The sequence below is a fragment of the Galendromus occidentalis genome, unplaced genomic scaffold (assembly GCF_000255335.2).
Source record: "Galendromus occidentalis unplaced genomic scaffold, Mocc_1.1 scf7180000077440, whole genome shotgun sequence".
NCBI classification, from domain to species: Eukaryota; Metazoa; Arthropoda; class Arachnida; order Mesostigmata; family Phytoseiidae; genus Galendromus; species Galendromus occidentalis.
In genome coordinates, this window is record NW_003805428.1 from 676647 (window position 1) to 747237 (window position 70591).

At 51.7% G+C, this 70591-nt stretch overlaps 4 protein-coding genes across 4 annotated transcripts in view; 2 read left to right on the forward strand and 2 right to left on the reverse strand.

The window, feature by feature from the left end:
* Positions 1–250: 250 nt before the first annotated feature.
* LOC100897832 (sodium-coupled monocarboxylate transporter 1) lies at positions 251–13486 on the reverse strand. The gene is given in 10 exon segments (XM_029111410.1): positions 251–733; positions 1382–1629; positions 1832–1981; positions 4929–5084; positions 5814–6145; positions 7270–7410; positions 8228–8382; positions 10837–10904; positions 12381–12518; positions 13168–13486. Coding segments are annotated over 10 exon segments (2061 nt in total). The 5' UTR covers positions 13439–13486; the 3' UTR covers positions 251–331.
* A 1235-nt stretch (positions 13487–14721) lies between these two features.
* On the reverse strand, positions 14722–24682 carry LOC100897977 (proteoglycan 4). The gene is made up of 6 exons (XM_003743170.2): positions 23406–24682; positions 18652–18796; positions 17821–18531; positions 17540–17696; positions 17244–17386; positions 14722–15871 (listed from the first exon to the last, which is right to left on the reverse strand). Exons 1-6 carry the CDS (start codon positions 24680–24682, stop codon positions 15614–15616), a joined length of 2691 nt encoding a protein of 896 aa, XP_003743218.1. The 3' UTR covers positions 14722–15613.
* A 34499-nt stretch (positions 24683–59181) lies between these two features.
* Prosbeta2 (Proteasome beta2 subunit) lies at positions 59182–61374 on the forward strand. Its single transcript, XM_003743127.1, has 7 exons — positions 59182–59345; positions 59492–59559; positions 59743–59854; positions 59978–60126; positions 60220–60384; positions 60959–61164; positions 61268–61374. The coding sequence occupies exons 1-7, from the start codon at positions 59290–59292 to the stop codon at positions 61337–61339; spliced, it is 828 nt and encodes a 275-aa protein (XP_003743175.1). The 5' UTR covers positions 59182–59289; the 3' UTR covers positions 61340–61374.
* Positions 61375–62289: 915 nt separating this feature from the next.
* The window catches only part of for (cGMP-dependent protein kinase for), an 11906-nt gene continuing 3604 nt past the window's right edge, over positions 62290–70591 (forward strand). The window contains exons 1-10 of the mRNA XM_003743126.2: positions 62290–62406; positions 64519–64592; positions 66178–66315; positions 66612–66709; positions 66900–67010; positions 67127–67239; positions 68071–68124; positions 69933–69991; positions 70083–70137; positions 70333–70438. Of these exons, the coding sequence (XP_003743174.1) occupies positions 66214–66315; positions 66612–66709; positions 66900–67010; positions 67127–67239; positions 68071–68124; positions 69933–69991; positions 70083–70137; positions 70333–70438 (698 nt within the window). The 5' untranslated portion in view covers positions 62290–62406; positions 64519–64592; positions 66178–66213. The remainder of the gene's footprint in view (positions 62407–64518; positions 64593–66177; positions 66316–66611; positions 66710–66899; positions 67011–67126; positions 67240–68070; positions 68125–69932; positions 69992–70082; positions 70138–70332; positions 70439–70591) is intronic.

Genomic DNA, 70591 nt, shown 5'->3' on the forward strand with positions numbered 1-70591 from the left:
GACCAAGGTCTCGGAGTACTGCGCCGAATAAAAAGAATGATTTGAAAATTGGCGTGTTGAGGTGCTAAAGGACATGTGTGATGTCGAAGCCTCGATCCGGTAGGTTCTGCCCCCTGAGACTCAAAGTCAAGCCAGGATTCTACGTGCTTAGGCCACGGAACTGCCTAAGCTCCGCGATGGCTGTATTGTTATTTTGACATTTTCTCTACTCCTTTAGCATTCTCCCAGAGGATGAGCAACGCAGATTTGGTATGTATCTCGATTCGGCGAGTTCTTTATTTCATCTCCGAGAGGGAAACCTGGAGCGGGACTCGCGGATCCTCGCTCTCTGTTAAAACCGCTCAGTGAGGCTGTCCGGGTTCGTTTTGTCGGTTTCTTCTTGGTGTTCCTGAACGGCGAGATCGAATATGAAAACTGTGTTCTTCCGCCGCGCCATCTCGGCGTCGCTGAAGCTCATCGCTCGCGAGCGATTGACACGTCCGTTCGATGATATCGAGGCCTGTCGAGCTGATTTAATCCGAAGTCGACTGGCGAAAGAGCCCCGGGAATCTGTTCGGCTACGTTTCGGCTGTTCTTCATCCGAGCGACTCGGAGTCGGGGGGTACTGCGACATGAAAACGGAACTCCTTCGTCGCATCATTTCCATATCGGCGAAACTAAGTTTCCGTGAGTTGGCGCTGTGCATTTGCATAGACGAACACGACTTTCGGGGCTCGAACACTTCGCCGTCCTCCTGGGAACAACAAAGAATGAAGCGGTCAGGAGTTTCCCCGGAAACGAGAGAGAAAACAAAAAAATATAATGAGCAAGCGGAGCTGCTTGCACAAATCTGTGTGTTTTCGATGAAATCGGCTCCACAACTCTGGCCGCAATTTCCGGCGAATCGCAATTCCATTGCCGCAACGGTGAATTGCAGTCGACAGATGGAAAATGAGAAGAGAGCTCCGCAGACATCATGGTCGCGTACGACGCCCATCCTCCCCCATGTCCGTCTGAATCGATTCCGAGAGAAAGCCGCGCATAAGTCTGACAGAAGAAAATTAGAGGAGCGCCGAGAGAGAAGCTGGAGAAATGATTACGATGTATGTATCACTCGGCAGGACTGTTCCGACGAAGCCTTCCAGAAGCGCTCCGAAGGCCACCAGCCTCCGAGCGACGTCGGTCAGATCGGTAGCGAATATTCCCGTTCTTAGAGATCGGTTCGCGAGGTTTGTTTCCGCTTACATCTCGCCCCGGAGAGACGGGATGGGCGTTATCTGTATCGCGGAAGCAACCCACGATTCATCATGAGGGGGCCTACTCATCGTGTGTATCCGTCCGACGATGGGACTTCGGACCGAATGACAGGGGAACGAATTGATTTCTCCCGAGTTCTACTTACGTAATTTTCGCCCACATCGAATCTCCACCTGCCACGCTTATCCTCCGGCATCCACCAGAGGATGATGTCGGCAGGATGCCGAATGAGTTTCGGATCGAGCTGCGAATAATCGAGGCTGCCCGTCACCAGCGAAACAGGCATCGAAACCAAGAAGAACACGATGACCGAGACCATGGTGTACCACAATGGGGACATTCGATAAATCCACAAGACTGAGCTGTCGTCCGTCCTGGAATGCCGGGAAATGTCTCAGATAGGAAGAATGAATCGCGCCAGAGATGACCTCAATGATCTCAATTCTCGCCGCGCCAACGGAGCGACAGCAACGGACATAGAAAACCAGCGGGATCGAGACGTCAATCACTACAGCGTTGCTGTTCCTTCCCATTTATATTTACTACGAAGTTCTCTCACAGCTTTCGGAAAAGAGATGCAGATTGGTCGTGGAACATGTAACTCACGGTGCATCGAATGCGACGTTGTCAAAGGAACAAGCGTCTACGCTGATGGACAGTCCCAGAGGTGTCGGGCCGTAGAGAATAGCTCCTACATTAATCCAGAGTGCGATGCATAAGGAGACGAGGAAACCGGCAAGAGCTCCTGCCAAGACAAATAAATAGTTATCCTTAGAATGCTGCACCTCTACTCAAGACTCGGGGATGTACGCTAATGAGAGCACCGTATTCCGCAGATATCGCACGCGAAGAGTTCGAAAGCCCGGGTCATCCACGCCGATAGATGCTCAGCCCAGGAAAAAGGGTTCCTTTGACGTGAATCGGAGCAGCGACACTCAGGACGAGTTGCCACCCAATCCAGCGCGAGATCAGTGAGCGGAAGAAGGCTCGGGTTAGAATAGCAGCGGACGATACGCACACACGCTCATCGGATGGCATTCGCGCGGACCTAATTAGAGCGCGACAGTCAATGGAAACGACTTTGATCATTGCTTCATCAGCCAATTCACTTAGTGCTGTGGGGAAGAATCAGATTCCGCGGCTCAAAGGCAGCGAGAGGAAAACACGAGCTGAAAACACGGAGAGCTCTAGAATCGAGCGCGATGAGAGCCGCTCGTCCGGATCCCGGCCATGTGAGAAACGATCGAATGGCTGTGCCAATTATGAATCCCGAGTTGCAAGGCTCTCCAGCTCCTCTGCTGCTGCGAATTGCGGGAGCGATGTGAGTCTTGTCTGCTGCTTGAGAACAGCCGATCCCAGCCGATCTTGCACCTCGTCGATTCGGACGGAGCCCCAGAATGCCAGCGATAGTTCTCAACGATGCCTCTAGTACGGGCTCCGAGACTTCGAATTTTCATTCATGTGGGCGACCGAGTCTCGATCATCATCGATCACTGCACAGAATCGGCTCTCTCTCTAGCGAAGTCTGACTCATTTCTCCTGATCCTTCCTGAATCATTCAGCCTCTATCCGGAGTTGTTTCTCGATATCACATTCATAAAAGGCCCTCAGAATCCCGTTATCAATCATTCCGGAATTCCGACTCGCTTCCGCGATTTCTCGCAGAAGGAAGTAGTCGCATCCCTGGGGAGTGCACGGCTTTGCATCGGTCGCGCGAGGAAACCCAAAAAGATTCGACGGAAAAATTCCCAGATCACGGAATTCCTCGGATTTCTTTCTTTTGGAAAATCAGAAGGAAAGGCTCGGACAGTGAGAAACGGGGGCCGGTTTCCGGCGACAGCGCGAAGCGAGGTTGCTGCCCATTCTCTCTCTGCGAAACGAATTGCGGTGAGCTCTCCTGGTGCGTCTTATTCGAGGCGTACTTCTGAATCTCGGCCGCTCGTCTCCTTTTCATGGCCGGATCTCTCCCCTTGGATAAGGAACGCCATTATTCTCTTCTTGAGGGCGAAAAGAAGCCAGCGACGCAGCCTAATTACCATGATTGCAGAGAAAAAACTCGCGACTTTCCTTTAATACCGTGCAAGCTCAATACTTATTCCACCCTTGCCCAAGCCGCGCGGCAGTGCCACCGGCGAGAGTATGCTTCAGGGAAATCGAGGGATAAGGTGAGCGCCTCCGCGATCAGCCGAGTCCCTCTCTTCTATGTATCGTACTTTTTGACATGAAGCGTCTCAAATCCAAGTTGGGGGCGCGTTCAATGTTCTTCGTTCTTCATGTAACGATTCAACGCCGCTTCTGAGAGGCTAGAACCATCTTAGATGCGCATGGGAATTCTACTCGTCTATTGTGTCGATCGCCGGACAATTTACGGGCGATTCTCTCATTCGAGTTGGAATTGAATCTGTGATTGATCAGGGCCCTTACGACTCGAGTTTCCAATCCTTCTAAAAATCATCGCGCCCACTCGATAAATATGCCTCTGGCGCTCTTCAACATTGAGTTTTGACGCTGATTCGACTCACAACGTGAAGTTTGCTTTTAGCCCCCTCACTTGATTAGGGTCTTAGGCTCCGGAAAAGGTTTCATTCCGAGAGGAAAAGGTATGCGACTCATCCTGATCATATATGCACAGTTTTCTATGTACCGATTTTCCGTCTGTTGCGAGAGGCTAGATCTTTCTAAGTCGCGCGGTGAATATTCGTAGGCGGAACGTAACTCATAGCCCCGCATCAAACACGTAACTTGCTAGAATCGTTCCCATCGGCAACAATGGGTGTCGACGCTTGCATCCTCAATCCCTCGAAATCGGTGTCTGGACCTTCGTCGATCCACCATTGACGTAAGCTGTTCAGAGCTTACGACTTTATCATCACTACTTCTTTCACGACGGTTTTACTCCTGCTCGTCAGGGTCGTGTGGTTATTGTATTCCTTCACCAATACGTTTTAAATTCCTTCGCAGTCCTTGAGGCTCTCGAGTCTCATTGGAAGGACTAAAAGAGTCCGTCGATGCACTTAACATTTGAGCTTAGATAAAATACTTCCGTTTTTTTTCCGAAAACCTGATCGGTGAGAGAAATTGATGAGAGATTGCGATGAAGATTTCACTAGGGGACTCATACCGAAGAGTTGTTGAATGAGGAAATCGTGAGAAAATCAACATTACTCTGCTCATTGATGAGCATTGCAAAAGATCATTGGACAGACGTTTCGCGGTAGTGTCAAGACGACACTACCTGTGAGAGATTCTTTCTCCTACTCTGACTTCTTAACGTCCTTCGTACCCTGTTTCTATTCCTCTCCACCCCTCCGTCGAGTCTACTTCACCCGCAGCCGACCGTTAAGGAGTATTCGATCTCTATTTACCCTTTTGCCAGCGTCCGACTTGTCGCTGCCTCGCCGCCGACCCCGTCGTTAGTTCCGACGGCAAAGCTCACGTGCGCCGAATCCTCCGCGAGGCGGCACTCTTGATACGATTGAGAGCCCGGCATCGGAGCTCGGATAGGAAACTCCTCCGCTGGGACCACACGTATCGCAATGGAGCTATTCCCCAATACTCGAGCACCGCGTCTACGGTTGGGTCAATTCGCCTTCGATGGGAATCGAATTAGACTCGTTTTCCGGGCTTCAATCTAGAACGCTGAGGCTAGCGGACCAGATTCAGGTCCTGAGATGAAGTATTCGATCACTCACCGGTCGTGTTTATCTGGGGGAAGAGCATCCCGGCGGTGAATAGGGCGAGGAGCGGGCCCCCAATCGCGCTGTTAATTGATAGGGACGCGGCCAGGACGTTCCCCAATTGTTTGGTCAGGGCCACCAGCGCGATCGATGATAATCCAAAAACGACACCTGCAACCGGGATAGCGAACAGGCGCGTGCTTTGAGGGCGGTCGTTAGGAGCGTTTTATGTATAATATTATTATGAGCCCGAGATCCAGTACCGCTTTCTCCGACTGGCCCGGATAATATATTAACATGACGTTGTTTCTCTGCCGAAACACCCGCACGAGCACCGTTGCAGCCTTACGACCCCGGGGACTTCAGGCTTCTGTAAACACGTTCTTTTCGCTTGCCCGAGCGCTTGGGAACCTCTTACTCTATTTGCATTGTTGGCGAGCGGGTCGTGGACGGGATTGCTAGAAGTGCAGCGACGCTGTTCTTCCCGGCCTGTTCCACCTGTTTTGATTACCAGCGATTCCGCCCGGACGAACCAGATTGCTCTTGTCTAATGACGGAAAACGAGTCTGTTGACATCGATGGGGAGGGAGGGGGACTCCTTTTGCGGATTCACTAGTTTGAAAAAAGAGGCTTCCCCGATGATCCCCAAGGTAATGATACGCGAGCCTCGGAAGATGTCGACGATGTGTCAATATGATTGAAGTTTTCGCCATGCTCATGTAATACGTAGATGAGAAGGAAAGGGATATTCTAAGACAAATTCCTAGATTCGGCGTTATGGACTCGCTTTGAACCGGATCCCGATTAAATCCGGGGAGTTCAAAAAAGCCGTCTCGGGGATTCTTGAGGGAGGGGCACAATCAAGGAGCAGCCTGTAGAGTGTGCTGGGCTCGTACTCACCGAGTAGGTTTATGATTTTGGCACCAGTCCTATCGGGAATCCCATCCTTGGCGAGCGCAATGCAGTCCACGTAGAAGACAGTCGACAGAGCATTGACCCCGGAACTGACAGAGCTTAAAGAAGCGGCGAACACCCCAGCGACGAACACTCCAGGAATGGGCGTCAGATCTCCGAGAAAGTCCATAACGAAAAACGGAAGCAGTTGATCAGTGGTAGAGATCAAATTCGCTGTAACCGGATCGCAGCTGGCATAGCGGGCATACACGAACAGACCGCACAGACACGACAACAGCAGAGTTAGCACGAGATACGGCAGATTGAGGAATATCACCCTGGGAACGACGGGGTTTTCCAGTTTACTCGAATATGTCTCAATTCTTTCTCCGTGATTATGAGAACGCACATGAATATTCAGATTGACGCATGAATTCTAATGATAATATAAGATTTACCTAATGAGTCACACAACTTGAATGCAAATTAAACAATGAACGACCCTCAGCTGAAGGGGAGTTATTTCCCCTCTGGAGGAATAACGACGGCATAGAGCTCGACTTCCTGTACGGGATGTCGATGAAGTTTTGAACCTGACCTTCCTATCAGACCGTGATCGTGTCGCTCACTGAGAGGATTTATTCCTCGCTCAAGCGGGCGACGGAATCCCGACTCGGTAGACTGATGGAAACGCCCTGAGCTCGCTCAGTGAGCATCGTACCGTTCGCCAGAATAGAACGCCACCGACGACGCACGGACTAATCTTGTCGTTGACCGTATGCAATTGCGTATAAACCGGCAGCGCAGTGCCGCGGCTCATCTGTTCGTCGCTCTTGAACCACATATATTATATAAGCGAGGAAAGTTTACGAGCGCCCAACTCACTTTATGAGTCACTGTGAGAGTGTCAGGGTGAATGTGTGCGTCTGACGCCTGCTAGGCAAACGGAAACTAGCTGGAGGGATGTTGAGCCGCGCAACGGCCGAAGTTGCAGCCGTGTAGAGCTAGTCTCCGCCACAGCCGTTCGTAGCAGAAGCTCGGGAGCCGCTCCCAACTTCCAGCATAATCGGCTTTCGCCGCCACTACCACCGTTCTTTTTTCGGTCCTCCAATGAGGAGCCAACTGGCTGATAAAGAAGACCGAACTCTGTCCTTTCGAGAGCACCGTGGCGTAACCCGCCGACAAGCCAGCGGGCTCGTCCGCTCTTTTCAAGTCGACCGAGCGACCCGCTGACCGACCGACCGGGCGGTCGGCACTCCGTTCGTCCGTCCGCTCGGCCGATCGGCCGACCGACCTAAGCTCTGGGAATAAGGGGATAGAGTGGCGGAGAGAATAGAGGACCTTTACCAAGTAGTCCGAGCGCTATCCGCCTCTGTCGGGAGAGACGAGCGAGGGAAGACGGCCTTTTCGTTTCATTTACTCCATGTCTTAAGCTTGAGGGCACCTACTTAGCGCTACTTACCATCTGGCTTTGCTAAGCGTGTCCACGGTCATGTAGCGGACAATCATCATCTGGTTTGTGGCGTAAGAGGCAAGATTTGTGAAGAAGCTGCCTATGAACAGCGCCCATAAATTCTGACTACTCGTCAAAGTCAGAGACGCCCTGGAATGAGGTCGGAATTTGAGAGGGGACATTCGGCGAAAAGGATGACCCATCCGACGGGGAGTGAACCGTCATTCCCCCGGGGGTCCTGATTTGAAATCAATCCTGATCCAACACGTGCGGGGCTCCAGAGCTCGGAGCCCTTTCCTTGCCCCCGATTCGTTTCATTTCTCTCCGGAGTCCACGCTCGATCCTGTTTCTCTGACAAAGCCTTCAGTGGATAATGGGAGCGTCATTCCTCTTTCTTGAGAGTCTACGACCCTTGAAAATTGTCGCTAAGAATTTTCCACTCGACTTCAATGGGGCCTCGCTCGCTCCCTCCCTCCCCTCGCACGCTACCGCTGCTGTTTTATCTCCAGATGGAGGAGATTCGCCGCTGGTCTGCGCCATTCAGTCTTGCGCGGTTCGGCTATCCGCTTAGACGTAGATGCAGACGTCGCCGGAGCTCTTCTTTATTCAGCAAGACCTTTTCCCTCCGAACGCCCCGTCGCTCCATCGTAGACCGGGCCGCAGCTGAGGATAGCGGTGAGCTTCCCTGATTACTGCGAGTCCCCGCAATCTGGAAGAACTCGCTCCGCCGGAGGAGACTCTCACAAGTGAAGGGAGCCAGAACTGCTGTGAGACAGGCTCGGTCTACACAGGCACTGATCTCATCGATCGAGGAGGGATATCCGCCGAGAAGGAGGAGGACGTAGTTAATGGAGGTGTTGGCCGATCCCATATATTTGTCGGCAGAGGAGGATCGCAGGGACTTCGTCAATCATGTCGTTTCGTATCCAAGATGCGGAAATCAATCGTGCTCCCGAAATAAACTTACTCTCCGAATTGGATACGTCCGCCCTGCTGGGCAGTTTCCCAGACGCTTGCTATTCCTTCGAAACGCACGGAGGCGGCGACAATGACCACAACAAGAGCTCCTAGCATGAACCATGTTTGGAACGTATCCGTATAGACGACGGCTTTGATTCCTCCCTGGAATTGCATCATTAATTAGAGACCTCACGTCGACGGCGATTTGGGAGGGGATGCAACCGATAACGACGAGGAGCGGCGAATCAACAAAGGAGGGGGGGCGGGAAGAGAGACTCGTCAAAACGTGAGGGGAAACAAGCAAACGGTAAGCGGAGGAACAACGGGGCGGATCAGGTATACAGGAGAAAGAACTACACAAAGACGAACAACAGAAACGACAGCGAGCAAGCGGAAGCGAGCGAGGGAACTCGCGCATCGTTGTCCCGCTGTGGTCTCGTCGCAATAAAACACCTCGTCCACCGACAGGAGTAAGATCCTCCTTCTTGGCAGCTAGCTCGCCCGCCGGGTCGCAAGCCTGCACGCAAACTCTCCCTGGATTTCGCCAGGTTGCGTCAAACGACACTGCGTCACTGAGAGAAGTAAGAAAACGGAGTTAATTGATGGGATCCGATTCGGCTGTCAGTTATCCTTTTTTTCAAAGGTCGGTTGATTTCTTGCTCCATGGATCTTTTCATTGTTCTACTCCTTGGAACCAGTATTATCTTCATTTGGGGGAGGAACGACCGAGACTCTCACTGGAATTATTCAAAAAATGCAGCAGGTGTTCCGAATTGTGGTCGTCATTCCCGGTTCGTTTGGAATCCGCGGTCGGAAGCTATCTATGTAGGCTTCGCGCTCCTTCTTCTGCTGCTTTCGCAGCCCGAAATCTGCGTCCGGTGGTCTGCGTTAAGCAGCCTGCATTCAGCAAACGGTGTGAGAGTCGAGACTGGAGCCGGTTTTATCGGCCGTGGGAGTGGTTTTTAGATCTTATTCAATGCCAAATTCTCAACGCTGGCTTCGAGTCTATCGGAGCAGTACGAAACGCTTTACCAGTCCCGTACATATATACTACTCCCCTCCCATTTTTCTTCAACGGCGACGGCGATCTGGCGGCGTCATGGAGCTTGGCCGAGATAGACGGCAGTTCGGTGGCCGATGGACCACCTTGAGAGCGGCGACGAGTTTTCGCCGTAGAGGTACAGTTTAAGATTTAGATGAGTTCCTGAGATCCTGGGACCATTCCGGGCTAGTATCGGGACTTCTCTCGTCGGTGGCCAGGATCGAAGTTCCTCGGAGGGAGCCCGCGGCGAAATCCACGACGGAGCCTCTGACGGAAAACCTGTCGGGAGTCCTGGCGGAAAGCCCGACGGGAAGCCTGACGGAACGCCCGGTGGGGACGGCACCCCCCTCGAGCGACGGAGTCCCGGGGAGGGAGTCGTTTACTATACATAGAGCGAAGTCTCGGTAAGTAAGGCGCCGTTTGCACTCCGAATGTCCGAGCAGTTTATATTCTTGAAGGACGAGGTCCGACAGGACCAGCCAAGATCAGTGGAGGTGTGCCTGTCCAGTTCGGCTCCTTCTGATCGCACACTATTCCTGAACGTTGCTTTTGCGAATCATCCCACATAGTTTCGTCGACTTCCGAAAGAAGACTGAGAAGCTCTAGGAGCATGCGCGGTCCATTTCTGTTCCGATGGATTACTAAACTGAATCGGCCAACCTCGGGTATCGCCGCGGCTACTTTTGCCAGAAAGGAAAACTTTCCCCGGAGAACGTTCAGAGGAATTCAATCGGGGACAGTCAAGAAGATCAATCCAGATACCGGACCTGGCCGAGGGGACGCCTCAGTCGCCCGCGTCGAGCTCTTCCGATCCAGGCGGGAGACCCAAACCCCTCGCGGAGCACAGGAAGGCTAGGCGGCTAGCGAGTTGGCTCACTCAATTCTCCTCAACAGACCACAGTCCTCTAGAGACAGCATCTTTTCACCTCCTGCTCCTTTCACTTCCTCGCGGAAGTTATCGCATCGGTGAGCGTTATTTTCGTTGCTCAACTTGCTGCAGCTGCGGCTCGTCTCATTCAAAGAAACCGGAGTGGACTTGCTTTCTACTTCTTTTCTCACCGCGGACACCGGCTGCTACGGTCGGAAGGGGGTTCAGAAAGAAGAGCGGCTCGAACAAAAGCGTGATGAACGGAATGAAGAAGGAATGCATGCATGATACCAGAGACGTAACGGGTCGATTCAGAAGGAATAATTCTGACGAGGGCCCAAGGTGGATTCAACCGCCACGGTGGGGAGTCGCGGCTCATCGCTCGGTGAGAGAAACGCGCGGCGGAACCGAGTCGGAAACGCTCGCCGCATTTCGAGTCATCGACCGGGGAATTCCTCTGTTGCTTGATGTTATTGAATGACTTGCGGAGCGAACGTGCGAAGCGTCCTGTTTCCCAAGGGGGAGAGAAATTCCGATAAGCAAGGACCGTTACTATCAGGTCTTCGACGCACGGACACAATCACCGCGACGAGCTGCCGACGAAGCAATGCCGACACCCGCCGTCGATGTCGCTGGGAATCAAGCCTGAAGCACAAATATAGTTTTCCTCAGCTCGTGGCACGAGAACTTGAGACAGACTACTCACGACACTCGTGTAGACGGTACAGACGATGCCCATCGCGCTGACTGCGATCCATAGATTTATACCGGTAACTGAAAATCGAGGGCAGCAGCAACGTAAATTGAATGTATCCACGAGGCTCTTCTCCAGCTTGTGGCATTGATGATATTCGGCCCGCATGGCGCCGAGGGAGTCGCTAAACCAATATCTGGCCTGCGATCAAAGAAGGTGGCGGGCACTCAAAGAAGGTCCTCCAAGCTTATTGTGTTTGACTCTTGTCTTAGAGCTTGGTCACAGGCTTTCCCAGTAAGTGCGCGTTGATGACCAAGTGCAGCCATGTATGTAAGTGCTTCAATCCGTCATTATTACGACAGAGAGTGCAAGAATCGAATATCGTCTACTCGAGAGGATGCTCGCCGTCCGGGAGCATTTGTTACAATGCCTCGGCGGAGGAGGAACATCCCCCCTTGACGTCGACCGAATCAATTCTCAGAAACACGCCCGAGAGAGAGACTGTGGACTCGACTGAGCATTCGCATCGTGGAGCGCTGCACCCTCGTGATTGCATCAGAAAGACTCTGTCCTCTTTTTGGATAAATGTTCCCATGGTAGGGGAATGGAGTGGACGGGAGAACTCTCCGGTACTCAAGCATTCTGAACGGTCCCTCGTGGAGAACGCTCAGTTCAAATAGAGCGATCCTGGTTGGGCTTGCTCACCATTGAGAAGGGGTCGGCAAGAGCCTCCCGTAAGATTACATTCCTGCCGCTCGAAGCACGGACTCGGGCCAGCGACTCCCGTGACCCTAACTGCCCAAGACCCATTCCGATCACGCGGTGCTTTAGAGTTTGCCTTCTCGTGCGAACTTCCAGAAAAGTACCATCGTTGCTTTGATTGCCTCATCACGTGACTTATCTAAGTAAGAAGCTCTGGGAAGGAAGAGGCCAGCATCTGATCCCAGCAGCGCAGGAACGAGTAGCTCCACAGATAACTCGAGGGAAAATGGAGGCGAACAATGATCTTGATCTGCCGGATTCGTGCGCACTTGAGGGCTCAGCACCTCTGATCTTTCTGAAGCCTCAGCTCTATCCGGATAATGGATCAGGATGTTTTCAATAGAATCGAGTCAGACTGACAAGTACCGCATGAACCCATCGGTATGTCACGTCTGTTTAATGGAGTTTGGCTGCGAGAAACGTGAATCGAGTCAACCGGTAGGAACATATGTCACGGTCATAAGAAAAATATTTGATCTCCTGTCGTATAAACTCATGCTGAGTCAGCCTGTGCTCGCAGCGAAACTGCAGACGCAGTTTTTGTACCTTGTGATTCGAATCGCGACACGGAACGCTCCTCAGCTATTCCCATGCTCGTGGAAGCTCCGCCGTCTAGACGTGGGGATTCGGGCGTTCATGGAATCTCATATGGATACGGATGCACTCACTGGATGAATTATTTGATGTGGATACGTTCGAATGGTCGCAATTGCGTCGATACTCAGAAGAAAACCGTTGGGCTCGGGAGGAGCGATCAGTCGATGCATACGAAAGGGTTCTCAAGAATCACTCACGTTGAGACATGGCGAGCGCGGGCGCGTAGAGCGATATCGACACGTAGATGAGCATCTGGATCACGTACAGAATCACCGCGCACACCCGCGTGGTCCGACCGAAGCGGAGTTCGAGGTATTCGAAAGAGGTTGTCACGCCTGCAAAGATAGACGGAGACGTCGAAAACGACGACAACAACCGGTGGGCTGTTGTCATCCACGACCACCACAACAACAACGCTGATGATGATGCTGCTGTTGCTCGCATAGTGTTATGTTGACATGGCTCCGGTAATTGGAGAAGCGTGTATCGATCATAAGTGTGGTAGGGCGTATTCCGTCGGGAACGCCGAGGGCCAGCCGGCGGAGTTCGCCAGGCTGTCTACTTGGCTCCGTGACATCGTTGGCACCGGTCTTGGTAGATTCCGAACCACTACGAGAAGATCATCAGACAGCAGCGACCAACAACTGATGGCGACATGGTGCAACCGTCGAGCGGGCGGCCAACAACCAGCAAACCAACCAAGTAAAGAGATTGGGGCAACGAGGCAAAAAGGACTCGGAACGGGGCTCGGCTGAGTGAAAATGGGGTGGGCCGGGGTTGGAATCCAGGCTCGGATGCGGTACGGCATTGTTCCTCTCTGATGGCTGCACTTCCGTTCGGCGATGATCGAGCATTGCGACCCATGAGTCTCTGCGGGCGCCGATAACACAGAGCTCGGGTTCGGATTGTGAGGAGTCCGAACGGGGGAAAAGGAACGGTAGAGGAGCGCAACGCTAAATAATTAGGGATATCCCAAGATCTCACCGACTTTGTAGAAGACTGGCAAGTAGAAAACTATCGAAACAGCTATCATCGCACAGTAACTGAGGAATGTCATGAAGCACATTGTCCCGAACTGATAAACTTCGGCGGAGTTCCCCAGAATGTACGCAGCCGAAATGAAAGAGGCCATCAGCGACGTCGACACCGGAACCACCGGGAGACTCCCTGAGCCAATCAAAAGCTGACGAATGGTATTCTGAGGGCCACCGCTGAAAGCACAGTAGATCCCGAGAACACCAGAGCACAGGAGCATAACACCGCATGCGACATAATCCCACGCAGTGAAGCGCTCCAGTAGCAACTCGGGACTCGCGATAGTCGAATTCATCGTCGTCTCCGACAGTGATACCGCACGGAGCTCCGACCTCGCGTTCAGCTGGCCGTTCGTCGTTCTTGAAGCCCAAAGTGGATCCGAATGGGAAATTGACGGACTTGATCGCTCTCGCTCCCTTGCACAGTAGTCGCAGTAGTGACGGTAGTCACTTGGAAAGGGGATTTATCCTTTGAGTGACGCCGGAAATGAACAACTTTTACGGCCATTCACAAGCTAGTCGGCGGGAATGTAAGTCCCGGCCCAGGGACGCTCAGCGCGCTTCGGCCTAGCATCGGAATGCAGACTCAGCTTTGCCGTAAATCTCTGCGGGCCGAAACGGTTTCAAACCACGTTTCCGCGTTCTGGCCGAACGGTCCTTCTCGATCGATACGGGGATCGTCGAAAACTCCACTACGGACTTGAACTCCCCCCGATTCGGTCTGCGCTCTCCAAACGAGTCCTTCTCTCCGTTATGTTCTCCTTACGGCTGGCAGGAAGCACTACCGTCTCATACAGCCGATATCCGAATGGCTCTACTTTACAGCATAACACACCCAATTTGTCTCGGTTGTAAACAACTTCCACTCAAGAAGCTTCACCCTAAATAATGTCATAGCTATTGGATCAGGCCTGAGAGTTTCTTTTAGTAGAGATTCAATCCACAGTCTCCAGGCTACCTCCTCACCACCGAAACGTAAATTACGCGCTTCATCTTGGTCGTGGAAGACTGCGGAGGGCTCGAAATCCTGTTCTCTCCACGGCTCAGATTCGCTCGGATTACCCCAGCCGCGAGCTGACTCCCTGTTTCCCGCGAGTCCCGGTATGACGGTAGCGTTCCATGCCGGAACTCAGAACAGAAGTTCGTAGGTTGAGACGCTCGGTTGGAAACCATACGTTCGATTCAAATAAATAATTCAAGTGGTGCGCGTTCTTCGGAAAACTTCGTGGAGCTCTCTGGCGGGCGGAGAAAACTTGCGGGTTCATATCACCCACTGAATCCAACTAGACGATTCATTGCCAGAATCGAATACCAGGCATCTGCTTCCCAGAGACATGGGAGACACCTGCCTATGCTGATCCACGATGCAATGCTCATCACTCGCTAAGGCTGTAGAGGAGGAATACGAATAAAGAATGTCTTTAACTAGGCGGGTTTTATTACTGTTTCTCCTTGTTCATCTCAGCTGGCTCCCTATCCACCTGCCTCTAGATCGAAGTCAAATCCTATGTACAATGGAGGTGTGCTCCTGGTCTCCTGGTGTGTCGAGTGACATGAGCTCACTGACCCACTTAAGCAGGTTCTTCCCGTTCTGCTTCTCTTCCTCGCTACTCCCCTTCTCTTCTCACTTTCTCCCCCTTCCTTTGTATTCCTCTCTACGTCACGGACACGAACGGTTCGAGCGAATCGAGTAGACTCGCCAAATTCGATCGACTGGATGCTGCAATCGGGAGGTGTGCTCCCGTAGACTTCTTTGCTTGCTTCGCTGGCTCGTTGTTTGGTTGGTGTTCTTCCTGCTTGGATCGTTTTATGTACAGAAGCTAACTCGGCCGAAGCGGTCTCGGACGAAATAATTTAATAAATCGAAGATTGCATTGGACACTGGCAACACATTAAGGATGACGGCGACCGTTCTCACGAAGACGTCGTGACACATCGATATACAGTCATTATGTAGTATGGCGAAATTCTGAGATAGATTTTTGACATTACATCTGCGCACTGCCTCGTCCGCCGCGCCGTCGCCGGTGGATACGAACATCCGTGGCAGATGAATGCGGTTTACGCTATTCTCTCACTATGTACTTAATGTAGGTTTATAGGGTTCCGCACCGCATTATGATCAACCAGCGAGTCCAAGTGCGGACATCGCCGCTCGACGCGTCAGAGACGCTTGAAGCCGCGACCCCGAGCTGCACCTTCTCATGCGAACTTTCGAATGCCTGACCGTCATCAGCGTCGTCGACATCCTCAACATCCGCTCATTTCTTACGCTCGTTATCGGCACGATCGAGGTTAAGCTATCGGAGGTAAGCCAATAGTTGGAACAAGTCGCAGAAACACCGTGACGCGGGCTGACCACTAGCTTGCGCACAGACTGACGGACAATTAGGAATCTAGCTAAGTGTGCACTTGATCGAGCACTGCAGATATTCTCGTTTGAATTGGACCGGTGTGTTGAGGACTTCCATCCAGTCGACTTGGATCCGGTGGAGGATATTGTTCGGGAACGGAGGCAAATCGCTGTTGTCGATGATAAGGTAGGTCAAGTGGTGTCCTCGGAACCCTCGCAGAGCTTCGATGAGCGTCGCCGAATGTTTGATACCGCGACAGGTGGCCACCGTCTCGATCTGATCGTCGTAGTCGTCCTCGTGCTGGAAGAGAAATACGATTATTGTCTGAGATCTCTGGTCATCCCACGGATGCGCTTCTGCTCGACCATCCACCCGAAAGGGGCTTCCATGAGGAAATATACGGCGGGAGCTTGGAGGCGAAACAACGTGAAGCTCAGGAACGCTGATCGCGCTGAGACCATTCCATGCCGGAAAGAGCCCATTAAGAGCAGATGGAAAGTCGTTTGAGAGGCAGCCAAGTCATCTGGAGTCCTCCGGCGAACTTCTGACGGCGACCCGCCGGCGAAGCTTGACCAACAACAAACGGACGGAGTTTCATTCGATCAAAACCTGGCGGAGTCGACTCTGGCCATCGGCAATACAGAATCGTACGCTTTCTATTCCGCTCAAGCCACTCGACGTGCCTCTCCGATTCCAGCTGACGTCGAGGACGTGCGGTTCCGGTTTCCGCGACCCGCTAGATCCGCGTAGTTTGCTTCCTGAACGAGCGAGTTGGATGTCAGTTTTGTTCGTGCTTTTCCCGCTGCTTTTTCCCTTTCTTTTTCCTGCGACCGGGGAAAATCATCACGCAGCAGAGCACGCCGAGCTTCGTGCTCAAAATCGGGAGTTCAAGCTAATTGAATGACTTTTATCTCTGCCGGAATTCGATTCCGTCAGACCAATTCGCGCCGGAGCGGGAAAATGGCGAGGTAATCGACGGCCTGTTCCCTGACGGTTTGTTCTTTCTCGTATCCGCTTGACAAATGCTCATCGGTGCTTTGTTCGTCGGGAAAGGGAAGCGCGGGAACACAAAAGCGGGCGACGGAGATGGGGAGTAAAGGGAGGGGAGGGGAACGAGACCAAAGAACCGATTGTAAAAGACTCCCTGGAGCCTGTTTCCGAGTGATCACCCGGAATGGGGAAAGTTGGCTCTGCATGGCTTCCCGCCGAATCGGCCGCTCCGAAAAGTATCGCGCTGACCATCCCCCATGCCCGGCGGCCGGTCAGACGAGATGGAGGATCCCGTCGTCGACCAGAAGGCTGTGAGGACTCCGCGAAAGAGCGGATTTGCGAGCTCCAGCCGGCTTTCTCTAAAATTCACTCGCTGTTCGCATTGAATGCTAGCGCTCCGTTGCAGGCCTACAGGCTCCACGGCGCTTCCAATATCCGCGGGGATCAGAATCCGTACTCCACACGGAGCGGAAAAATCCAGGCGAACGAATGCGGCGATTCACGCGTCGTCCACCACCCAACGCGGCACTGCGTCATTTGGGCCCTCGAACCCGCCAGGATAAGCGGAATGAAGCGAAGATAGAGCGATCTGCCGAGCATTTTCCCCGTACATAGGAGAATTCGACATATATGAATAATTACGACTTATGACGATCAATGAGAGCATGAGCATAGTCCGTACCGTGACGCAAGTGCAGGGATGAATATCTTCCTTCGACGGGCATTCGAGCTTGTATTCCCCGATCTCAGATGAGGATTCGCCACCTGCCAAGGTGGTCATCGGGTTCACAGTCGGCGCTGAATCGTAACGATCGTCCGCAGAAGCTGGAAATGAAAATTACCGTCAGAGGTGGTGAATTGAAACGAAATCGAATTACAGAAAGCCTCGTCGGACCCCTCCGCGGGGCGTGACGACTCTTTTGAACTCGCTCACAAGACTGATTGGAAATCAGATGAAAATAGCGCATAGCTCGTTACCTATGGTGGGCCTCTCGGTCGTCGTAGACGTGGTGAACCTTTGCATGGGGTAGGGTTTTCCAAACTTCGCCTCCAACGAATGCTGCGTCGTGCTTCCGATTCCCTCCGTCGATAGCTCATCTGTTTCGTGTTCTGTTGGGAGCGTTGCGTCCTTGTCCTGGGTTGGGAAGAAAAATTCTCAAATCATTCAGTGGAACTCTGCCGGGGTCAATCGGTCGACAAAGAGAACTATGGTGCTTCTTGAGAAAGGGCTCGGAGTGAGCTTTTTGATGGCACCTTACCTCGTGTGGGACAAGTGATGGTTCGCTGACAGCCGGGATAATGAAGCTGACCTGGAGGTCCTTAGTGTCTAAAGGCTTGAGCTCTTTGCGGGTGAGAGAATTCTCATTAGGTGGATTCTGCACCACCAGCGCCATGACCGGTCGGTCTTCAATGATTCTGGTAGCCTCTATATCGGGCTGCCGTGAGGGCGAGTCCAACGTGATTTTCTCAGGAGAGCTGACCACATCCTCCTCGTCTACGATTTCCGTTGGCTCATCGTAATAATCATCATCGATAGTTTTCCGCGTTGTCGTTCCATTGTACGATTGGATTTCTCCCGACGTCTCCAATGACGTCAAATTCTTCGTCCTTTCGGCTACGGTGACTTCCGGCGCCGATGCGTTCGCTGCACCCGCTGATATAACCGTCGAGGGGAATGTAACGGTCGCAGTCGTCGTCGATGACGGATCCACTGTCGTTAGGCTTCCCTTGGGAACAGTCTTGATGAAAATCATCTTGTCTTTAGTGGGTGGGATGCTGGGATTCATAATCTTCGAGGTGCGAGGAGCAGGCTCGGGATTCCGACCGGTGGCCGGCGGTTCGCGATTCCTGTTGTTATGCTCCCTGGCTCGGAGCCTCATGAGGTCGAGTGAATGGTAGTCGTAATCGAGAGTTGACGGAGTCTCTTCAACATGAGGCTCCGATGTCGTGGCTCTCTGAACGACGATCGGCTGAATAGAGATATTAAAATGAATCCTAGATTCGAGAGTGGGTCGAGATCACTTTTCGAGAACTTATCACTCGGATCCGATGTCGGGGATCCCGCTGGGTTCGAGTTTATTACTACTCACCAAGTTTGGTAGAGAGACGTTTCCGATTCGACGATGCAAACGACTCTCTTCAGCGGCGTATTTGTCTTCGAGCATTTTCGTCACTTTACGAGCGATCTCCAAAACTCCTTCTGGCTGAGGTGGCTCCAAATCCTTGGCAGAGTCGCTGCGAATCGATACAAATGGACTTTTAACTATTGCGGTCCGATCGTGGTCGCGTCTCCAGGCCCTGACCACGCATCTTTGTCTGGATCGTTGATTAGTCTGGCTCAAATTATTGTTTCCGATCGCGATACAGAAATTATCAGTACGATCCGTTGAGAATCGACTTCGCCAGAGTTTCGACTCCGCTCCGAAATTGATTCAGCTCTTTCAGAGATCCAGTGTTCGCGTGGGCAGTCTGACTCGAGAGAAGTCCCGAGTGACCGAGTCCGTCTCTACGGGTCGCTTTGAGATCCCGATCTCCACGTGCTCATCGAGGTCTCACCATCTGCCCTCGTCGCTTCCTCCCGCGATCTCTCAGAGGAGATTAATTGGCAGAACGCTGCCTCAACTCGTTCCCTACTATCAGATTACCGGTCGATGCAGACTCTCAAGTTGGAGAGCTTTGAATAACAACCGATCAACCTACGAAAAACCTGCTCCGCTCTCGAATCAGGCCTGAATCGCGCCGTCAACGCGCCTCGCGATCGACGGACGGCGCGGCGCAGATACAGCGCGACACCCTGCATCGAGTTTGAATAAGTGGTTTCGCTCCAAACCATCAATTCTGGGTCGGCAATCAGAGACTCATTGAATTCTTTCCCCTCATACGAAAAACGAAATAAATTGGCACGAGCGTGCAGAAGCTCATTTCTTCAAGCACTGATAAACTCCCTAGGCGTGCACTGCACATGGCAACCCGCACACCACGTGCCGTCCGCCGGGTTTTCAAGCGCCGATTCTCGTTCTCGGAATTCTTGCACTGCTCGAGTTTGTCCTTTTCTCTCCTGCACAGAAACGAGTCTCGACCAGCTGCGGTGGAGAAGGCTGGATGGCTAGCTGAGCGAAAAATCACATTCTTCCTTCCTCGGAGTTAAATCCGGACTCGCGTCCGACTGAGCTGCGTGACCATCATCGCTGTCCATCACTCGCCCAGAAGCAGAAGACGAAGAATTCAAATAGGACCGACGATGAAAACGCCCCTGTCTGCCCACTGGACGGATTTCAGCTTGAGATATAAAATAAAGACACGTAGAAGGCTCACTATGGTCCGACTTGATCACATGCGAGGCTTGAACAATGAGATGGAAACAACGGAACCAGATCTGTCGTATAATTTAGGCATGAGCTTTGCTCATGGCTATGTAGAGCCCAAATCGTAATCGCCAATGTCGTCACAAGACAAGCGCTAGCGGGCAACCTACTCGGACACAGAAAGAGCGAGCACGGCACGAGTTGCGGAATGATACTCAAAAGAGTTCGTGTTCCTCTCATATCGCCGTTAGGTACACTCTTCAGAGAACCCACGTGAAGCCGCACAATTCCGTCCCCCGCGGGTGAGGCTTGACCATGTACGGGGGCTTGATCTTATTCTGAATTCATTCCAGGGCCTGCCCGCCGTGAGAAGTTTATTCCGTGGACGAAAAGAGAGTCTTCCCAGCGGCGACCGTACTTTCTCCCATCGCTGATCGAACGCTCCTTGTCTCGACACTGGGAACGGGTACGGTTCCGATGGGAAAATAATCCGAGAAGCAGCCAGCGCGGTCGGGTGGTGATACGTCGGGGAAGAAAATCTTCGAGGAGTGGACTGTTCGGCATTTCAAGAGCAGGAGAACCACAGTACATGCAGAAAGCCAGAAGAAAAATCAAATGCTTTGGAAACTAGGTGCTCTAGATTGGAAAGAAAGAAACCGCGTCTCTCTCGACAGTTTTTCTTTGTCTTCTGTCGTCTTATGTTGCTGTTCGTCGTCGTCGTCGCCACTGTTCCTCTCCGTCCATGTGAATATGTTACCACGCACCACAGGACTATTGTTCCATTTCGTGATAGATATGCAGTGACCGACATCATGTACAATAAGCCATCCCGTAGCGTAACAGAAGTTACACAATGATTGATTCGTCTTCTAAAGACGTCGTCGTCGACGACCACCACGCGCAGAGAAATGCTGTCTAAGTAAGTAGAACAGTTGCGGCAATAGCGTACGGAACGGCAGTGCTTTCGACCGGTGCTGTCTCTGGGAAATTCGCAAATGGAAAGAAATAGAAAAAACGGACACCGCGACTGCCATTGTTCGATCCGCCACCAGATCGACATCAATCGATCCAAAACGTGTGACACTCTACTTTCAGATTGTCCACCTCATGTTCCGCGGGATTTTCTCTGTCGGGGACTCGACATGTTACCGTCTTGGCGTTCCGAGCAATTCGCAGCGGCACGTACTCGTCCAAGGTAATCCGCGGCGTGAGCCAATAAATCAACGGTTGATAATCATTTCGTTATCGACGTGTCTTCCCAGGCGAAGCCTGGGCCTTCTGCGTGACACGGCCGCATCGAGAAGCTCGGGACCGTCTTAGAAAATTCTGCGTGACACGTCCTGGTCAAGAATTTCCTTTAATTGACGCGACGTGATCGCTTTATCCGACGTTTGATACAGAACGAAAAGCAGCAGCGACGATGGCGGCGGCGGTGGCGACGACGACAACGACGAGAAACTGAGATCTGATACGAAAAGACGGAGCAAGAAGATTACGTCGTTGCCAGCACAAGGAATGACTTCAGCTGATAACAGGAGCGGGTCGCGCGCGGGTGTGCGTGCAAACCCGTCTGCGCAGCCCGCGCGTGTGTGAAAGCGAACAGGAAATCTAGCGGTATTGTTGTTACGGTCCTCGTCCATTTGACATCATCGACGGTGGGTCTGAAGGCGAAGGAAGGAACCGTACAAAAATTATTAGGAAATCGAAATCTAAAAAAAACTGAATCGAGCGACAGTGCCGTACTGAAGCAGGAAAGGGACGAGCTCAAAGCAGCGGTCGGAATTCGTCCCCAGCCCATCAGAGATCTCGGATGTTCGCGGAATTGCAATTTTCGTCCAGTTATGCCCCAGTTGCCAGTTCACTGATTCGAAATAAGCGCCAGGAATACACGTCCCAAGCGCTGCCATGACCACTCGACGGTGGCCCCCGGCGGAGCTCCGGCAGCTGAAAGAGATGAAGGCGATTCTGGGGAAATGCTCGAACGAAGAAGCGGTCTCCGACTAGGGGCCAAGAGCGGGGTCTGGACCCCTGATATTCAGAACCGAACCTCAAACATCATCTGTCGTCAGCTCAGCCTACAATTTTGTCTTGATTCCTTACGGGACCATTGTTCGGGAATCATATATGCTTCCTCTTCCGCATACTCCGAATGCAGGTTTTGAATGAATTTCGAATTCCGGACGAGGTACGTGTCGTATGGAGGTTATCGAAAACCGAGGAGCTATTTCGCTCCTGGAAGGACTCCCCTTGATTTTGCGACTCATCGAGGCATCTCGGAAAATACGAGAAATATTCACAAACGATATAGACTAAGGTTTAGGGAAGATCAAACGTGAGAGTGAGGTATGGAGATCAATATTTGCTTTTAGCCATCGAGCCCGGAATCCGGATCTGAATCGCTTCTATGAGTCTTCAGAGGGCTCGTTCTATCGGTAGTGAAGTATGTCTGAAGTTTCTCGCCGGATCGAGTGGATGAACAGGACCGAGATGAGGCAAGAACGAAAAGGGCGAGGAGGCGTTTCCTCGTTGTGCCCACAAACTCCGCGGAACGCGGAGTGGATTAAATTGAATTACACCTCCCGAATCGACAGATGAGTGAGTTTGACTTCCTGTGGTAAGAACGAGTGATCAGCTGACGGATTGACCGGCTGCCTGAGAAAGCAGGGACACAGGCGAATGACCGATCCGAGAGCCTACCCCTCCCCGGGGTGATCTCTGAATAATGTCGGATTGGAGCCCGAATAGCTCCGGGCCTATTCCCAGCTTCGAAAGTCGATATCGCAGACCTATAGGGAAGGTTCCCAAGATCATCTCGCGATTTGGAATCGACCTTAAAGCCGGATAGAGACGATCGACTCGAGTATACAGAAGTTCCAGGGAGGAGACGAAAACCTTCTTCCTGAACCTGGAAGTCCACGCCGAATAGATCACATTCTGATTTCATTCTAATTTTCCGTGGAGGCAGCGAGTTGGGAACAACGACGCGTACACAGCTCGAGTTGTTTCGAAGATATGTACATCTCCACATGCCGCCGAGAAGAATTCACACGAAGACATTTATATCACAGCTCTGCATACATATGTACATATGTCGTGAGAGCTACGACATCCGGTCATATTTCTCCTGGCTCGAACACGTGGCAACCGAGTATTGAAATCGAAAATTCCCCAACAGAAGTGTGACGACCCGGCGGAAAAGTGAGGGAAAATCTAAATTCGCCGAAGGCCAAACGTCGGAGTAGAGGCTTATTCGGGGGAAAAGACGGTTTCCCTGCGAAGGTCGGGGAAACCCAGAGGCGAAATCGATGAGATTTCCCGAACAATCGGAAAAACATCATTTCCGGAGAACCTCAGGGAATCTATCGGAGCTTTCGACGCCATAATTCTGAGAAGAATATCCTCCGGGGAAGATACTCCGATTTCCGAACCGCGTGTGATGTCCGGGGAAGAGGAGCGTACTAGGGGATTTCCTTTGCCGTCGGAAGGGCTGAAACGAATTAAGGTCTAGTCGACGGGATTCTAGTCGGGGAAATACTCACATAGTGGAATGAGAGTTCCCGACCACGTGGTCGTCTTCGGTGATCTCTCCTATCGGCTTCGCAGGCTCTTTCTGAACGGCGTTATTCTGTTGGTAGGGAGGCTTCGGGGTCCCTTCTTCGTATCTGAACTCCACGAGGGGCGGCGCCTTGAGGGCCATCATCGAGAGCGCGGGTAGCTCTTCAACGGACGAGCTGTCTTCTTTTACTCGGCTCGCGTTCAAACTCAATTTGACCTCGTTGAGCTTAGGCTCGGGAGTCACTTCGGCCAGAGAAGTAGATTCGGAGGAGTTCATGTGCTTGTCGTCAATCTGTTTCAAGCTCGCTGGCGTGCTCGCCTGTTCTATTTCCCCCGTCTGATTCTCTTTCGGCTTATCTTGATTTCGGCTCGGAATGAACTCGCTGTGATTTCCGATCGTGGAAATTACTTGCGCGTTCGGAGCTTGCTCCGTAGATCTCTGCGTTTCCTGAGCGCCGACTCCCGTCGGAGGGTACGTCGGAGCAGCGTCCGTAGTTGAGCTCGAAGCAAAGTCAGCGGGCGACGACATCACCGGGGTTTCACTTCTGGCCGACGTCTCGATTTCGGGCGTTCTCGTTGAGGATTCTTGGGTGATCCCCTCTACGCTCGGCATGACCGAACTGCTTTCGCTTGTCGAAATTTTAGACTCTTCATCGCTTGTTTTCTCCGCATCGATGATCAACTTTAAATCCAGTGCGGGATTCTCTCCGGGAGGGAAACTTTTTCCGGATCCCGACGGACCCTTTCGTTCGTCAAGTTCTACGCTCACGATCGGCGCCGAGAACTCGGCAGCTCCGTCCACTGACGTCGTTCGCTGAGGCCTCGTTTGCGTGGCTTCGCTCGAATTTTGTTTGTTCTCGACAGGCTCGGCGGTTGCGTTATGCGTAACAGAAACTTTCTTAGCGTCTCTCTCACTTCTTTCCGCCTCTCTGTGCAAAGCGGTGGGAACCGCTCCAGGATCCGCTTCGGCGGCCGGCGCCTTATCGAGCTCTGTTTTGACCTTCCCGGGTTCATCTTCGTCCGGTTTGTGCTGTTCCGGAACAACCAGAGATTGTCTGCCAGCCGCAAGCGTGTCTACTTGAGGAGCGAGCGCTCCTTCCAATTCCGAAGGCAAAGCCTCTGTCGTGGGTGACGGTGTCGTCCATTGGAGTTTCTCTTGAAACGTCGATCGGTGCAATCTGGATGTCGTGGTTTCTGGCTCTTCCGTCGTAGCCGAAGCGGCGCTCACGAGCATGAACGTCACGATCACACTCCACTTCATCTTGAGTGAATTTCGCCTCAGGGACAGCGTCTGCAATGAAAGAAAAACAGATTCTATGAGGATCTGAGCCAAATGATTCTCATTTTTGAGCTTATGGATTCTAATTACGTCAGACTCTTACTCAAAGCTCTCAAGAACAGCAACGAGGTTCGTCGAGTAGTAATTTTTGGAAACCTTTCATTGAGTAATCTTAAAGCGTTACGAATCCGCGTCGGCTCAATTTAATTTCGCGACGGTTTCATTCAAAAAAAGGTTTTGTTCTTCATGAACTCAAGCGCAGAAACAAAAGCCACGCAAGCCGGAAGTTATGCAAAGTTTGACGCCTTCGCTCCAGCATATTCGGCGGCCTGTCACGTAGTCAATCAACGTATTGCGGCTGTGGTCGGCACGCGGCGTCTGACGGACAGTCTACGATAAAAGTCTATTCTCCTCTGCTGTTGGTATGAGCGCGTCAAATACTCGGTGACATCACAACGAAGTGTCCTGGAGACAATCGCCCTTGTCACTTCTTCGTTCGCCGGCCCATCTTTCATTTATCCGGACGACGACATTCATTCATCCGCATGCGAGGATCAGGCTCGAGCTACCGAAGTCAACGGTAAATAACCTGTTGGTCCGAGCGAGACCCAGAAAGCCTTCCTCTTGCCAGGAAGAAATCGGGGATGCGTAGGGAGATTTTCCGCGGGAGATCCAACGGATTTCCTCCCCAGAAGGGTCGAGGAATTCTCGAGCGATGGAATTGAGAGCATTCATGCTAAATTTTTGAGGTCCATAGGAACAGAGCAACGGACCGGGCTTATGGTCACAGAGCGAAGATTTTCGTGTGTTGTCAAGAGAAGAACACACCCGGCGTCCTTGTTAACGGGTTCTTGCCAGCGGCAACATGAATGTTACTCTTGGAGGGCATCCAACGTGGCTGCCTGTCCACGACACGAGTATGGGAGAGTTCTCGCTCATTATTATTTCTGCTGCTCGTTTTTTTTATATCGCTTTCCTTTCTACATATTAGCCTTCCGGCTCGTTTCTCTCATCGTGGTCCGAAGCTCGTTTTCAGCTCATTTTCGTTGCTTTCGGCTGCATTTTCCGATAGTCTCCCCACGGCAAGATCGATCAGAGTCCCAGCTCCGCTCCCCGTTCCGGAGCAGAACGGGCCATGCGAATGAGACAAATAAACAATTAGCAGGCAGGAAGCATGAAAGTCGTCCTATACGTCGTTCTTGACGCCAACCATGTCGTCCACGTCATGAGCTTCGGAATTCTGCTACGTGCTGCAGAAGGCTTTATGCAAGTCATGTCGTGACCATGTGCCAGTCCGAGGCGGGAACGAGCCCAGATCCGAGACCGAGACCCTGCTGCCGTAGACCCCACTAATAAGCGTATCGTAGCGCGTGCGCCTTGGACACATTGTCGATCCGCCAGATACACAGACGGACGAAGGAAGGACCGAACGAGCGGTCTAGATCGGGCGAGACAAGGTGATATTGCGACGACTACTCATTTCTTGAAACTCCTCGCGTTTTGACATTTGGATGAACGCGCGTACATAATCAGTGGCTCACGCACGCTCTTCTTGGATTTATTGTCGCCAATGTCAAACATGCATGTCACGACCCACCGACTGAAATTATTCAAGGCGACCGACTGAGTGAGACGGCTAACTTGACGGCGAACGCAATCCCCACAGGTCAGAGGCGGTCCCCGACTGACTTTGCGGTTCAATACGAATCGTCGACGAGTCGTCGTCGACTGTGCGGCGGCGTTCGGGAAGTTCTCCCCGCGCGGTGACTTCGATCCCCAGGCTTGCACTGGACGAAATGAGAACTTTCGCTTTCTACAGAAAACCAAAATCGTCGACGTGAAGGCGGACGAGTTCGGATGTTCTCACGGAATAACGGAGACAATGACGACGAGTTTTTCCCTCCATGACAGCTTCGTAGTCTGCCACTGCGCGAGAACGCGCGCGTCAGCGGCTACAGCGTCGCTCGCTGCCAACGGTACATTCGATGAGATGTCCGACTCTCGGATCAGTGTGGAACACGGAAGAGTTCGTTCGTCTGTCCGCCCACCACGCATGAATCACTAACAGATGTACGTGACTGGTAGAGAAGCCGCGGAGGCGAAACTGAGCTTTCATAATCGGTTTCATTGAAAGTGAGCCATGTCTCTTTCGAGAAAAGATCGGAACCCTCGGGCTTAGGTTTCCGAATGATAAACGGCTTTAGGAAACGTCCTAAACATAATGAACGATCGAAACATCGATTCCTAAGCTGAAAGACACTGGCTCCTCGGACCGAGCGCAACCTGTCCGTTTCATGGAGCTGGCGTTCACGACGTTCTTATGGACTGGTTGGGACAGCAGCGGCTCGAAGATAAGACGAATGTTTCTGTATCGTAAAATTCTAGGCTACCGATCTTAATGTCGTTACTCTTGAATTTGGCGATCGAAGTTGCTTTCACCGTGGCGAGAAACGATAGGGTCCATCATCATCAAGGAAGGTTGATTGGAGCTCGACTGGAGACCACGCGCCATTGACCGAGCCAAAAATCAAGATTTCGAAAGCAGAAAGTGAAAGGAGATTTTCACTCATCGATCAAGCAGCCACTCGCTCTGAGGGATACCGCGGCGCCTCTAGGAATGCCGATTCATCTCCTAGGTCGATGGAGTAGAGCAAGAACCTGGAGAACTCGAGCTCCTAGAGAGCTCCGGTGCTCCTTGAAACCGTCGAAGAGACTCGGACCCTTCGGCATTGGCCGATATTCGGGTATCGGAAACAACTCGTGCGGAAGCAACTCGGCTCCCTGTTGAAGACATGCGAGTCACTTAGGAGGAAAGGACCAGGAAGGCGACCGGAGACGGGGGACAGAGGCCCTCGAGGAGGAACCATGCCGCGCTGTAGTTTCACCGGATTATCATTGCATTGCTTTACGTGATCGAAATGAAGCAACGTCGAACATGCTCCGCGGCGAGGCTAGTCCCCAACCTCAAATCGGATCTCACTTTTAAAAAAAAGTCAATCTGCTCCGCTCGAGCTCACCTCACTACGCACACTGACGTTTATACCCCTTGATTCAGCAGCGGCAATTTCCATAATCACTGACAAGTGGGCTTCGCTCAACCCAGAAACCTCTTGCGATGCATTCCCGAACCACGGTTTCGGTCAAGGCGGCCAGCTTACAAGGTTCGGGCGTTCGGAAACGACACAGCTACTGAAAAATATGACATTTGTGGAGCGGGTGAAATTTTTCGGATCCAGGACTGGAGTCATCATTTCATTTCGTGTTATCCTGCTTCTGAAGCCAACACCAGTGTTACAACGATCGGTCGAGAGATCGAAAGCCCTCAATCCACTCATTTTTCCATCCATTCATCGATCCATCGGTGCGAAGCATCACCGACAACTGCTGTATCATGGGAACTGAGAAGCCGACCGAGGGAAGCTATCGGGTAGAAATGGGACGCCGAAGACAGCGAATTTCATCATGACCGTGATGAGGAGTCGAATCGGATTCGATTGAGAGATCAGCGATCGGAATGAATGTCATCATGCCGATTTCTCCGCTGATTCATCTGCGATTTGTCCGTCAATCCAGAGCGACTTTCTCCGCGCGCTTCTGTCTGTACGTCTCGCCCCGTTCGGCTGACGCGCCGAACGTCCTTCACTCGAATCCAGAAGTCATCATTCGGATCCTGAGCTGATATCAGCACCGGAAGGTGTGAAGCAAGGAGGGAGGCTGAAACTTCTGGGGCTCGACGCTGGATTTTCAGTCTGACCCCGGGCCTGACTCGGTGATGCTCATACGCGGTACATTCGTGGGAGAATCGGACCGGATCTCATGGGATCCCGAGATCTTTTTCCGAGGCGTTGCGAACTGCTTCGCTCATCGAACTATCTCACGCGGCCGAATAGGAAGTTGATCGGTAGGAAAAGGATGCTGGTGGCGTCCGCTGTTTCCAGTTTGGACTGGGAACATCATTCGTCTTTTGAAAGCCACGAATCCTACAACGAGAAAAAAGCGTCCACCACGGAACGGAATATCTGCTGTTCGGATTGCATTATGATTGTGATGATTATTGTTCTCGTTAGATCCCGTGCCATGTATTGGGTGGCTCGCTGGCTCGCTACGTATTTCCCTCGATGGACGCACGGATTAAGGGATGCCGGTGGTCGAACGCGGTGGTCGCTGCTTGTCCGACACCGTATTGCCCTCGTTGAAAGATGGACGCACCCACCTGTCCGCACTGCACCCACTGCGGTGTAGCGGCATTGTTTTCGCGTTCCCGTACGTCGAGCCCTCGTTCCGTCCTCGTTTCTTTCTCTCGTAGCCGTCCATCTGTTTCTGGTGTAGGAGTATCGTCCAAGAAGCGGTGAACACTTTTTTTTTCTAAAATTTCTCCATACCGTCTTCGCTACCGTTCGCAGTTGTCTTTCATTTTCTCGGTCTTTCCGCCTTCCGCCCCCCCCCTTCCGTCCGAGCGAGCGCGACTCCGACCGCAACGAAACGTGGTCTTTCGCGGAATTTCTTCCCAAGTCGTGTACTCTGTTGACGTGGGAAGTCTGAAATCTGTTGGCGTCTTCGTCTTGCTCGTATCCCTCTGCTCCGACCTCCGGGAAGTCGTGTTCCCCATTGAAGATCACGTCCGATGCCGAATATTCAGGGGACATCGGCACGCTTGCGTCTACATTCCCCCCATTGCGGCTCCGAAACCCGAATCGTATAGCGAACACGAGTTTCTACTTCAGCGAGAAGAACATCGTCACCGACATCGCGTTCGATCTCCTCCCGCAGCAGCCTCTCTCTTGGGCCATTTTTCCCATAATTCCGAATTAAGTCGTGAAGACGTAACTGGTCGCTACCCAAGAAGCCACGCTTATCGGCAGAAACGCGCACGAAACGACTCTAGATCGAGTATCTACCGAGCGATGCCTCAGAATTACGCGGGAGCTCTCAACTCGCTCCCAGCACGTTTCGGGCTCCGCATGTTGAAAACGGACCACGGGCCGCGCGACACTCTCTTTCCGAGCACTCGTCCGGTCGCTCTGTCGTCGCTGCTGTTACTTTATCTTCCATTGTCTGCGCGACGATCCGTTTTGCCGTCGACTTGTCCGTCCAGAAGTTCACCTGCGACACACGCAGCTTCTGCTGCCGCTGCTGCCTGTTCGTTTCCCGCCAGTCAGAGGCCGACACAGAAACTGTGCCAGCAAACGGTGGGTGCGGTGGTTCTGCGAATCCGGGTGCAGGTGAGCCCGGGACGGTGCCGTTTGTTCCCTTCCGAGGACTGGAAAAGCTCGACCACGGACAGCTCGGGTCCGACCGAGGTCACCAAACGACACACTCGGCGTTCCCGCGGCAACGATGCACCGCGGTGTATGCGGTTCCACGGTTCGCGAGGTAAAAACGATCCGTTCGGAACGTTCGAGCTCCGATACTCGATTTCGCATGGGCGCATATCGACACAGTGCAGAGGGAGACAACTTCCTGTTCCCGTGTTGGGGTTGTACCTTGTTGTTCCCTCTTCCGAACAGTCGAACGAATCCGACGTATCGCCAAGAACTTTTCGTCGCCGCGCTTACGTAACGAGGGTCTGACCACTGGGTCACGGGAGCGACGGACCCAACCAGCTGCGCGAGCCGGAGAAGAAGTGAAACAACTCCGAAAACGTCTCATTGTAAACCAGCACGAGACTCAGTGACCATAAGCTGAGTGACTGGGCTCGTTCGGGCACACATGAAGGACATGAAGCGGAATCATCCGCACCGACGAAAAGTCTGCACGAGTCAGGAGAGCTGCAGAACAAGGAGAATCTCGGGAGGAGGGGAGACACTCCGAAAAATTTTGGAGCGAAATTTCCGCGAACTAAGAGGCGGCTCGCTCCTGCTTCACAATCCCGACATCTCTGTACGGAATCGTGCTTTCTTTTCCCTCAATTTGTCCAATGGCTAGAGAGCGGAGACCGTCAGTCAATGCTGGCGCGTTGTCCAGATCGCTCCGGTTGTTTCCGCCGCGGGTTTGCTAAATCGAATCCACCGACCTCGAGCGAGACTCCCAACCCTACCTCCGGACTCGGAGTGATATGCGAAACCCCGCGATGATGCACACCTCGGTCGAAATCCGAAGAACTCATGAATCTCATCGAGTGAGCGTTGGGCGCTCGCGGTTCCCGTAAATGGGCAAGCTCTCCCGCTTTCAGATCGAAGTGTCCCATCGAGCATCGGAGCCTCTTATTCCCTCTTCTTGCGCTCTATCAGAAAACTTCTGCTCGCATACGGTCGTTCCGCTGCGGGAAAATCGCAAACCCCAATCGATCGAGCCGATTGCGCGACGAGGTGATCTCACGATCGACCGTGGTTTTTAAGCTCCGCTTTTTCAATCGGTTCGCTCCGCTTGATTCGGTCAATTCTCCAATCGATTCGCGATCTTATCCACTGATGATTGACCTTCGATGATGAATTGATCAACAATCGCGTGGAAGAATGATGAGTCAATCATGATGAAAGCCCGAAGTGTTTGACTGATCGAAAAAAGCCATGCAAGTGCAGAGTGGCATCATTCAAGTGAATTGTCTGGAATTCTAACGTGTTTATGATGAGGGCGTAGTCGGTATACCCCATGACGTATGGCCCCAGCGCAGCCGAGCGAGAAAATGAATATTGACTTTGTTCATACCTACATAATCCATCCATCACGGCCCTCGCTGTTTCCCAATGCGTGCAACACGCTCACTCTGATGATAATGTCTTCCGATTTCTGTATTCTTCAATATCCGATTCGAACGACGGAAAATCACGCGCTTCTCCATTTTGGCATAGTTCGTAGCCTGACGCCGCGCCGTTGTGCTCGCTAGCGGCGCCGGCGTTTTCGTCGTCAGTAGCGCTACTGGTAGTGACCGAGGTGATGGCGGCGGTGCCAGTGACGGCAGATTGTCTACAAAAGACTCCTCGCAGCCATCAAGTGAGGAAATCAATTCTTGCAGATACCGGTCATCAGCTTCTGCTGTCACTTCGGCTCACTTCATCCTACTCTGGCCGTTCATTCATTCACTCACCCGTCTCTTCCTCCCTCAGTCCGCTCATTGGACCTTCCCTTCATGCAGTCAGGCAGCCGGTAGCTGGACATCCATTCGATGCGCGGCATTCAGCGATCATCCATCGGCTCGATCCCTCGGTGATGTTTTTCGCAGCTTGCCGTTTTCACCTTGACCGCCAACTTCACGTCAGGGCTGTCGGTTGTTCGTTCAATAAAAGCCATCGATACGAAGTAGCCACGAGGCTCCCCGCAAACACTCGCCGATCTATATTTCGTTTCGCGCATTGAAATCTCCCGCGCGCTCGCTCCACGCCGACATGGATTTGGACAAAGTCGTCGACGACACCGAAGGAAAGTTTGCGTTAAATAAACGGAAATCGAGCGAGCGAGCAAACAAACCGCTGCCTCCGGCTTTGGATGCGTGCCACTGCGACGATGTCAAGAGTTTATCCGATTGCTTCCAATCGAATCACTCAATCATCGATTAATGCCAAGAAAAGAGGCTTCTGCGGCGACTACCGCCGCCGACGGCGTCGTCGTCGATCGGTGGCTACGTACATGCATCACCCCTTGATCTCTCTCTTTCAGCCGGCGCACCTCCCCTCCGGATCGCCCCTCGACTTAAGCCGACGTGATGAATCCTTTCTTCTGACTCACCCAGAAAGAGAGTACGCCGACGACCGAAGGAGAGCATGCGCCCGATCGACCGCAATGTCATTCCACTGTTCCGTTTTTTATTCGCTCCGACAAGGATCAAAAGCGAGCCTTCGAAGTCACGTGGCTTTTCCCAGCAGCGCAGCAGCCCCCGTAAGCCTCGGCTTTGGTCTCGCTTCACGCAGGAAGTTCCCATAGATTAAAAAGCGATGCGCAAACAGGCATCAACCAGCGGCTCCTGCATCGGCTACATAGGTTCGCGAGGATTGGCTTTTCGGTGCCACATGGATGTAGATATTTACTGATCGAGCAACTCATACACGGCTACCGAACCCTGATGACATCGACGGCGAAAATTATCATGATGATGATCGACGATCCGCATCTATCGAAGTGTCATCTATCGGTAACTAGACGATCCACAGGAGGAACCGCACACTTGTTGTATGAGCGTACCCACACACACACACGGCGAAGAGGGAAAATTGCTCGCTCGGTGACAAACTTGTTTTCCCGACTCGCTATTCGCCACTGGAGGCAAACGTCGGGCAAAAGCCAACGAAGAAATGCCGACGGTGTTGTCGCACCGCGATGTAACGGTATTCCAGAAGACACGTCGCATCGACTTCCGCTCCTGCGATCGACGGACGCCTTGCCGACCGACCGACCGACCAACCGACCAACCGACCAACCAACCAAGCGGCCGGGCGAGAAGCTCATCTTCATCTGTGACTTCATCCCCATCGCCTCTTATTGATAGTTCCATTGATAAGTAATTATCTTACAACCGATGGCGGTACCGGTACGCTTCCACCCTTCGGTGACGGTTCATCGGTTCCGAGCGGGTTCCAGAACCGATGGGACAAACCGGTAAAAAACAAGATAAATCGTTCGATGTTGCGACTGCCAACGACATCGGGGAGATATTCTCTGCGTAAAGCGCGCGCTTCGAAGAATTCAATAGATTCATATTATGAAACTTGCGTAGCCCGTCATTAGGCATTCATGTCGGCCATTCCACGAGGAAAAGAGAGGAAGAGGAACTATTCCATCCAATTTCACAGTGGTGTCGCTCTTCCGTTGTCTCTTTCATATCCTGCGAAAAACTTCGAGAAGACGAGGGATTCAAGGGGATTGGAGAGCTGAGACCTGGAAGAGAACTTTCGCTTCGAAGATCTCTGATCCGTCCACTCGCTGACTTTATAGTCAAGCAGGCAGGCAGGCGGAGGACGGGAGGGAATAGCAGCGAAGGATTTCTCGGGACAACAGCAACAGGAAGATTGAGCGCACAAACGAACGGGAGGGAGCCCGTGCATAAAAAATAATCTCCTAATACCGTTTTATATATTCTACGTGACAGTATACATGCAGTGTGTAAGAGTGTATGCGTAACCCTGTCCCTATGAGCCTGTGCACGATTGCGACGACGTGCAGCATATAGGTCCCGGGGGTTCGGAAATGCCGGAACAGTGAGCAAGGCTTTCGCGAGAAATCACGCAGCATCGTCGATAGCGGAAAATGCAAACGTCGTCATCGTCGAGCAACTTGATACTCGTTCATACGCGAAGCCTGTCACGGAGAAGGCTCTGCCAGCGACGCAATTCGACGCTATGCAAAATGTTTTCGGTGGCTTTTCGTGACATTTTCAGTCGCAGCATATTTCGAAACAATCATTCGCGGCAAGCTTTCGGATCGCCTGCTCGACTCGCGAGATTTTTAGTTAGCCGTGGTGCTTGATCCGTCCGACGTAGTTTCGCAGCGTGGTCATGAGCGGTGTACTATACTTGGCGGGGTTGTTCGACCGGTGGTGAATTCCTCCCCTCAAGGCTCAACTTCGGGAACCATGGAAACCTGTCCACCGGTGGAATAACCCTGGATCCGAAGTTCTGCACGAAGTTCCGAGTTTCTGCATTACGAGGCATGGGCATTTAAAATCCGACCGCCGTTCCCGACACCGATCGTGGGAGTACCGTGCCGCTCTAATGTGGAGAGTTCTGACGGGAAATGAACGGAAACTATCGCCGTCCCAGAAAATGTTTACTTGAGGGTGTCAGAACGTCAGACAGGGCGGGTGCATGGCTTCATCGTTGCCGAGCAATAAAGCGCGGTATTGATTCACGCTGCGACCGTACGAATATGTCACCTGAGTAAGAATCAGTCTACGTGTCGTTGCGAAAGGCCGATCAAAAAGGTCAAACACGAAAATAGCGAGAGCCCGGCTGACGTTGTGTATTTATAATTCCCGCGGATTCGTCCGTCCGGCTGGAAGACCGGGATCCATGAACAAAAATCAATGTTACAAAAATTCATAGAATATTATTGTCGGCGTCATTATCGGTCACTCTTCTTTTCTCTCGTCGGTAAAAAAAAGATGCCATAAATTTTTTTTGCCTCACTTCTAATTTCCCCTTCGCCAATCGGAAGCACACGCAAATGAATGCCTTTCTTAATCCGCTTTCCTCTTGTGATCCCTTAATTCGCGCAACCGTGAAACCTCCCCAACAAAGAACACCCGCAGCAAATATGCGTCTCGTTGCGATTGTTTAAAGTTCATAAATAGAGGAGCATTCCAAGTCATCTCGGACAACGGATGTAGGGGGCCCCGGGTCTTTCTCCCTTTTTCTGTTTTTGTCCGCCTGCTTTTGTCACGGGGGGACTTCAGGCATCAACGGAGCTGCTGCTATCCAGAGAGAGGAAGAACACGAAGCAGCCCGTGTGCTGGCCAGCAAACCAGTGAGTAATTCAGCAGGCCAGTCTGCTACATCAATGCATTTCGCTGAATTTTCTGATTGTACTCGGTGGAGCCAGTCGTACCCTCGTGAGTTGCTTGCCGACCCTTCCCGCCCAGAGAGCGTCTGCGAAGTGCAGGTTCCTGCTTCGAAGGAAGCTCGAAAGCTCTAGAGACTTCTTGAAGGTTCCGACCGAGGCCCACTCCGCCGCCAAGACCTCAGGACAGGCCATAGGGAGTACAAGGAGGGACAGGGAGACCCTCATCTTTTTCTTTCGCATCGTGAGCTCTCCCGTATGGCGAGTGACGGAATCAGCGAAGAACAAGAGCTCAGAGTCGAACATCGAACTTGGGATTTCTCAGCTGCCCCTAGATCACAGATTACCGGAATTGATTGATTCCCCCACACGAGTTCGGCTCGCCGCGAAAGCAAAGATACGAGCAGACTGTTTTGAATGGTGCAGAGTAACGAAAATTCTGTCTGTTCGCTGGTTCTGGTTGAACGTCGTTTTCTAATCAAAAGTGGGATAGATAAATGGATGGATCGATCAATCGAACGCAATCTCAATATCGCTGCCTTGTCAGCAGCCTGAAAGCGAACGATCCGGTTGAGGAAGTAGGTGAGAAGGTGAGCGCGGCGATCGGTTGCGGCGCAAAAGCCACCGATCGAAGACTTTATCGACGTTGCTCTTTTCAGTTTAACGTAAGATAGTATCGCTCTGAAGTGATGATTCTTTCTGGCTTATCTATCGCGGTGAGAGGACAATGGATAGACATCATGAACTCGTCCGGTGTCGATGTAGCACGAAGCACGCTGGCGAGGCTGCATTTTCTGAAGTTCCGTTGCCCTAACTAGCTCACATTTACAATTCAAACTGAAGCACGCAGTGGACCCGGTCGAAAACACGCCATCGGTCGCAGATGCGGGCCCGTTGCTTCGATCGCCCAGATTTCGCCGATACATAAATAAGCGCGACAGCGAGTACTGCCGGCTGGTGGCAGCAGCATTGACTGAGTCGTAATACGTGAAAAACTCGCACCGCACGGCGTATTGAAATCGTCGAGGGACCTTCGCATTCGAAGCGGTCACTTCCGTTATCAGATTCGACGTATGTCCACCTAAGAACGCTTCCTTGGCGCTCAAGTTTGGCGTTGGCTGCCGAGACCTTGCGCCCATCAATCGGTGCAGCATCCTTCGATGGTGCCGTTCATCAGCGCGTAAATCATTTATATTAAGTAGGAGCGAAAATTCCCGAGCCTCTATTCATTTCGGCGAGCAGAGCTTTTTCACTCGTGATTCGTGATCGATCTGCATCGTGGTGCCGATCGTCTTGTGAAGTTGCGAAGCGAGGAAATAGCTGCTCGCATGAACGGAACAGAAAGGGTTCCTCACCCGGAGACACTCGGGCGGCGTACGCCGGACTATCGGGAATGCCCGCAATTTGAGATTACAACGCTTCGCAATTGTTGTGAACCGACGACCTCTTTGATGGCGCGAAAATGAGCTTTGTTGCTTTCTAGTTTCCATTAGGAACCCTCGTGTCGATACGTCCATCGGCATCTGTTCATCATTCCATTTCACGCGTCGTGAATTATACCATGTACGACGACGGAGATGGTCATAATCGAGCGTTTGCTATAATGATTGTAATAACAATGATGAGTTGGACCGAAGACTTAGCTCGACGCTTGCGAAACTCGCAAGCTATAAATGTGTATACCGGTATCACCGCTAAACTATAGAACGGAATGATTCCCCGACAGCGTCCCGGGAGTCGAAAACGCCATCAAAGAAAAAGCATCAATAAAATCCTAATAAATATACGGCAAATCCCTCCCGAGCAGAGTCGGGCGGATTTGGTCAATACAATGGTAGTCAGCGATGAAAGTACGATTAATTGACGCGTCGAGAAGGATGCAGACAGAGTCGCGAGATTATTCCACCTATTCTTGAGTCAGCCCACTGTCACGACGCTGGTCAATGCGTTCACCACCCATTGATCCATTCATCTATATGCTGACAGTTTCATCCGAGCAAAAGCTTCGCCAACGACCGCCTTTCATGTGCGACATTGCCGCGTCCCCATCGTTTTCCGAAAGATTGCTCTAGAGAGAATCTCTACGGATCGGATCTCGCTCAGATGAATCAGTCCTGAATTGACTCAATGATTTCCCCTGCCTCCACTCACTGAGATGAGTCATCGTAGCTTTCGCTCACGAAAAGTATTAGGTACATCGTTGCGAAGCGCAGAACCGGTGTCAGACCGATCTCATATTGCCAGACTGGGATGACGTGTCCAGCGGAGAGGAAAAACCGATTGACGAGTCGGCAGGAGGTTTTCTTTAAAAAAAAGATGATCTCTCACTATACAGAAAATGACATCGGAGGATCTGATGGAGCCTATTCACGTCCAAGCGGGTTGAGTCACCGAGAAAATCGAGCGCGGTGAGTTTCTGACGTTCTCCCTGTCTATTTTTCTGTTTTTCTCTCTCTCGTCTTTCTCCCCGCTAAAGATCCCGTCTACGTGGGTTATTCATCGCGCCATGGCGCTCTACGAATCATCCCCGTATAGAAGACAATAAAAAACGCGAACTCTCCTCGGCGAACCTAAATCACGACGAGCCTGCCTGACTGCCTGCCTGTCCACCCGTCTGCCTTCTGGAACCCTTTGCTTTGTTTTCCCCTTGTCGTTCCTCATAAATAGCGAATAAAAACGTCGGGTTCAAGGCTCACAAAGGGATCTTTTTAGCTGGCGGCATGTTTTCTTCCATGCGTAGCTTCTGGAGTGAACACGCGGCGAGTCGAACGCTATCCAGCTAACGGCAGCTCGACCGGCCGGCCGGTTGGCCAAGCGCGCACGCGGTCTTCTTTCAGGGCTAGTCACGGTACAAGCCACAGAGCAGAAAACCAGAAGTGACTGACAGACTGAGTGACCGACCGACCGACGAAGGAGTGGAAGGATGCACCGACGGATCCAGCCGCAGACTGATGAGCTGCGAGGAAGAAGGTTACTCTGAGCTTAATCATCATCAACAACAGCCACCGTCGTTAGATGTGAAAACGCCAGAGATGCTGCTCCCGAAAGGCCTTGATTCTTTTTCTATAACAATTTATCAGCTCCTTACCGATGTATAGGGCTTTCGGGAAGCCGGCGATAAGTGCTCGTGTTGAGCTTACGAATTGGCCAAACAAGCTGCTCACGCTACTGCGAGCGATAATCGAAGGTTTCTGTGCTTATCAGAACGCTAATTTCGAAACCTAATGAACGGAATCCCCGCTATGAAATAGTCCGCCAGGTTGATCGCAGAAGCAGAATCTTATCTCTTCACACCAGTGTCCAGAAAAAAGGGTGTTCCAGCCGATCGGAGCTCTAACGGAAGTCCACCCTGCTCGAGAGCACGACGTATTCAATTCAAGTACCGGTAGAGGATACTCCCGGACTAAGCCGTTCTCTCGTTCCCTTCCAAAACACTGAGATTGGCGAGAAATCCGCCCAGGCTCTGCGAGACCGTGGGAGAAACGAGCGGGAGGCAGAACGTCTGTCGACAGCATCAGCGCCGGCTAACACCGGCCTCAATCGAGCAGAAACACTGTGGGACCTTCAACTTTGGATACATTACAACACACAGAATCATCTGCTTCCCTCAATGAACGAGACCAGGCACACTCGGGGCGTTGCAGACGCATGGCAGAGCTGCATGAACGGCGACTTGACGGCATCGGCGACACCGAATAGTACTAGGTAGTAGGAGTCCTCAAGCCGGTCGTACCGTAGTTGTCGCAGAACGAGAAAATTGCTCCGTCCAGCTCAAAAAGTTGGATTGGACTACGCACGACAGAAGGCCGCCGCCGCTGCTGCCGCCGCCGTTAATGCTGAATAGCGTGGAGGGAGCAGGTGCCATCCAACAGCCAGCGATGATGACGCCAGAAGGGTCTCACCTGTCACCCCCGCCAGATTGTTTACAGCCACACAGACGGACAGACTTCAGGAGAACCAGAGCTTTGTCTGAAAATATTCATCTGAGTGTTTGGATGGTCGGTCGTCCGGTCTCTGGCACTGCTGCTAGTTTTCGATTCTCCCTGAGATATTCTCGCGCCAGAAGGGCGAAGCTGTTAGAACGCGTGAGAAATCCATCTCTGAGGCCATTGAGATGGGTCAGAACAGTCCGGATTCCTCTAGGATGGTCGAGTCATGATCTAATTAGAGGATACATGTGTGTTTCAGGGGTAATGTCAGAACGTTTTGAAATGGAACTTGCATCCTGTCCAATTCACAGACACTTCCCAGGCGTGTGAAGGTCGGGGGCGATCACTGAACTTCTCTCCGATGAGAAGTCGGGAATCTCTGAGCGTGTCTCGTGGTGCGAATACGCGGTCTGATGACGAACTCACGCCACTGTACTTTATTAGAGAGCAAAGCTTGGATCGCTCTTCGAACTTCCCAATTTACTACTTTTCTACGCAGCGGGAAATCTCCGTCAATCTGGCCGCGACACACGAACCGATCCGGCGAACCATTGAATCAAGTATTGAGCCAGCTCGTGGACAAATGCGCATTCAATAGGGATGGTAGGCCAAATAAATTGTATGCAAATTCTAATCAGAACCATGGCATCAGTGAGAAGACCTTCACTGACCGACGGTTCAACCGAGACAGGTCCATGCGTTCGACGTTGTTTCGAAGTTGCACATTGAGCGTATCGGTGTTTAGTTACACAATAGACAATGCCTCGAAGATACCCTCGCTGCCACAAACAAGACGCATGAATAGATGAATGAATGAATGGGTGAGCTCGCGCGGATGGACACGGTCCATATAGGCCACGTCCACATCGGGCCAGCTCCAATCGAATTCTTAAGGTCTAGCCGCGCGCCGTAGGACCAGACCATCGTCGGATGAAACGAATTCAAGGAGTCGCTAAGCGCTTGCACCGGTCGAAAAAGAGAGCGTTACGCTGTCGGTGAAGTTCCTGAAGGGAACGATGTGAGCTATAATCGGCTCCCTTATTTGTCATGCTTAGGAGGGATAATGCCCTGCTCACACGGCGACGGACGGAGCGACTGTTGGACACACAGACTCCAGTGAGCGTCTGTATGTTTCGTATCAGCTCTTGGTGTCAGACTGAATGCAGCAGCGGCGGCAGCAGAAAAGTTCCGGTTGTATCGGCAACAACCCATAAAGCAATCGGATCGGTCCATGCAATTAAAAGTAACACACACACACACGCGCGCGCACGGGCAGGAACGAGGAAAGACGGTCCGCTTGTGTTCCTTTTCCCTTGCGATGCGGCTGATGCTTCGGATAGACTCAACGAAAGACGCGACCGAGCAATCGCACACCGAAGAAAAGCGGACGCGAAGAGTAAATCTTTAGAGAATCGTCAGCTTAACCGATAGATAATTACAGCGATAAACGGATCGCCTCTTTCTACCCCTTCCTTTCGTCAATCGTACGACCATTCGGATTCGGAAAGCAAATCTGTAGCGGATGTTCGTTTCCAGTCACCTACATCGTTTTCTGCCGTCGTTGCCTCCGTCGCCGTCAGTCTAAGCGACTCATTAGGCGACCCATCCGACTCGGCCGCCGCTGCGGCCGATTATTCACATAGTAATGGATGGATATGGCTTATTATTTTCCAGACGTGAGAGCGGCGGACGCAGAACTCCATCATTTCTCCAACTAGGGGACCCGTAGCAAGATTCATCTTCAAAACGAATAACGAAAGTCACGCCCGCGTCCAGAGTTCGATTATGGGAGTGTCTTCTCGGTGGGTGCGCGATATCAATACAATCCGCAGAATTCAATGGATCGAAGCGAATGTTGGATTCGCGCCGATTTTTATACGATGTCTCCTATCGTGCATATCTCGTCCGCCACCGCACCGAAGCCGTCCCGGCACAATGGGGTCTTCTGGATCCGAATGATCGAGCTTTCTGTTTATGATGAATCCGTCGACTCTTTTTTTCCCGTCGTGCGTCAAATCCGAAGGTTAGTCGCCGTAACTGCGATCGGCGAACAAACTTCACAGCGGCTGCCGTTTCCCCCGCGCACCCGTCGCCGCCGTTAGCCGCCTGCACGCTGCGCAAGGTGAACGAGATCAGCTTCATCATCATCGAACGCTCTTCCTCCTGCAGCCGCGCATCTCCGCTCAACTACCAAGCCGAGGGTTCACCGATCCATTGCTGGGAACGATCACGACAATATCGGTTATTATCGAAAGCGATTCGAATCGAAGTTTCTATCTTCGCGGTCTTCTGCATATTCTGGATTCCCCATGCGGATGAAAGGTCTAGAATTTCTTGATTTTTTCAACTTCGAACACTCAACGCCAGTCGAGTTCGCGGTGAATTATGAGGCACCGCCGGCCGACGGACCAGAGATAAGGGGGAATAGTTTAACCGGAAGACGTTCCGAATGCTTTCGTGCCTCTATTCTTCAATGATGAAGAGCGTCGCTTGTGCAGATATATATGAGGACAGTTTAGCCGGCAACCGGGTCACTTCGTCCAGAAGCTTCGCTCAGAAACTGGCAATTTAAGTTTGTGCAGTCGTTGCCGCTGACGACGTCTCCGCAAGATGGTCAGCATCCGAATTCCGCAGGAAGCGCTTCGTCTTTTCAAAACTTTCGGTAAACGGACCCTAAGGGTTCAGGAACCGCGAGGCAATAAGCTTCGGCAGCTCACTTGAAAGGAAAAGTCTACGACGATGTACACTGACTCGGCACAAGCAAGACATGGATGCTATGTCGAAGTGGAGGGACTCCTGGCAGACTGGAATGGATTCCATCATATTGGAGCTCAGCATTCAGCATACAGTAATTTGAATCGTGAGGCGGGAAAGAGTCGCACCGCCTTACATCGACACGATGTATCTTGAGCATGGACTGAAAAAGGTCCAAGCGGTTGATTCGGTTCCAAGTTCCCCGCTGCGGATGTCTCGGAACGCCTTGGAAACATCTCAGATTTCAGCGACCTTGAACGCCCCTGAATGAAAGGACCACCGAATAACGGACTACTCTTCTCGTTGTGCCAGATCGCTCAGCTACAGGCTGACCGCTGGGCGGACTAGCGGGCCGGCCGAGAACAAATACGTAGGATGTGCGTATCTTAATGCAAAGCGTCGGCTCCGAACGATTTTGACTGTGAATCCAAATGGCAGAATATCAGCCCGATCGATTGACTTATCTATCTCGCACGTCTAGAATAACTGCAAGGTTTCGTCCATGGAAGGCGTGAGAAAGCACATACGCGTACTCGCTCTCGTTTACGAATATCTCATGCTTCGTAAGTACATCGCCCGTCAGTTCCGATGAGGCTGTTCAGAGTAATTAAAAAAAAAAGCTGCTAAAAACGCCTCCCGTTTGCGAGGGCCGTTCCCGATCGATTGCTTGACAACAGCCTTATTCGGCTCGATTCCAATCTTCCGTCTCGACCACGACATCGCCAAACTAGGAGTGCGATATTGCTTCCGATAGATATCATGACTATTTCTCAAATTTATTCGGGAGGAAGTTCGACTTCTGATCTCTCTGAATACGGAATCGTCGAAGATTCCGCCTCACTTGATCGGCCCGCTTTCTCGCAAACATGGATAGGAGCATCCTGGGTATCACTTATGTTTCGCTGTCGCTCGATACGGCTCGGAGTCGACCGCTACGAGTGACAAGTTTGCTGATCCGGCGAAAAATGAAATATTCGCTGAATCCATGAGCAGCCTACCACCTAATGACGGTTATCTCCTCTCACTACACTGACATCGCATCTTTATCGGTTCCCCGGGAAGTCGCGCACGTGCCGCTTGGAAGAATTGATGCCGACGGAAAAGTCGATTTTCCGTGGGTTGAGGAAAGAAGAACTTGAGGGAAACTCGCAATGAAAACCGATCGAACCGTAGGGCCAATTCAATGCTCGCCCGGTCTACCGGCTCAGCCGATCCACGGAGGAACGAGCCCTCGGTGCGACGAAGTTCGTGCACCCCCTCCGGAGTTACGGTGATACTACTCGTCAAAACGGAGCAACTGACAAAGCGAACGACTGACCGATAAACGAGACAAGGGTTTGGACAGCTCATTTCGGAGCCATTGTTTTCCTGCGATCTGTGGCATTCTTGAACAAACATATCCGAACATCGAGCGAACCTCAGAATACCTGGAAGACGCGTTTTGGAAAAGAACAATGGGCACGCGTACGCCGGGATGACGATTTTAAAGGCCAAGAGGATCATCAGATACTCTGTTCCAACGAACAAGAGCTACATGCGCAGCCGCTCTTCTTCCAAACACAATGTATGGAAATGTGTAGAGGCACAGAAATAGTGACATGACCCTTCGTGATTCCGAATTCGCCAAACACGTAATTCCGGTCCGATCGAAGTCGGCATACGATGATTGAACGAAACTAAATTCGCAGAAATTTCATGACCTTACCCGTGCTTGATCACTTTTTGGCAGCTCTCACTCAGTACCTTCGCAGGTCAATCATAAAATCCAAAAAGAGGAGCCTCGGATACTCAACGAAAAGCAACGAAGTCGTCACCCGCAGTGAACCATCGGCAGCGAGTTGAACTTTGAGTTTGTGAGGAATTTGGAGAAACAAAGCGAAGCAGGAAAGAGCGCTCAATTTCGCGGCTGTGTTATGGTTCTTACGATCTTCGGAAAGCCAGGAGGCGAATCGAAGCGGAAACTTGGGCTAGAAACCCGGCCTACGATTCGGCATGCGGAGCGCAACGCTTTCGGTTTGAACGTGACCTCAGGTCATGATCCTTCGTTTCGGGAAGCCGTGTTTCAGTTAGGTTTTCCACGTATCTTTTTCCTGGTCTCGCGGAGCATGGGCGGGACGCGTTTCCGACAGTTTGCTTGTATAGTAGGTGTCAGATTTCGCGGAATCGTTCGCTAGCTCATCCTTTGCCACCGCCGTCGCCGCTACCGTTAGCCCTCAAACATCATTACGGTCTCAGAATACAGTCAAAGAGCGAGCGGTATGCACCGTTCCGCGTTGAGCTTGGCGTTCCTGCCGTACTTCCTGCTGATGTGCTGTTTATTTTGTCATTCCCGCCGCCGTAGTCGTCGTAGTCGACGACGACATTGCTCGTGTTGCTTCAGACCGACGGTCAGCGATAGAGAAACCACGGTATGAGGGGAAAATGATGGGACGGACAATATGTCGTTCGTTCGAACGCAGCTACTGACGACAACAACGACGTGGAGAAAACTCCACAATCGCTCCTCCCCGAGAGCTTGAGGGGCGAGCAGGACATTGTCGCATAGCACCCACGGGTAATGAAAAAAGTCGACCCCGGCCGGGACAGAACCTTAAGAAGATCACGCCGAAGAATGTGCTTCGATCATCAAGCTCGTGGTTCGTGGTGATCACTTCTCCCATCATCATCATCATTATTGGAATAATTCTTGCGATTTTTATATCGTCCGTCGAATGACGATGCATTGTGGTTTTAGAAAAAAATCTCGCGTCGGTATTTGCTTGCGGACAGCAATATTCCGGTTGTCGGAGCGCGGCAGGGTTAATGTGGCGAGACGGGACCTGGAATGATGATCCGATTGACGACAATGCCGCATCCTTTTCTGTCCGCTCGTCTTTGTCCGCTACCTCACGCGCCCTCGCATCTCTGATCGGATGTCACGTTTGTCACGTCACTCCATCGTATCTTCTTGCTGCGTTGCCGACTCCTCCGTCGCGGCCGCCGGCAAATATTTCTGTGCGACATTGTTTTCGCCGATGGATCGGCTCGACGAGTGGTTTGGGCCAGTGATGGAAGCGCGATCGTTCCTGCGCCTGGGGTCATCGGAGCAAGGGTCTGTCAATGGATGCGCCTTGATGGGATTGAATAATTGAGATCGCTTTCTTGATGCGCTCGATAATAGCGCAATTAGCGATACCAACAGCCAGGTGGAATTTCCGGTGAAGAGCGTTGCCATCGAGCAGAAAGCTCCAATCGAAGCAAGGTCGCCCCGACCAGTCGATTCTCACACCCAATAGAATCAAGACTCATACCCTCTCACTTTCGGATTCTCCGAAAGCTGATCGGAGACATTCCTGCGGCGTTCGAGCTATTTTCGCGGACGATTGCTGCCACGCGGAGTTGGGTACACCGCATGAAAATCGACCGCATGCCTCGCCGGACTTGGTACTTAGTGGAGGCTTTCTTGGCGATATTCCGAAGAGATTCGAAGATACATCGCTTGGATAGTCAGGTGATCGCTGGTGCGATTTCTGGGTTTTGATCGCTGGTGTGACGAGCCGCTCGAAGCTCACTGCTGATGTTTCACTAGCTGCTTCACAGAAACCCCATTTCGACAGATAAGAAGCAACAAGGTCGCGCAGATGAATCACGCACACCTATAACAACGGTCGGTACAAGTTTGTACGAATCCCATTTAGAGATGAGAAGCGTTGCGCAATGAGACGCAAACGAAACGAACGAACAGGCGGGCGGGTGAACGCGTGCGGATCAGCAAGCCAATGAGCGATGCGCAAAACAGCATCGAGTAAGGCACCCGAAAAAATCGTACGACTTCGATAGTTCCTCTTGCTCCTGCGGAATGCGTGAAAGCAGTGGCCCTTGGGAGCTGATTCGATGATTCTGTCGGCCGTCGCCGCGAGAACGCCGCGGGAATACTGAACATGGCCGAGATAAAGAGTAGACACGACGAAGAATTCCCATGGCTGCATTGTAAGCCCGGATGGGTGCTCGCAGTGGCCGCGCCTTTGAACTACATGCACTAAATATATCTGGCATGGATCACTATCGGCATATTCGACAACGAAAGGGTGCGAAATGGGACGTCTACGGCGGCAAAATCCGTCTCGGTGTGCTCGATTTTTGTTTGCCTGATCAACAGGCTCGGTCGCTCTCATTGCCGAAGCATGAAGGTAACGTTAGCCGCCGGAGCGTCAGGGAAATGGTTGGAATATTAATCGTTTCACGACGATTCGATAAACAGGTCGGTACTGCCGAACCGCTCATTTTCGCAAGAATGGAATGTGGACGCTCGGTGAAACAATGTGCTGAAGTCACTGCGGCCGTCATGAAAAGTTCGATCTTTCTTCTTCCGTTTCGTCATTCGTTCGCTCCCCGGTCCGCAATGGGCATCGCTAATAAGTACTTCAGGAATGATGATGATGATTGTTTTTCACTTCTCCGTCCTTAGTTTGATCGAAGTACTTCCGAACATGTAGGTATGTACCTGAGCACGCATGCCCAAGCTCTCGTGGATTGAGACGCCGAATACCTCATTGCCCGGCTTCGTCGACTATAGATTTCATACCGGTAGCTGGATCCCGACCCTCAATCGGATTGCGATTCTCTCCCCCGTACAATGACCTTGGCGACCCGCCGACTAACCTCGAATAGATTGCGGCGTTCTTTTCATCGAGGTCCGATGTTTCGGCCAACTCGTGACCGAATCCCAATGATTCCCGCATCGACCCCAGTACGAGCTCCTTTCGGATTGTACTCTAGTGATCCGATCGGCCTCTCGAGAATTTTGCGAATAGTTCAAGCAGCAGCGGATCTGAAGTACCGTTATGTAAGGGTGGTCATGTCTCCATTCTTCAAGAATGCCCTCATCGATGGCGTCAGTGACGGATCGGAATGGCATAACTGTCATCGACATTGTTTCGTGTGCTACTATCATAGGTATCGTTATTATCATCATCATCATTTTAATAATGTATATATTTTTGGAGTGTCGTTGTCGCTCGCCGGCGTGTCCGTCATCATTGAGCCACGTCGTCGGCGAAAAAGGGAAAACGATTCATTCATGACGTTTTATCAATCCGGGCTATCTCTCGGAATCATCATTGTTTTTCTCGACGCGGCTTCCATCGCACCCCTCGCGTCGCTGAAGTCGACATCGACGACATCGGCCTGTACGCTGACAGGCGCTCTATAGTACGAATTTGAATTTTGTAATGCAGACACTGAATTTCGGAAGACCTATCGAGACTCCACGAGCTTGACTTTGTTTCACTGAGGGGAATTGGATCGCTTGGAAATGAAGCTCCAACAAGCGAGTAGCTGTCGTCAACGACGCCACCGTCATCGGAAACCACAGAATCCAGAGAAGTTCTCCATCCGGTCGAAATTTCCATGATCGTATTTTACAGCGCGGGTTTTCTTTCACAGGCATGGAAAACCACCGCGGTGGTTCCGAACAAAGATCGAGAACACAAAAAAGACATCCTGAGCGACCAACAAGGTGTGACAATCTGAAGGTCTTCACCCTGAAACATTTCTTTCTTTTTTGAAACTTTTGAGATAGACGCGACAGATCCGACGCAGCATACTAGTCGAGAGTAGCCGTTTTCCATCACAGAACTCAAGCAAGGAGTCGAAAGTTCACATTTTGACGGATTTTGTGTCCGACTTCTGAGCCACCTGAATCGATTTTCGTTTCCACCATTATCTCGATCGAAATTATTTCGAAGTTCTCCATTCTGATGCTCGAAATTCGATCCGCCGGCCACGACTCCGCATTGATTCCACAGAATTTCACGCTTAAACTATTATTCGGTGGACAGGTGACGCCTCCGATCGAACATGGGAGTTTTGTTCAGTCGGACTCTCTTTCACGCTTCTCTTCTTTATCTCCTATTATAAACGTTTTTATGAGCGGAAGATGGAATAAAATCCGCTAAACCGCATCGATACAGCCCGCGAGCGGTTTCGCGCAGTTCATTGGTCACTCCAGCGGTTAACCTTCAAGCCGACGCTGTGAATAGTTCCTTTGAATCTCGTCTTTCGAGCGTGATGAAGAAAAAAAAAACGAGAAAAGCGGGAGATAAGCTGACCACGGTGAGACATACCATTCGCCTGTCTGGCCGCTAGCTTAATTTCGTTGATCCATGAGCAAATGTCCCGCTAGGAATAATGTTGAAAATCGGACATGAATGACTCCCAATCAGGAGATTCGCGCATACGGATCGGGTCGGCACATGAGATTCCGAAGCTCTCCGTCGGAAAGTTTCCCTCGTAGAACTTCGCATTCACTATCGACACAATCGATATCGATATGATCAAATACATTTGTTTTCGCTTCCTCTATTTGCTCAACGTTGCTGGACTAGTTCGATCATTCCCGTCCTTCGGTTTGTGTGACAACGAAAATACGAGTATCAATCGGCGCCGTAGCTATACTCGACGATTCTTCGCGCCAGCCGTCGTTTCATCGGGGAAGACGGTGGTATTGTCGAAATCATCGCAGATAAATTGGAAACGCTCCCCTCTCTCGGAGAGTTTACGTCTCCAATCGGAATGAATTATCCATAACGACATGTACCTATGTACATTCACTGCTCTAAAATTCCAGGCTTGTTAGAGGAGGTGCCAATCGAATCAATATTTCCCTCCACCACCCACACCATGCATGCAACCGGCGTTTTTCTGACCAAGGATCTGAGGACTCCGGCGGTGAGACCTCTCCAATCCGAGCCTGAGCACCCCTTCATTGGCGGCTTATGATAATCAATCGGTGAGCAGAATACATCGATTGGAAGAGCATCGAGCCGAGAGGGCTCAAACGACTTCGAGGATGGAAAGACTGTTCCGGATCATGAGTCCCGTTTAGCGACAGCGAGAGGGTCGGCTATGTGCCTGTCAAGCCATCGGGAGGGGTGTTGTGAGAGTATCTGCGTGTCAAGGTAGGTCTTTCTCTGGCTCATGCTCGAAACGATGCGTTCCGGTGAAATGGAAATTGAGCCATTAAACTAGCGACTCGAGCGGAAGACGACGCTACCAGCAAAGATAGACCGCTCTCGGGAGAGCCGACGGAAACACTCGAAGAGCGGTTCTGTCGATGAACACTTTGCTGGCGATGGCATGGATTCTAGGCTCAGTCAGCAACGGCGGCAGAGTATGCGACCGAGGAGAGGAAGGCGAAACAAGACAGCGGACCCTCTGAAGCAGGCAGCGACGATGACGGCGGCCGCCGCTTTTTGGAGGGCTTGGATAGCATGCATCGGAACATCGACTGTGGTGCCGGCGAATGCTCCCCATAGCTACGGAAGAGCCGGCGAACTCATCAAGTGAGAGTGAGAGACGAAAAGAGCAAATTGGAACAAGTAACGACCCTGGCCGAAAGCCTTGAGTAGGAGGCTCGCTGTCCTGACACTCCGTCCTCCGCTGCCGTCTGTCCTGACGCAGTGACCGCTGACTGACGACGACCGATAACGATGACGGCACAGGCGGCTGCGGCGGCGGAGTCACTCCCACTACATGAAGAGCTTTTCATTCATGGAGACGAAGTTTCTTGCGTTTCGTCAACTTCTCATGGATCTAGAATTTCTGCACTTCTGAGCCTGGACATTCTTAAATCGAGTTTGATTCTAGAAGAGCGAACGAAAAAAAAAGATTTCGTTCCTAGAAGATCACTCCACTTTTTTAGTCGGACCCCTGAGAAGAGATGTCGGAACGTTCGTCGAAAAATTTCCTTAAAGTGGTACCGAGCGTCGAAATCAAGCGAGACGACGTTTTTCAGCGACGAACGTTTCACGAGCGAATTTGCCAACATCATATGAGACACTTCGCCGGCGCAACAACCACAAGTACATTTACCACATTTACTCCTTGAACTTCTAGTCTTCCACGTCATCGCTTGCTACTAGTGAGCACCAGTGCGCGAAGGGGTTCCTGAGCACGATTCCATCAGTCACGGACAGTTCTGTCCCAAGATGTTGAGCAGCGGAAGAAATCGCAGCATACTCTTCCTCCGTTCACAAATAGGAATCCTTCCAATCGATGAACGATGATATATCGATGGATTGATCGCTGCTGCCGTCTTGTCGATAACAACTTGTATCGCCGATAACGACATTGCGTGAACTGTTCTCTTCCTAAGCGTTCGGTCGCCATAAAAGGAGCATGCGGGGCACAGACTTAAGGAAGACTGCGACGAGACGAATCTATAAAAAAAAATTGTGAGGCAGCCGACGCTCAATCACCGGAGCCGAAGTCGAGCGAGCTGTTGTTTCCTTACGACGCGCACCGCGTTGGTTTGTCTTTGGAAGCCCCCGAACCCTACCGGAGCATTTCGGAGTCGAATATCGATTTCTGAGCCATATGGATACAGAATCTCTTCTTCTCGCCTCCCGGAGCGAGCAGTGGGGATGCAGCAGAGGGGTTACGGGATGAGCTCCGGGAGGCTCCGACCTTGCCCAAGGCCCGGTGTCGGACCGAAACGGGCGTCAGCCTATTCTTCCCGGAGCTCTCCCGCAGCCAAACGGCGAGTAACTCTGACGCGGCTCCTCTCTCACTGTCTGAGGACCCCCAAAAGGTCCGTGGACGAAAGGTTCTGCCGACAGGGAAGTTCCGGGCCTGTACAACAGTATGGCTCAGTCAGATCGAGGGAGCAGGCGGACCCCCGAAGACTAACACAAGAGAAATATCCCCACTTGCGAGCCCAAACAATCCGACAAAAGAATCCCAGATCCTACCCCAACATCACAGACGGGCAATCGTTCCGATTACACAAGAGTTTAGCCGAGGGACTCTCCAAAAAATCTAGAGCTGCTGTGGCTGAATGAGAGATTTCTTTTGTGGGAGCTCTACGGCGGCTGCCCGGCAGGTTGCCTTGCTCACCGGCCCGAAGGCGCTTTCGTTAGCCGAGGGTTGAGTGGCGCCCCTAGGTCTAAAGGGGCAACACACAAGAACTCCGTCCGTAGGTCGGTGTGAGTCTCGCCGTCGTCGGTTAGTTAGCGCGCTCGTCTCAACGTCGGGCGTGGGAGAGGAATCACCGCTGAGTTCTCTTGTGTTTTCTTTTTTCGGCCTTCTCTGTAACGAAGATTTTCTCCGACGGCGACGACAACAACAACATGCCTGTGGCTCGCCGGGTAGGACGAAGGGAACTCGGAATCACACGGGACGACCTGGGTCGGTCGAGGGACGGTCCGAGTCGCAGCGGTCGCCTTCATCGAGCCGACGGATCATTTGCCGACATTTGTTCATTCATAATGAGAAATCGAGCCCAAGATTCAGCGCTATTCCGTTGCCCTTCATTGAAAGAATATACATGTAGAAAGGACGAGCCTAATGGTTCATGAAGATTTTTTTGCCAGTCGGTCGCGAAATCCTGAGCCCTACAGGAATGAATATTTCGAGTCGAAATCGGCTGCTTTTCAATTCTCTCTTCTCTCACTGAAGGTTCAGCCCTGCTCCGGTGACAAGAATGCGTGCATTGCGAGAACAATCGTCGACAAGCCCCATTCCTGACACTCACTCAGTTACCCTTGTCTTCCTTGCCCTCGTCGTTTCCCCCGACTCACTGGGTGGGATCTCGGAGGCATGCATGCACAAATACTCGCACCTGTGTCAAGACAAGGGGCGTAGGCTCAGCGACCCGGGCAATCAGTCTACGAGTTTTGCCAGCGAATACATCTGCTGAACTACCTCTCTGACGTGGTGCCTAACTATCTCGCCTCACCTCCCAACTGTTCCCCGACCGCGAATATCGTGAGGCACACGTTGACAAACATGAAGTACCAGCTCGGTAGGGAAGGAGACCGCGAGAGTAAACCAGCGAGTTCCTAGCCTTGAAAGAAAAGTCAGTCGCGCATCTCGAGCAGCTCAGGAGTTTCACTCGCAAGACCATGTGCGGGGCTCAGCATGGAATTTCCCTGTCTACGGGAGAAGCTCCTCCACCTGTTGGGGAGCCATCGAACGCGGTCGTGTCGGCAGGTCGGTCGAAAGATCGCTCGACGGTGTCATTGGTTCGTTCGGAGCCATAGGGATGGGAGCAGCAGCGAAACAAAAGAATCAGAGGCATAGAAGCCACCTGAGCGCGACAGCAGAAGAATCATGAGTCAGCTGCTCTACTTCAAAAGGTTCGATCGGATGCGCACCTAATTTCCTCCACTTTGTCAACCACGGCCATGCTGCTCTGTCAATACAGGACGACAGCTCTCGGAGAGCAAGATATGGATTGATGGCCGGACCAGTCGCCCGATGCCGGTAGGTCGTATTTCTACAGGACAACAAGAGAAGAACGAACTACCTAATCCAATTATCAGGAGATAGCTTTGTGAGAGCGTTCGTCGGTCCTTTGGTCGAACAGCAGCAGGAAGAGAACGACGAGGTGGAAGAGACGAAGGACGATGAAGTGAACGAGGAGAAATGGTAGAGAGTATGTAGCAGGAGATGGAAGGATCAAATGATTCAGACACCAGCGGCTGTTCCTCTTTCGATCATTCTACCTCGTTCTTCTCCTTCTCTCTCTCCCCCATCTTTAGTCAGTGTTCTAACTGACAGTCCGACTGACCGCCCGACCGCCGGCTCACTCGGTCGGCATCATTGCTCTTCTGTGGAGCAGGTACGAGCACCCGCATAAAGAGCGAGACAGAGGCTTTTTCTCTCTATTTCTCACTTGCTTTATAGACATAGATGTGTGCAGCTTGCTGCAGGTAGGTAGTGTCGGTGAGTGTCTCTGAGGAAGCTGAATCGGACAAACAAACGAACGCAAGAATGCTTCGAGTCAGCCCCTCAAGGCATGCATCCATCCTCATGATAGTAAACCACGAACCTGACTCAGGCAGGATCGACCGCACCTGTGTTGTAGTTCACAATGCAGGTTCTCGTCTCGATCGACGACGACGACGACGACGTCGATGTGGACGCCTCCTCCTCCCCCTCACAAACACACCGTCTAACTCAGCAGCGGCAGGTAACACGGATTCGCCACGGAGGCTCGTTAACGTGCCGGTCACAAAACCGATATTGGAGTCGGTCTGAGTGCACGAAAAGAGCGAAGCGTGGTTATACCTGCGTTCCGTCCTCTCTGTATTTTTCATCTCCACTTCATTCGTTTACAATATGGAAACTTTGTTCGGGAGCATCAGACGGACCGTGCGAACGAGCGAGTGTCAAACGGTCCGTCCTACCACCGGGTACAGGCACACGGACTGTCAAGAATGCAGACACACCGGAGCTGGTGAAGATACACGAATGGAATCACTGACTAATTGCCATTGAATGCCTTACATGGCCGTTCTGAGGATTGTTGATTACGCTTTGTTTACACAGGTTCATCTTTCTCTTTTTTTTTGTATAAATCTTTGGCCGAAGCCGGGATCCGATTATGTGCCAGATCAGCTCAAGGTTCCACGCGGTACATCCCGTTCAAGCTTGAGCTCGCAGGGTCTGCCGTCCACACGGCTGGAATCAAAGAACAGGGCGAGAAACACCTTCGGCTAGCCGGTAGGAACGAGACGAGGAGAGAGAATACGGGAGTTTTAGGAAGTCACTCTATCCGCTTCCTGACAGTTCACCGGTCGCATATGGAGACCGCAATACATATATTCGAGTGGCTTTTCACGTGGTGAGCTCGCGCGTCGGCATCATATGGTAGCCTTTCTTTCACTTAAACAGCAGCACGGCGCTGAGATGCAGACACAAGGTGAACAGATGAGCGACTATCGAAGGCGCGCTTCCTGCACGTGAAACCCAGAACACCTCCGGTGCTGAACTGTGGCTCATTTCAGAATGAGATCTAGTCTACGAATGGTACTGAACGGAGCCGTCACCGTAGGTGAAGCGACGGTGTTGGGATGTCATCGGCTGAACTAGAACCGTCACCGTTAGCAGGGCGCGAATTCAGTCAGTCAGTCAGTCGGGCGGGCGGGCGGTCGGGCGAACGGTGCGTGATGTCACTCCGTCTCCGATTTCGCAGTCGCAAACAATCGGGTCTGATAGAAACCACATTTCGAGCGATGGGATTCGCACATTGTCGAGGAAACATTGAACAGCACGATAAGTCATGAGATTTTCAATTTCGGAACACCAAGTCCCTCTGCATGGTGGAGAATCACGCAGTCTGGTGCACGACTAGACAAGCGTTGTACAGCTGCTGAGACTGCAGCATGTGTTCACGGTCGAGCATGTATTGTGTGCTCGCCGCATTGATGAGCTGAGAAGAAAGTACCTCGGAGGGCATAGGAGTGCTCTATAGCGGTTACATACCTTGATCGCTTCAGAGGGGGCACATACTCCGCATAGCTGAGTTGAAGCAAGTCACACGGTGCAGAAGGCGCCTACGATGCGTGAGAATACTCTTCGTTGCACTCTTACGACAGTCTCCAGTGGGTCACTACGACACAATCGCACTCCGACATGCGGACTCTGAACAATTGAATCGCTCGAAGATTTGACTAGCGATCGATCCTCGAGTCCGTCCAACTTTCTGCCCGCTCGGCCACGAACCCCCGTCGCAGAGGTTCCTCACAAAATTCAACACACTTAATCAACAGTCGATATCCAGCGAGTCTCAGTCACTTGAAGGATCAGACGGCCGAGCGACCGACCGACACTTCGTTCGTATTCACTGAAGATGGTGCTAATGCCGGCGACTGGTGCCGCGCATGGTGTTCGTCGCTGGCGCACGGGTGAGAGGATTTCGCTTTCGGGAAGGGAGGATTCCATTCGGAGAGAAGGAGGCCTATCATCGATGCTCGATGCCCGCTGCTTGCGGGGACTGGATACATCCGAACAGGTGGATCTCAACAACAACACCTGCACCCTCTTGCCGTACTAATTATCCCCTGCTAAGTCGAGTTATGTTTAGACTTCGGAACCGAGAATCGGTGGCAGCATCTGGAAGCCGAGACCGACACGCGCCGCCCTTAACAGCCGTCGAAAAAAATACGAAAATTTCGAAAAAGCGAAATCGAGTTGGCGCGCTTTTCTGGCTCATGTAGAATCGTGTCCCAGAACACCCTTTTCATGATCAGCCGCGTGATAAGGATCTTCTGGTGAGAGTTTTGAAGAATTCGGGACTAAGCGAGCTAGCGAAGTAGTTGAGGTGGGTTCGTGCTTGAGATCGAGGAGCGGAAGAGCTGACTTCGTGGTCCATGCTCGAAGCCAGGAAGCGCTGGAAATGATTGCGAATCAGAGCACGCGGCTCCACAGAAACCGAAAACAATTTGGTAGTAGCGCCTGATGATAGCATATTACTCTCAGAGACCTCACAACTCCCGAGGAGGCTACGCTGCTGAGAGAAACGAATCGAGATGCGCGAACGAGAGTCGAAGAGTTGACCCAGAGCGAAAGTTCCCGTACGGCGCGGAGAGGCTGGAAGGGATTTGAAACGTATCATAATGTCGGCCAATCATGCCGGTCGAGAACCTGAGCCCGACTCACTTTCTACCTGAGTAGTCTCGAGACATTCTTGATCTCTGTTATGCGTGTACCCGCGTGAGACGAGCTCTTGCGGTTTAAAATGACTTGGCGCTTAATGGGGCTTTTCAGCGGAACTTAGAAGCATTCCGTCTCGGAATTATGCTCATTCCACCCGTGAACGGACTCGCTTCAACGTGAAACATTCAACGCGTCGGGCTCGCTTCGCGCATACTCGAGAAGGGCTGACTTTTAGATTTGGCGTCAGGGTTTCTGCAGCGAGGCTTCCTCGGTGCCCCGTCATGTTCCGGCCGAGTCGAACGCACCGCCACATGTTTCGCACTGACACTGAGTTGGCCTGAGACTTTCCGGGATCGGAAACTTCCAGTAAGTCATGGCGGAGGAGTGATGCACCAGTCTGTGTGTGCGTCATCATACAGCGTGAAGTTCCTCCTCCGTTGATGGAGCAAAATGCTTCTCTTCAAGAGAAAAATGTCCGAGGAGACCGCCGGCGCTGTCGGTGGGCTTTGAGACCGTCGGCGTCGGGAGGCTCACGGGAGATCCGGCGAGAATCATTTGGATCGGGACGACTCTGCATCCAGTTATTATGCGTGCCCATGACTTAGTCGAGAAGGACCCGTATTTGAAACGATCAGCCGGCATGAATTAGATTAGGTTTCGGTGATAATCATTTTCACCTCTATGTGGCCCTAGAAAGGAGTTTGCTCTTGTGACCAAAACTCGCTTTTCCTTTAATTGCCCCGCAGGATATATTCGGCCGATATCGATCCGCAGAAACTTCCGCAAGCTTCTCATGACGATCGCTGGAGAGAATATCGGGAGTTTCGACCGGTGCGCTCGTTGGGATCGCTCTGTTGGCTTTTTCGATAGACGGAGTGGCTCTCGGAAGGACTATCTGAAGTTGCGAAGCGTGCCCACTAAGAACTCAGAACCAGGGTTATGTGACGGCACTGAAGCGCCACGAACAGCGGGTTTCGAATTCCAATCGTAGATGTTGGAATGCAGGGTACAGACACTACTGGATGCGGAGAACCCCCACCCAAAACTCTAGAGACTCGAGGTCTCGAGCGTCCTTGTCCCCGGAATCGTCCCCGATCGCGTCCATGACTCGAGGATTGCCAGAAGCTGTGGAATCGCCTTCAGTCACGGAGCATATGCCTCCATTCCTCGCGAAAACTATTGCTTCGAGGAAGTTTCTGAAGGGAGCTCGGTGTCGATGGGAGACCTTGCTTCGAATTATCTGTATATATATATATATTTGTATTGAATAATTAACTAACATCATCATTCATTGAAATAATAGAATGATCTCCCCGGGCGAGATCTAATGCCAACATGAGAGCATTCCTCGAATATCGCTTGCGTCGATTCTCCAGCTAGGGTAGGGTATGCATTGGCTGGATCTTCGGCGGGTCTGTAGCGGGGAAGGAATAGCTCAGACGGCGGCGGCTCTTTGCTCAAGAGCTGGCATTTTACGCTTTGATTCGACCGCTGACGAAATCCTGCCGCTCCGATAGACGGAGCCGATCGCTCGCCGCGGAAGAGTTCACTTATCGAGAGAAGAAGTCGATATCCAATATAGAAGACCTTCGCGAAATGTGATTCCTTTCCCCGCACTATGATCGCGGTGGAATCCGGCGTGGCTGTGGACGCCGAGGAGCCTTTGAGAGGATCGAGAACGGTGCATCGATGTTCTGAGAACCAATCCTCCTCGCGTGGTTCGATATCTCTCTCGTTCGCGAGAATGAAAAGGCCTCTAGAAGTAACATCCATCAGCTGTGAACCAGGAAGGACCGAGATTCCTTCCTGGCAAAACGAGCGTAAACAGCTGAGAAACTAAATATTTCCTCCCTACTCCATTGAGATATCCGAAAGGTGAAATGTGTTCTGCGAGCTCTTGAGGAAGCAATCGTGCTCTCGTATTGCTTTAGAGTGAACGACGCTTGACTTTCTCCTCAAGCAGTCTACCACCCTTGCGTTATATTCTCGAGGATAATGATATCGGAACAGTGTCGTCGCAGACAGCCGAAGTGCCATCGCTCATTTCCTAACCCCGACGGTCCGGACTAGTCTTCGGTCTAGACGTTCGATTATTCGTTCTCCTCACTCAGATCCTCGGCCTCCCGCCTCGTGATTGGGACGAACACTTAACGTGGGGAACATTCCCGCTCCGTGCCATTGAGAAATACAGCAGCTAGGCATACCAGTTGAGGTCAGAACCGGCTTGAGTTGGTGTGTGTGAGCGACATTTCGCGAACAACAGCATCTGAAAGGTTACATCAGCGGTGAAAGTCCGCAGGGAGTGATCGGCTCAATCGCTTGGCGCCGACCGCGAAGCGGACTCTATTAGGATCAGCGTGGGGCTACGTCAGTGCTCAGCTATTTACGGAATGAAGTTTCGGGAGGACGTGGACATTCCTGCTGTGACTCTGTCTCAAACCTCGTAAGTTTCTCATTCTTTGTCGCATTCTTGTAATGACATCTGAGCCGCGAAGCCGAAATTCCTCTGAAATACGTAGTGGAGGATGACTCAGCGCCGCAGTCTCGAGACTCTGGGTTCATTTGCCGCCCTCGAGTCTCTGGATGCCTTCGAAGATTGCGTGCTCGTGTTCCATGAGATTATCATCGAATTGAGTATTGGGGAATCGGACATTGTGTCGTGTTCACTGGATATCGGAGCTCTGCTTCCCTCTGCTTCGTCCAGGTTCGAACTTGTTTCATGCAAATTTTGGCGACATCTTTCAATCTGTCTGAACGGTGTCGGTTTTCCAAACGAAGAGATTTCCAGGATATTGTTTCGCTCTCTGCTCCACAGACAACAAGCGGCCAGGAAATAGCTGATGAGCGAAGGACCGAGCAGTCGCTCCTGCCTGGATTGGACATTCATTCGTTTCCCCCATTTGCTACCTGGAAAATAATAATAAAAATACCCATATGCTAGGTAATCGGAGAAATCCCACCCGTTTCCCCTGGATCCCCTTTGCTTTCCCAGGAGGGTGGATCCAGGGGCCTATAGAGAAGAATCCCGAATCTCTGGAGTCCCTGCATGAGTGCATCGTTCGAAGCGCACGGAGCCGGTAGATACGTAGCACTCGGAGACGGCTCGCAGGAGGAATCTCGTTCCATAACAGATTGAGTGTTGGAGCCCATTGCTCCTTGTGGAGGAGACTGGCCCGAGAACCTGATAGTTGAGCCCATCACGATGCCCAGACGCCCCGATACCGTGCTTGCTGGCGTTCCTCCGGGCTATTGAGTTGAACTGCTCGACTTGACTTCACCCCTTGTTTGGTTGGCCTCCTTGGTAGCCCACTCAATACTCATATCAATATATCTACTCGAATCGCGGAACTTACATCCCGCGATTCCCGATCTGCGGGAATCCGATTTTCAGCTCAAAGGTTCTCGCTTCTCGCCTACTTCTCGCAATGGGCTAAACATCATACATACATACATGCATTCATGCATGCATGGGAGCAGGCAGGCGCACCGGCCGCAACCCCGGGGCTTCAGAGCACACCTTAATCGATATGCGCGAGGATCGTCGGAACGAGGGAGTCCGCCAGTTATAGGCAATGTTATGTTCTATATATAATTCTATACCTATATAACTTAACCAAATATGTTATGTTATACAGTAAAAGCTCGCTATAACGACCCCAATTACAACGAATTTCTCGGTACAACGAACAAGGAATTTCTCCTGCTTCGGCCAGCTCGCCATAGGGATAGTGTTGAGCGGCATTCGTCACAGCGAAAACTCGGTACAACGAATCAGTTTCGTCGGTCCCTTCATGTTCGTAGTAACGAGCTTTTACTGTATCACGTTTGGAGCACAGATCGAGCTTCGTGCGCACTGCGCACTCATCCGCATCGTTGTTCATGCGGGATGGATTCGAATTCGGCGCTTTTCTCGGCAACAGCTGGATGTAAACAAGATGGATGCGGCGCTTAGCAGACAGTTTTCGGTGACCAGCAACAATTCTGCGACTCATCTGTAATCGTTGATTACGAGCATTGAAATTCTTCGCCGGAAATCCTCGGCTCTGAGTTCAGGCAATCATGTCACTCTGTCCTGACCTTCCCCGTCCGGGTTTCTCGTTCGACAACTGCAAGAGGTAAGTCAACTATTATTTTTCTCGGGGAAATCATGCCGGTAAGTGACACTGCTCGAGAACTGTTGTTGTTCTCGATTGGTTCTGAAATTCAACGACTCTAAACTCCGAAGACAAGTCCCGGTGACTCCAGCACGATTTTTCTTCAGGAATGCGGCTCTCGAATCGAGAGGCTACAAGTCGAAAGGTTTCGTGAAAACTGGCACGACCATCGTAGGTGAGCATTGTGGTCACGGTATCCAGCCCGATTCAGAATCTCTCCACGTAATCTTTATACTATCTACCGATGTATCGACGGCGAACCTCGAGGGGGGAACCTCTAAGGCGACAAACCTTACGTATGCACATCCATCATACATCACAAAGGAATAGTTCACGAGACCTTTATTTCCGACCCCAGGTGTATGCTACAAGGATGGAGTGGTTCTCGGAGCCGACTCGAGGGCTACCGGAGGGAACATAGTCGCCGATAAATTCTGCGACAAACTGCACAAAATGTCAAATAAAATCTTGTGAGTGTCTGTATTCAGATTCTCGGTCCAGATCGTAGTCGGCAGATCGCTCTCTGATCTCTTTCGATGATTTCGCGTCCCTCTTCCCGGCGGAACGAATGATGACATGACATGAATTCACAGTTGTGCTGGAGCCGGAACCGCATCCGATTGCGACAAGGTCACGGAAATGATTCGGGGGCAGATCGCTCTCCTCGAATTGAACAGTGGTCGCGATGTACGAGTGGCTTCGGTGGTTCGCATCATCAAACAATATTTATACAGATATCAAGGTGTGTGCACTCACTCAGTGATTTGTGTCCGAATGAGTGAATGATATATTATAATTACTCCACTCGCTCACCGTCGATTCTTCACCGACTCAGGACACATCGGATGCGCTCTGATCATCGGAGGTTACGATGCCACCGGATGTCATCTTCATTCCATCGCCCCTCACGGTTCCTCAATGGAACTCCCGTACCTGACCATGGGGTCCGGTTCTCTGGCCGCTACGGCAGTGCTGGAAAGTCGATGGAAGCCCGATTTGGGTGAGTATTTCAGATTACGAGTGCGGGATGTTTGGACGGAAGATGGATGCGATTTTCTCCTAAATTATCTGTGCCGAGAAAACATTTCTCTAGAAAATACCCTCTGCTTGATTCGAGTACACAATCCTAGTCCGTTCCGCCGAACCAGTAGGGTCCATCCCCAGCTGGAGAAAATCGCCGTCGCTGATACATCACGGTGTTTCGACGATCATTGTGCCCCTTTCTCATCGTAACTATTCAGCATGCCGCATAATTCATTCACAATCGGAAGCAGGCCAATTGTTTTTTCTCCGAAGAAGCCTCGCTAGTGCGGTTTCCGAGGAGAGGGGAGAGGAGGAGCGGAGTATGAAAATCATGCAGGCGTGGCGACTTGGCCCCCCCTCTCCACGCGCATGCCTCGGCTTAAGATAGTTCTTCAAAACAAATCCTAATCGAGATAACCCCGGGCTTCACTCTGGGGGTTACCGTCAGTAAAACTTTCCCTGTGCGTGATAGAGCTTCGAGACAAGGGTCTCCATCGACGGTGATTGCGAATCCAGCCACCCTGGCAATAACGCGAATTACTCTCATGCAGATCTTGAAGCAACGAAAAAGCTGGTCCGTGACGCCACAGCTGCTGGAATTCTCAATGACCTGGGATCTGGAAGCTCCGTGAACATGGTCGTTCTTACTAAGAAAGGCAACGAAACTTTCTATCCCTACGACATCGTTTGCGCGAAGGGCGTGCGCTCGGGGTTGTATGATTTCCCTAGTGGGACAACTAAAGTCCTCAGGACCAAGGTCAGTATCTCCGGATTTTTCCTGAACTTTCGGAGCGCCGTCCAAGTTGGGCCGTTCGCACGCTGCATAGAGCGCAATTCTAAATCTTTCTGTGATTCAACAGGTGATTCCCTACGAAATCGAGAAGGTTGAGGTCAGGGGAGCGTCTGAAGAAGACGAACCGATGGATATCTGAATAAAGTCGGCGTTGAGATCACGTTTCTTATACTACTCGGGCGCGAGCTTCGTGTAATTCAATTATTCCTCTGACCGAGTTATGAAGTGGACTAGCGAGAAGGACAGCTAGCCTCTCTCATCAGACATGGATAAAGCTCTTCCTGAATCTATCCGATGTTGATTCAGGAGATCTCATGCCTCATGGATCGTTGGAACTTTTCCTGGACTCACTCGGGGAAGGAGTAGAACCTCGGAGAACAGCTCCGACTCCACACAATCAACAATGGAGATCCCGAGACCGAGGGTCACTGCGCTGAATCAGGTCCGCTGTCAGCGTTTGGCCCGAAGGAAACAGCTTCCATTCTCACAGTGTCCTTTGCCGAGATAATATGCGGTATCTTTCGACGCGGTTTGCGGTGTCGCTCCGCCGCCGTTTTCCAAAAATAACTGAGGCAAGCAGGTAGGCCGGTCGGCAGGCTTGCTGGCTGGCGGGCAGGCAGGCTGGTCGTCAGTGCCGTCGTTCGGTGACGACGGTACCACGATGAGAAGCCGTTCTCCTCTCCTATAGATCGCGGTGGCGCTTTTGGCACAATTTACACACAAACACGCACACACACACACGCGAGAGCACACAACCAAGCACAGCAACTGCTTGCCTGTTGGGCTTTCTCAGCTTCTTCAACGCATAGATCGTAACGCATGGATCGATAAACTCTCTGATGTCCAGTGAGTTTGCTCAAGACTTTTTCTCCTGAATCTGGGGTCGACGAGACTCTGCGGGTAGAGGTCCAGAGAGGTCTGATGTTGTGTCTGCCGTCGCGAGTTGATTGATTCCCCGTCCGGAGGTCGGTCGGTCCCTCGGCCAGAGTCCATCCGGGTTACTGTGGAGAGCTGATATTTTTCATTGCTCTTCTTCTGGTCAACTCTCTCCAAACCCGACGGCGCTAACCGGCGGACGTAGGTTTTTGCGGATTAGTGACTCGACGGACAGTGAAAGAAATGTGGCCCAGGGCACCATCTACAGGAGCTGCAGGTGATAAAAGTTCGTGAAGTGATCCGACAACAAGTGTTGAGCGTGGGATCATCGTAAGTTGAGAGGTAGAGACCCTTCTGATTCGACGTGGGAGCTCCCTCCGACACCGAGGTCGAGGGTCTTTGTGCACTGGCCGAGTGGGAGCGAGCGACCGACTGGCTGACTGACTGAGTGAGTGCGTGATTGAGAATCGGTCGTACGGCTATTCGCTCGGATCGACTCTTTGTCCCACCGTCGGACTGCCATCTGATAAGGCGATTTCGGAACAGATGTGTGTCTTCGCTTCTAGACTCGTGCCGACTCACGATTCCGAAGAGCTCGAACAACTTGCGGTGCAAAGTCCGCGAGGCATCTACTGCCTGGAGATTGTATCCCGTCTGGCCGCTCGTCTGTCGCTGTCGATCGTTTCGTACGCCCAGTGTTTCTGTACAACACAACAGAGCAGTAATTCACTCGCGTCTTGGTCCGGTCAGCAAGTTGTCTTAAGCGAGACCGATATCGCTGAAGAAGTAGATTAATTCCTTCACTGACGGTCTGAGCGGTCGGTCGGGTGCCTGGAAGACTTCGCTGGAGAGTACTTTCGCTGAGGCCGTTCGGTACGATTCCTGGAACTCCGGGAACAAATCCATATCCGATTCGATTCGCTCGCCGAATCGCTGTGTTGCCTCATCGATCATTTGTATAATTAACCAATTTAAAGAGCAATCTGGATCTTCTAATGCCTGTGAATTCGTCCGCCTGTTGTCTCTAGCGATTTGAGTGGCTCGGCCGACACCGCCGCTGCTCTTGTAGACTGCTCAGCTTGTCTCCAGCCAGTGGTAAACAACGGTGCTAAGCGCAGTTCAACCAAGGATTCTGTTCATTTTGAATTCGCGTGGTTCGGCAGTATCGAAGAATGGCTCTCATCGAAAGGAGATCGATACGGTATACTGTTAACGGCGTTTGAGTTTTCCCTCCGTTGTCTACTCATGACGAGACCCGGTGAGGGTCAGTCTACGACGGATTCGGAGTGCCGCTCTTATTCGGATTTCCGGAGAAGACGTACGGGACCGCCTGTGCGACTTCAGACGACATCAATGGAGCGGACTAACTACGAGCGAACGGTCACACCGTTAGACTAGGTATACGCTTGCGTTGGGGAGCCGACATTCGACGCCGAGAAAGACAAAACTTAGCCAACCGCTGCGCTGCCTCCGCTAAGCGTCGCATCGTTGTGAGCGTGGTGATCGGAATAATTTGCCGCTGATTTCCGGCGATTGCGTTTCGCCTGCCGAGGACAACATGCAGCGAGGCGTCATCGCATCCATTTTGATACGAACGTTCCATTCCGCCACAAGCAAGCGTGGAAACAACTTGCTCTCCACTCATTCACCTACCCCACAGAGAGGTCGCTTTCCGGATTTTTCCGAGAGGAACTGTGTCTCGGCGGCGCGTCCGATTGAGTATTGAGATATTCCTTCTCCGAATCTGTACGGAACCTGTTGCGCTTTCTGCCGACGACCTCGTGGTCGTCCGACGTAGCCTCCGAAGGCCGCGATGAGTGTTGTCGTCATATACCATGACAGTCCTGCATAAATAGAGTTTCGTCCGCTGGCGGATGAAAGCCGAAAAGTATGTCAGGATCGACTCTCTTATGATAGATTCGGAACTCGAGAGGGAGTTCGCGATTCATGAGCTTCGGTGTCGTTTGATCATTATGGGTCCGCTCCCCAGGGAGCAGGATGGGGCGATTCCCGCCAGACAAGACGACGATCTGTCGAATGAATACGCCATGGATCAGCGAGTCTGTATGTATATGAGGGTGAGGGTGTATTAGAGAATAGAAATCATCGAGCAGGTGTCGAATCTGATGATAATACACGTAAACCATGGCCGAATGCCTCATCCATGGAGAGAACGTATCTCTTACCGAACTCCATGGTCGCTGGGTGCGATCGCTCGGCGATGCCTCGCCATGAGCACAGAATCGTCTCAAACCGGACGAATGTGACGACATCGCCGGCGGAAGCGTTACGGATTGAGAGCCAATCGCTCCGAAACCTTTCAACTCGATCTAGGTTTCCCGCTCGGCAAACAACCGAGAGAAAAATGAAAGCTAATAATTGACTCGCTCGCTCATTCCCTCTACTTGAGCCATTTTCTCTGTTCTTGTTCCCTGATTGCAGAAGCCGTATGCTCGAGCTCGGGCTTGGTGTAGACGCCTCATAGTCAACCGGACCACGGTGGACATCGGATCGGTGTGAGTAGAGATTAATTCTTACCGTTGTGTACCACGATTATCTGCATCCCCCTAGTCTAAAGAATTTCGAACTGAGAGTATTGCATGTACACCTCCTGGAGAATGAGAAGAATTCGCGACTCGGTGCTTTCCGAGTCACAAGTTACAGTTGGCAGTATTCAACATTGCCGGTGCTCGGTCTTCTAGATAGATGAACTTTGTATCGAGCTCAAATTAGGAGATTACGTTTGCGAGATCGCTATTTAGAGTCGGTATGATGTTGACAGCTCGGATAAAGATTCCAGGAAAAGCTTTCACAGAAATCACGCGTCCGAATTTACGGCGAGCGCTCCCGTGACGGATGCCCTTCCGCTGTTTCGCATGCTTGCCGATTTGTTCGTGGCGGGATCGCTGTCTCGGTTCTTGAATGATTCTCGGGGTAGTCCTGTTTAAGTGCTCCTCGAGGGTCACGCGAGCTCCCAGGATCTCCCAGCGCTAGCCGTGGCGGATTCCTGAGCTATTGTCCGGGGATCAGGACGAGTCGAAGTCCCAAGTCGAGCGGAATCGGCTGAATCGATCGGAAGAGAGACGAACGGCTACGAAACTCATGCTGGGGGATTCTCGCAGCATACCCTGGCTCTGTGATGCTTCGGTGAATATTCTTTGTCAGAGCGATTATCGTTTGAGGTAGAAAATCGTCGAAGGTAAAATATGCCTAGAACAAGTGAGAAGGAGAAGATCAACCTCCCAATCATCATTCTGATGTCAGGTAACCTATACCACACAATCTCAATGCCTCACTGAGCTTGCCTCAGAAACCACGAGAATCGATTCCGACATGCTCGCCATTCATGTTTTCGGAATGGCCGCCGAGCTCTTCGGCGACAAGGTGACTGACAATAAAGCATCTTACCGACAGTGCGCATTGCATCCCACGAGATTGCGGTATCACCCGACTCTCGCTCGAATGTTCGAACCACGATGACGTCATGATTGTATCAGATATCGAACTTCGCAGATCTCCCCGAGTTTCCTGATTCTCGGTCCGTGGAAGGAGTTACAGAGAATTAGTTCATGGACTTAGATACCGGTGAACCCCGACCGAAAAACGGCGTCCGGAAAGAGTTCCATGAACTCGGATACCTTCATGGTTGAGCTTGAACTGGCGAGGTAATCGCTAGAACAGATACCTAGATGGTCTCGAGCGGATCGATACAGATAATTGAGCTTGTAACAGATAGATTGGAACGACTAAAACAAAACACATGCGATAGCGGTAGCTGGGCCTTGCTCCTCTCTTCGGAAGATAACTCTTCGGGCGAGGGAACGAGAAGAAAGTTCAGATCTGAGCACCGAGATAGCTTCGGAATATCGCTCAAAAAGAGACCGCGAGCTCCTTTCGGAGTACTCGATGCTTCGACGCGACTCGTGCGGAAGATCTCGAGGGCTCGCTTTAGGTTTTTCTATAAAGCTGTCTCTTCGGCCGCAGTCTCTTTCGAGCGTCTTCAGTAGTTCAGCGATATCCGGGTGAAACTCGACGGAGTCGAAGTTCCCGAAGCATACGATCGATACAGACTACCGGATTGATCCACTCTCCGAATTCCAGTCTTTTTTCCGGTGTTGAGTAATCGCGGGTCTGATCATGGACACTTCTGAGCCCGACAACTCAGCGCTGGGACTCCCGATCCTGGACATGGGGACGGATCCTCTGACCATCATTCAGAGACAGCAGCAAACAATCGCGGTAAGTAGACTAGTCCCGCGTCGAGTTCCGCTCCGCTCGAGGTCGTTGACGTCCGCGCGCTCGTCCAGAGAAAAAGAACGCTCTTCGAATCGAGATCGCCGATGCACTAGTGCTTCTCATATTCGCAGCATTGAATTGCGTGCCAGCCTATCTGTGCCTCCCGCATCTCAAGTGACACGATTTAGCGCGCTCTGCGGTCGTTTGTCCGCAAAGCACTTGTCGTATCCTCGTGTGATCTCCCTCTCTACCCTCATAAGCTAAACCGAACTCAATTCCGAAATCGCTTTTTTTCACAGGATCTGAAGTTACTTCTGCAGCAGAGCAGCAAAGAAATCCAGGAGTTGCGTTCGCAACTCGATAAGTACCAGAGTGTACTGATACCTTATTCGAGGCGGTGAGTAAACACCTGGAGCTCCTTATACATCTTCGCCTTCTCCGCGTGATTCGGATTCCCGCAATCCGCGTCGGATCGAAGCGATTCTCACGCGTGGGACTAGGAGTTTCGGCACATCAATCGTGTGCCGAGTAGAGCATTCTCATTGGCGATCCAGTGGCGTTGACTCGAATTCTGAATTGTTCCCTAGATATTCTCGTCGCCAGCGAAAACGTCAACAAGGCATCTCGGCCGAGCCCCAGAGCGTAATATCTGTTGCGGACATCAATGTTACGTTCCAAAAACATCCGAAGAGCAAGGAGTAAGTGTTGACGACCACGAGAGGTATTCCTCTCGAGCTTGGCACCCGTGATCGATCATTTGTTGCGTATGGGTTTCCAACTCCAACCTATTCGACTCCTTCCACCCCGCTTTCAGAGTCCGCGATCTAATTCAGAACGCCATACTCGAGAACGACTTCATGAAAAACTTGGACACAGCTCAAATCGAACAGATCACCGACTGCATGTCTCCGTGCCAATATCCGAAAGGTGAGCTTACACGTTGCCCTTGAATGCAGAGTGCGGTCAGATGGGGAAGAAAACACGCTGCCCTTGATGCGGGAATGAATGCAGAGTGGGTCGGACGGGGAAGAGAACACGTTTAATGAGCGATGTCGCGCTGTTGATTGGCTTCGCTAGTCACGCTCCGATAGTTGGAGATCCAATCGAATGGAAACGTATACTGGTTGGTTCTCACAGTTTCTCGCGAGTTATGATTCATTCGAGTCGACGCCGCCATTTTCAAGCCGTCTCATCTTTTCGTCTCCTGGACGCTGCTTTTCTGTAAGCAAAAAGAATGTGGCACGGTAGTTTACACGCGCAATTCTCGGCGGTCGAGAGCGACGAGTCGCCTTGGATCGCTGCTCCTTGCTAAAAATAGAATAAGCGGACTTGCCGTTTAGTTGTCTAATCTATCTGAGATGTCTTGTCATCTTGACATACGCAGCGATATCATTGCGAGCCCTGTGACAGGCGTCCCCGTGGAATATCTGTATCATGGCGCAGAGCAAAAAACAAGCTCACTTGGAATTCTCGATCTTGCCGAGACAAAGATCAATTTTTCTCATCCACGTAATATTGTATGGGCTCCGTTGGAACTGACCGACAGCATTGAATTCGGGAGGAAAAGGAACGAGGATCATGGAGTCCAACCGTTGGATGGAGTCAAGACGATTCGTGCTCGAAATACTCATTCAAGAGAAAGAGCGATATCAAGCGGTTGAATATTAGGATCACTGTGTCACAGTGCGAGCTCCTAATCTATCCTCGACCCTCCACGTGGACTTTCATTCGATGACCTTCATCTCGTTCAATTTTCAGACCAACTCATCATCAAGGAAGGTGATGCTGGAAGCGTTGTTTATGTCATCCAAGGTGAGTGATGAATGCTCTCACGATGAGCGGCGGACAGATGCACGATAGCTCGCTGAGTCCATGGTCTACGATGCTCCCCGATAATCCGGAGCTCCGTCGCTCCCGACGACTCTGAATTGATGTCGCTCACACCCGTAACCGGAGAAGGCAAACCATCGATCCTATGTCTCGCGCAGCCGAGATACCCAGCCATTGGAAGTTTATATTAAGACGGAGAGTTCTGCTCCTAGCGCAGTAACTGCGATTAGAAGCCTACTCGAGAAGAGTCAGAGAAGGCTAGCTTATCAGCAGAGGAACCGCGGGTGTGAGCGAAAACAAAAACAGTACCACTGAGCCTGTGCTACTCGAGCAATCGACTTCGAAACCAGCTATCGAAAACTCTACGATGCGACCGGCTGAGCCACGGCTGTTCCTGGCTTACGTCGAGCGCTTCGCGAGGTGATTGAGTCATCGCTCCGGTCGAGTGCGAATTCTACTCGATCCCGGACCGTTGTCTATGAGGAAACGAGCTTAAAGAGCGTTAACGCTGCCTTATCTGTAGCACCAAGGACAATTTGATCCTACAAAGCGCACCAAGCCCTTGCTCCCTCCGAACCTCCCGAAAGATCAGAAGGCGGACCTGACCGCCTCTTAGCCGAAAAGCGGTTGCTGTACTTCTGCAAGGCTGCGCTATTCGCGCCGAATACGCGAATACGTCTAGGCTATCCGGCCCTCACCCTTTCGATGATGCCGTAACCGAGAGAACCTCGCGTCCCCATCCATCGCGGTAATCTCTCACGAAACAAACGACCACGATGCGAACAAGCTTGCGAATGGGACGCTTGGCGGGGATGACTAATTCCTTCAACGCGGCTACCCCGATATTTGGGCAAGTGCGTCTTGGCTCCTAGTGCGGCCGACCTTCTAATGCGAAGTGTGACTGCGGAGCGAATATCATGTCCCATGGGCCCATGGGTTGCCTCCCTGACCATTATCTCTCGGAGCTTTTTTTCCCAAATCGAGGATCCATCCTCTTCGAAGGTGGATGCCGAGGATTGACAGGTCTGCTAGATACTCTTTCCGAAGCGATGTACATATATCCTCGTGCTCCTCGATCCGGTCCTACAACTGCTCCCTCTAAATCTAAATTCGTGTGAATCTCTTCCGCAATCAAGATCAATCGAATAGTTTTGCGGGTCTTAGGTTTCCCCGTTAACAGCGGATTGTTGTCTCCGTTGGACTTTGACAGAGTCCGTTCTGCCGACGCCAAGGGCACCCAATCCATTCGCGGAAGAGCCAGTCGGACTGGTGTTGTCACCCTGCAGTGACTACTGTGCCCATCGATGGTAGTCTCCCTCGATCGAGTGAAGCTGTGATCGACGGCGCCGTCACTGGCAGTGAGCGAGGCCGAGATCAGAGGGGTGGTGCGCCCTCACGACGAAACCCCTGTTTCAACCGCTCCGCGATCAAATGTTAGGTCTTATGAACACCTCGACAGGCTCGATTCAGTTTTCTCGTAGGTGGATGCTCTCGGCGAAACCTCTCAAAGTTCCTCTCGAAGACCCGGTTCTACTTCAGAGCCATGCTCTTCTGGCGAGACCAGTATGGTTCGTTGATTATCCCTTCCCTCCGACCGACCGTGTGGAGGTAGATTCTGCCCACGAATCAGACGCTCTTCTGCGATGATATTCATTGCGGAGATCAGAAAACCGTCGCTCTGCCTACCGGGAGATCGATTCTCGGATTCCCTCGTTTCCCTCGCGGTGCCGGGCTGTGTTGACATCGCCGATATTTTCGAGCATAAGATAATCCCTCAATTCGATTTTCAGAGGGACGCCTGGAGGTGACGAAGGAAGGAAGATTTCTCAGCCACATGGGAGTCGGAAAGGTAGGTTTCTCGAACTCCACTGCATACGAACATGTCTCATTGGATCATTGTCGGACCACGCTCGAGGTCAATCCATGGAATCTTCTTCCAGCTTTTCGGGGAGCTCGCGATTCTCTACAACTGTACGCGGACGGCCACTGTTAAAGGTACTGTACATTTCCTCTGACCGACGTTTTCCTCAACGAGAGTCTGCTTTGTGTCCGCGAAGAACTCGGGTTTCTGAGAATTTCGATTTTCGTCCAATTTCGTTTCGGAATAATGCGCTCTGCCCATCGCACCGTCCATGCAGACGAAGAATTCAGAGAATAGACCTTTTTTAAACGTGATTTTCTCCTGCACAGCTGTCGAAGACTGCAAATTGTGGGCCATAGAGCGACAATGCTTCCAGACGATCATGATGAGGAGCGGCTTGACTCGTCAAGCAGAATATGCCGACTTCTTGAAAAGGTATGAGTAAATATTCCAATCCACAGATCGTTTATGACCGTGGTATGGCTCGTCTTCGAGATGAAATAGCGAAGGAGGAAGGTAGACGCCGGCTCATCGACCTTCGTTGATTCCCTTCCTCCTACCGACACAAAATCGAAATCGCGAGTTCGT

What these genes read in the sequence shown, in the direction of transcription:
- Prosbeta2 (XM_003743127.1), top strand. Translation starts at nt 59,290, where the DNA reads ATGTCACTCTGTCCTGACCTTCCCCGTCCGGGTTTCTCGTTCGACAAC. An exon ending in TCGTTCGACAACTGCAAGAG is followed by an intron (nt 59,346 to 59,491) that starts GTAAGTCAACTA and finishes ATTTTTCTTCAG; the next exon opens with GAATGCGGCTCTCGAATCGA. An exon ending in AAAATGTCAAATAAAATCTT is followed by an intron (nt 59,855 to 59,977) that starts GTGAGTGTCTGT and finishes ATGAATTCACAG; the next exon opens with TTGTGCTGGAGCCGGAACCG.
- LOC100897977 (XM_003743170.2), bottom strand. Translation starts at nt 24,682, where the DNA reads ATGAAGTGGAGTGTGATCGTGACGTTCATGCTCGTGAGCGCCGCTTCG. An exon ending in GACCGAGAGGCCCACCATAG is followed by an intron (nt 17,387 to 17,539) that starts GTAACGAGCTAT and finishes TTTCATTTCCAG; the next exon opens with CTTCTGCGGACGATCGTTAC. An exon ending in ATCCCTGCACTTGCGTCACG is followed by an intron (nt 15,872 to 17,243) that starts GTACGGACTATG and finishes TTTCTCTTCCAG; the next exon opens with CACGAGGACGACTACGACGA.